The sequence below is a fragment of the Nuphar pumila genome, chromosome 7, assembly GCF_984573655.1.
Source record: "Nuphar pumila chromosome 7, dmNupPumi1.hap1.1, whole genome shotgun sequence".
NCBI lineage: Eukaryota > Viridiplantae > Streptophyta > Magnoliopsida > Nymphaeales > Nymphaeaceae > Nuphar > Nuphar pumila.
The window spans coordinates 93,840,741-93,901,688 of NC_143255.1; the positions used below are offsets into that span (position 1 = coordinate 93,840,741).

At 39.2% G+C, this 60,948-nt stretch overlaps 2 protein-coding genes across 2 annotated transcripts; one reads left to right on the forward strand and one right to left on the reverse strand.

Annotated features, from left to right (window-relative positions):
* The first annotated feature begins 6,161 nt into the window (after window positions 1-6,161).
* LOC149832498 (inactive leucine-rich repeat receptor-like serine/threonine-protein kinase At1g60630) lies at window positions 6,162-22,316 on the forward strand. Its single transcript, XM_090013254.1, has 7 exons — window positions 6,162-6,339; window positions 7,060-7,203; window positions 10,422-10,614; window positions 11,500-11,692; window positions 17,457-17,564; window positions 19,323-20,706; window positions 21,640-22,316. The coding sequence occupies exons 1-7, from the start codon at window positions 6,162-6,164 to the stop codon at window positions 22,314-22,316; spliced, it is 2,877 nt and encodes a 958-aa protein (XP_089869380.1).
* A 1,874-nt stretch (window positions 22,317-24,190) lies between these two features.
* LOC149832499 (uncharacterized) lies at window positions 24,191-49,554 on the reverse strand. Its single transcript, XM_090013255.1, has 6 exons — window positions 49,429-49,554; window positions 49,144-49,380; window positions 30,286-30,417; window positions 25,043-25,121; window positions 24,733-24,881; window positions 24,191-24,397 (listed from the first exon to the last, which is right to left on the reverse strand). The coding sequence occupies exons 1-6, from the start codon at window positions 49,552-49,554 to the stop codon at window positions 24,191-24,193; spliced, it is 930 nt and encodes a 309-aa protein (XP_089869381.1).
* Window positions 49,555-60,948: the final 11,394 nt, after the last annotated feature.

Genomic DNA, 60,948 nt, shown 5'->3' on the forward strand with positions numbered 1-60,948 from the left:
ACGTAAAACCCTTGAGATCTCTGCTACCCACTGGATGGTACATCCGACTATGACTGCTACCCACTGGAATGGCCCCCATGAGTTTTGAACCATGTTTTTCTTGCCCATCAAGGGATACACACAGCTTCATCCTCGCCACAAAAAATAATAATAATAATTTATGCCCATGGGTTTTGAACTTAAACTCGATACTTTTTAACAAAAAAAAAAAAAAATCTAAACAACTTAAAAAGCTTTGCAGCTTGACTCATTTATTTACTTTTTTTAATTTTTACTCAGAAAAACTACCCCAGGCTCAGATGTCACTGTCCATGTCAGCATAAAACTCTGAGGGGCTTACCACCCCCCTCGACCCCAGAAAGTCACCAAGCTTCGGGTTAATTGCAGGGGTTGACACCCATGAGATTTGAATCTAGACTGCCCGTCAAACTAACTAGGCTCCATCCCACTACGCCAAACCCGTAGGGTGTAGCTTACTCATTTATGCTCTGACATATAGGGTCATACTCAGTGTAGTTCCATACTTTGAATACTGGAGAGCAATTTGTTAAAATCCGTATAATAAGAATCGAATCGTTTGTGAATGGATAACTTTTTATCATCAGATGACACGTGTCATTTGAAAATAAAAGTTATTCAAAAAAAAATGTACTCCCTTAAAAGAATATTAACAAACCCATCTGAATCGGCCCTTTTAGAATCGCTGTTGTGTCAATTTGATCTGAATCGGTCTAATCGATTTTAATAACATTGCTGGAGCGGGACACACCAGAGTTTGTCATATCCTATTGATGCAAGAAGTGATCACCCTCAGGTAGGGATGGCAGTGGACCGGGGGGAAAGCGGAGCCCCATTCGGCCTCGCCCAGTTTGGACCATGGATGAAGGGCATGAAACGGGGATGGAGGCGGGGATGAAGGTTAAAATCCATCCTCATGCGGGATGATGGCGGGGATGGACTTATGCTTTCCCCGACCCTGTCTCGATCCCCGCCTTGCCCCGCCCCATCCCATCCCCAATCTTTCTAAGGGATGACACTAAACCGAGGAAAAATGGGGCCCCGCCCTGCCTCACTCCCGTTTGGACTGGGGATGGAGGCGGGGGTGGAGGTGGGGATGGAGGTTCGGATTTTGAAACGAGACGGGGGTGGAGACCTTGTCCCCTGCCCCCGCCCCGGTCCATTGCCATCCCTACCCTCAGGACTCGAACCTAGGGGTGCAAACGGTTTGGATCCCAAACAGCTAAATACATGGAGATTTGGATCAAAATCAAATCCAAAACAGCCAAATATTGCAAAACCTCTATCCTAGATCCAACCCATTTGCATTCCTACTCGAACCCAGCTGAGCACTCTGATTACTCTACCATTTCATCAAAAGATGGCCCTCAGACCCCTACTTGGATATGCTGATCATCTACATAAATCTCATCTCACTCCTGAAAAAGGTCCGATTCTAAACAGATCATGTTAAAACCCAAATCGGGCCTGATTTAGATCTGAGGAACTGGATATGGATATGGTATTTATACAATACAGTTTCTGGTGATTGGGTTTTTTTCATGTGAAAAGAATAGAATGAGTTACACATTATCTGAATCCATACATTAATCTGATAGAAATTATTTTTCTGCATATGGATCCAAATCTGAAAAGATGCACTCTGATCAATCGGAGTATAGTTTGAATGGTTGAACAGATCGTATTTAGCACTCAAATCTGAAAAAAAAAATGCTGGATCCAAGTGAGAGGTCAGATGAATCCAATCCGTTTTCACTCCAATCTCATGGCAAATTCTCTTACTAAATCGCAAGAAAGATTTCTTTCAATTGGAATTGGAACTAGGGATGGCAGTGGACTAGGGGGAATCGGGGCCCCGCCTCTCCCTGTTTGGACCGGGGGATGGAGGTTAAAATCAAAACCCATGTGAGGATGAAGGCGGGGATGGACTTATACTTTCTCCCAGCCCCGCCCCATCCCAATCCTTCTTTAGAAATGGCAATGGGTCGAGGGGAAACGGGGCCCTATTCCACCTCGCCCCGCTTGAACCGGTAATGGAGGACATGAAACAAGGATGAAGGCAGGGATGAAGGTTAAAATCAAAACCCGTGCTGGAATGAAGGCGAGGATGGAAGGCAGGATTTTAAGATGGGATCGGGTGGAGACCTTGTCCCCTGCCCTTGCCCGGGTCCACTCCCATCCCTAATTTTATCCTTTATGCAGTCATAAATTGAGACTGCGAAAACTAGTCGTCGTAACGTAGTTATAATTCGACAAGAAATTACTAGCGTTTAAATATAATAACCAAAGTTTGTGTTTTTCTAAATCGGTAATAAGTTGGGTAGCTTTTGCAATAAGAAATTACGCTTGAATAAACCATAGTCACAAATATTGACCACTTCTTTAAATATTGTGATTTTATCATAAATTTTTTAAAAACTGACATGATATCTTTCATATATTGTCTATTTTCCAAATATTGAGCTTTCAATACATAATTAACGTGATATTTATAAATTTTATATTTTATTTTTTATATTATTATATATTTTAAATTTTAAATATAATGATATTTTCTTGAGTTTTTTTTAGAAAACCAATTTTTTAAATTTATCACAGGATTTTTCATTGCTAAGAAAATCCCAATAACGAGATTCGTGGTTGTGGAATAAATTGCATGCTTTCTCACACTTTCTTAACTTTTTGTTTTTTATGGATCAAGCCTTATTTATATTTATATTTAGTCAAAAATATGTTTTGAATCATTTGACTGTCTTGCTTAAGCATGTTTTTTAACAGATTAAAAAATTAATGGCTTACACTTATACGACCATATTGTGTTTTTATGGTGAAACCACTGCAATCAAAATGCTAATTTTAGTCTATGAGATCACTGTCCATATGAGGCTTGCAACTACGATTTTTTTTTTCAAAGGCAAGTTGGGGTTAGACTAGGGGTGGCAATAGGGTAGGGTTGGCCGGTCGACCCTGTGGGTTGGCAGGTCAGCATACCTCAACCCGAACCCGACCTGTTTAATAAACGGCTGTGGCAAACACAAACCCGACCCGTTTATTAAACAGGTAACCCAACACGACTCGCCAACCCGTTTAATAAATGGGTTGGGTCGGGTAAACGGGTTATCGGGTTGGGTAAACGGGTTATCGGGTCGGGTTGGCGGGCGGGTCGGGTCGGTAAATGGGTTGATGGGTCGGGTTCGGTAAACGGGTTGACCCACCTGCCTAACCCGTTTATTAAACGGGTTGGCGGGTTGGCATACCCCTAAAACGAACCCGACCTGTTTAATAAATGGGTTAGGCGGGTTGACCCGTTTATTAAACCGGTTAGTTTAAGCCAAACCTGAACCCGCCTAAGAGGCGGGTCGTGTCAGGTTTTGCCACCCCTAGGTTAGACTGACCCCTACCAGTTATACAACTGTACCATTGGGTTTTGAACGTGCAACACCTTAACATAAGGTGACCTGCACTAGTTGCTCTTACCAGACAAGCGAAGCCCCCCGTTGGTAGGAAGTACTAGATTTTTTAGGGAGCACCGTATAATTGAGTGATGCCAAGTGGCTCTTTTTTTTTCAAATTTATCACCATATAATGGAGTTGAACGAACCGAACAAGGCATGTTAGGGCTCGGCTCATATGGCTGATGCAAGCAGAGCCAAGCTAAGCTTGTGTGAGACCCAGCCAAATGAGCAAATCCCCAGCTGTTCAAAAAAATGTCAGTGGAAAAAAAGTGGAACCCTGGGGTCCAGCGTTTTTTCCTCAAATTTGAGGACATTTTATCCCTAAAAATGCTCCCTCAAAAGTAAGGCCGGTAAACGAGAAGAACGAACCAAACAAGGGCTGTTCAGGCTTGGTGCATTTACAGCCGTGTTGTGTTTCGGCTCGGACTGTATGGTTCATGTAAGCTGAGCTAAGATCGTATGAGACTTAGCCAAGCAAGCCAATCCTGAGCTGTCTCGCCTAAATAAAATAAAATAAAAACACTTTTTTATTAAAAGGTCCATAGAGATAACAGAACACCTGACCTGTTGAATGCAAGTAAGACTATCCACCCAGTTGAGATACCGATATATGTTGTCTAAACGACACTATAAGAGTCTAGCAGAGGAGAACACAATTTGTTCATGCTTGACTCAGCTAATATAATGACAGAACTCGAGCCCGGCTCGCCATCCAAGTGAACCGGACACGAGCGAGCTTGGGACGAGAAGAGCCGTGAGCTGCTCAGATGTTTTCGCAGCACTACTCAGAGTAACTTGTTTTTTGGTATGTTGTTGGGCTTTGGGGTTAGCTTCCTCTCTCTGCTTCAACTTCAAGCCTACCAACGGGGGGGGGGGCTTGATTCATGAGCGAAGCAAAAGACCCAGGTTCATAAAGAGATTCATTTTGATGTTTTAGGAAAAGTTTTTGTATTTAAGTCATTTTGTAATGGATATTAGATCCTTAATTCATATTTTAATTAAGATAAGATTATCTTTTAACGAGTTTTATCAAATTAGGTAGTTCAGTTGAATTAGGATTTAGAAGACCTACCACCGGTGACATCCCATGTGGTAATCCCGCTGCCACACGAGGCGGTTGTTATTCTAATAGGGGTCCGCAACTTGCCTTTAAAAAAAAATAAGAATTTGGAAGTCCTCATCTATAAAAGGATGAGAGACCTATGTACAGTTTAGAGTTTATAAAAAATATTAAAATGATTATTTTTCATTTAATTTCAATTATTTCTTGTTTTTGTTAATTTCATGCAATTTTTGTCGATATTTCTTGCTTTTTTTATTAGTTTTCTCTCAAATCGAGCCCTATTGGCTTACATTAAATTAGTATCAGAGCAATGGATCATCATCTCTATTCTATTCGATGAAGGATTGTCATATTTGTCAAGTGCAACTCGAGGAGTGCATCGATTGATCATATGCCCCATGACCATCGGTGACAATCATGACTGACAATAAGCAGTATTGCATGATCGTATGACCTATCCCAGCATTCACCCACGGCGATCAACACAACCAGCCATTTCACATGGTCATCTAATTCATGATGGCAACAACCAATAACAGCCCAGGTATACTCATCTCCACCATTGTCCCTATCCCCCTCTTCCTTGACCCCACCTCAAGCTAGCCAAAACTTCACCACTGGGTATCCTTCGTTGATCGAGGCTAGTTGTTGGGTCGTTCCCAGAACCCCTGGCCCCTACCTCATCACCTCTTCTTCCCTTTCCCCAATGTCTTCTATTGTGGTCTCCCACCCAACCAGCCACCTACAGTGTGCACCATCTTCTTCCTCGTCTGACCCTTATGCGCCTTCCATGCCCTACGCCTCTTTATCTCCACCTTCCACATTGCCTTTTCACCAACCACCACAACTATTCTCCTATCCTCTACCACCATCACAAGCCTCGTCAACCTCTCCTGGGACCCTTGCTCCACCCAATTTTTTTATTTCTTATCCTTCTTCCTCCTACTTTCTCTTTAACCTAACAGACTGTTGGTAATGCTCAAGGTCGTGGCAAGGTGGATCCAAAGCCACGTCTGTTCTTTGTGCTCAAGGGAGAAGAAGTGGGTAGGGCATCCAATGCCCACGATTTGCTTGAAGGGCACTCAAAAGCCCACGATTAGTTAGTTTTCCTTGTTATTAGGAAATGCTTTTTGTTAGTAGGGAGAAATGGTTGTATACGTGTGTTAGCTTTCCTACTTTTTAGCCTAGGTTTCTATTTTCATGTAAAGTGCTTTTGTCCTCTATAAATGTGGTACCTCTTCATGTTAAAAATGTAGAGAGAAAGTGTAGAGAGTGTAGAGAGAGTGTGTTAGAGAAAAGGGAGTTCATGACTTAATATATGGTTGAAGTTTATTTGCTTTTCAGTGGTTGTTCTTTGTGATATTTCAAGTTTTGTATTTTGTGCTTTTTACCCTATGTTTCTCTCAAATCTTGGTATCAGAGCACAGGTTCGAATCGGAGCTGGGCGTTCGAGAAAAACACAATAGGAGCATTGCCGAAGCAAGGGGTTCCTATAGATTCGAAATTTTTTTGAAGGATAATTGTTGAGTAAGTTTGGTATGGCAAATAATTCTAACTCTCTCAATTTGTCACAATCGTTAGTGCCAATTTTTAATGGTGAAAATTATGAATTCTGGAATATTAAGATGAAGACTTTCTTTATCTCACAAGACCTCTGGGAGTTGGTTGAAAATGGCTATGCAGATGTTGAAGGATCAAAGGCAGCAGAAAAAATCGATGTCAAAGAAGCTCGAAAGAGAGATGCAAAGGCATTGTTAGTACTACAACAGGCTGTGTCTGAAATCATTTTTCCAACTATTGCCGGTGCAACTAAGTCAAAAGAAGCCTGGCAACTTCTGAAGCAAAATTTTCATGGTGATAAGAAGATCACTACGGTTAAACTTCAGACCTTAAGAAGAGAGTTTGAAACGTTTTCTATGAAAACCAGTGAGTCAATTCAAACTTTCTTTTCTAGACTCTCTACTATTGTAAATCAAATGAAGACCTTTGGTGAAATTTTAGATGATCGAAAAATAGTAGAAAAAGTTTTAAGGTGTCTACCTTCTAAATTTGATCATGTTGTTATTGCAATTGAAGAGTCCAAGGATTTATCTGTGTATTCTATTGATGAATTAATGGGGTCTCTTTTAGCCCATGAGCATCGCATAAACAGGTCTTCAGAAAAGACATTGGAACAGGCCTTTCAATCGAAAGTTGAAATTCCAAAAAAAAAGAATACTCAGTTTGATCAAAAGGGTGAAGGTAGAGGTCGAGGACGAGGAAGTTTTAGAGGATCCTTTCGTGGACGTGGAAGAGGTCAAGGAAGGTTCTATGATACTTCTCAAAGGAATGATGGAACAGAAAAAGGTAATCAAAATCTGTTCTTTAGAGAGAAACAATGTCATTTTTGTAAGAAATTTGGTCATATTGAAGCCCGATGTTTTGAAAAGGCAAAGCAACAAGCAAACTTTGCAGATGAAAATGAAAATTTGTTTCTTGCAAGCATAAATACTAACAGTTGCAAAAGTGAAATGTGGTTTGTAGACAGTGGTTGCAGTAATCATATGACCGGTGATAGAAATCTTTTTAAGAATATTGATGAGACTGTGAAGTTGAATGTGTGGCTTGGGGACAACAATAAAGTAGACGTCAATGGCAAAGGAACAGTTGCAATCAAGACAAAATCAGGTAATGAACGATACATTCAAGATGTGTATTATGTTCCTGGTTTGGCTCAGAACTTATTGAGTGTAGGGCAATTGGTTAAAAAGGGTTACACTCTTTTATTTGAAAATGACGTCTGTGAGATTAAAAACAAGAATGGTACAGTTCTTGTAAAAATAGATATGGTTCAAAATAAAATGTTCCCACTTGAAATTATCAAGATAGATGATTGTGCCTTTATGGCAAATGGTGTTGATCAATCTAAACTGTGGCATTTGAGGTATGGGCATCTTTATTTTAATGGTTTGAAACTCTTGCATCAAAAAAATATGGTGGTTGGTTTGCCCGCCATTAATTGTACAAATGAGATATGTGAAGGGTGTGTGTTGAGAAACTCTGTTTTGATGTCACATAATATGATACACTGTCGTATTTGATTTCATATAATATGATAATATGTCCTCTTGAAACATGTTATATTATGACTGAATATGTTTTGCCATAAAACTAACGAGTATTTGATGCAAGGATATCTCACCCAAAAAGGATGGAGACTTCCTGTTCAAGTACAACTAGTGCAATCATACTCTTTGAAGAAAAAGCTTGATGAGCCATGCATTCCTAAAGTTCAAATGAAGAGATCAGCTACCTCAAGATGAAGACTTTTTTTTCTTCTTTAGAGTCATATGTAACAGAACCTTCAGGAACATGCATATTGCATATTACATACTCATTCATAAAAACTATATCATAAAAGTATACGATAGTTTCAAAAAGCTCCTTTTTGAAAACTAATAATTGTACCTTCTTACAATCCTTTATGAAAAAGATATTTTGTCATGTAATAATTGTACCTTACACTATATACAAGACAACATGAAAAAGAAATGTAGGAAAAAGACAAAAACAGAAAATCGGCTACATAGAGAAAAACAAATATAATATGTTTTTGAAAAGACTTTAGTTACCCTCTTTAAAGAAATGTTTTTAATATAAGAAGAAGACAAAAACATAAAATCGGCTACACAAAGAAAAACAAATATAATATATTTTTGAAAAGACTCTAGTTACCTTCTTTAAAAGAAATGTTTTTAATATAAGAAGAAGACAAAAAACATAAAATCGGCTACACAAAGAAATACAAATATAATATGTTTTTGAAAGGACTCTAGTTACCTTTTTACAAAACCATAGAATGTCGACTTACTTGAAGTCATCATTCTCTTTGTACAAAGCATTAAATACCTCCTGAAACAAATCCTTGTTAATATCCTTCTCAAAGAATGTCGACTTTCTTTTAGTCCTCATTCTCTCTGAAGACTTTGAAAAACACAACATAAAGAAAATACTTGACATGACTATGTACAAATATATATCTCAAAGCACTCAGTGTACTTACACTCATTTAAAGTAAAGAAGTACTTGTGTACCTCAAATCATTAATTAGAATAAAGACAAAACTACAATCCAACGTTCAATGTACTATTGTAAGAAATAGACTTTTTACATAAAATATGTATTACCTAAAATATTACAACGACTAGTGTACCCTATATTTTTCTTTTATAGAAAAAAGCATTCTCGAATTTCTCTAAAGATATTTTTGAAATGACATAACATTTCACATTTCAAAAAGGCTACGATTTCAAAAAGTAACGACTACTTTTTTAAAGCTATATAAACACACTCAAATAAAATATTCAATATGGAATGGAACAGACGTGTGAGCTTACAACGAGAAAAATTCCTATTCAATATTTGAAAAGAGAGCCTTGAAAAAGAAAGAGAAAAAGAAAAGAAAGAAAAGAGAAAAAGTCAAGTCCAGCTCTTTGACAAAGAGCATCCTCTGAGTGACAAACAGAACATTCTGAGAATCCTTCGTTCGTGCATTCATATCATTCTGAAGGTTCTATAGGAAGTATTGTAACTCTGTTATTCACTGTTTTTCTTCTTTGTTGAAAGAAGTAGACCTCTGTGAAAGAGGGTGTTGCCCTTCTCTGTTGAGAGAAGAAGACCTCTGTGAAAGAGGGTGTTGTCCTTCTCTGTTGAGGGAAGAAGACCTCTGAGGAAGAGGGTGTTGTACTATTTATCCGGTGACTCGGATGTTATAGTGGAAAGCTCAAGTGGTTTGCTTGGGGACTGGATGTAGGTCTGGGTACTGACCGAACCAGTATAAATTTTGTGTTTTATGTGTTGTGCCTTATTGCCTGATTATTTTATTTTTATCGATCTTTATCGTATTTCACTATTCACCCCCCCTCTAGTGGAATTTCAGTGTGTTTTTGGTAAACAACACCAACTATCATTCCCAGTTAGAAAAGCATGGAGAGCTAAGGAACCTCTTGAATTAGTTCATGCTGATATATGCGGGCCCATGAGAACTCCTTCATTAAACAATAGCAAATATTTTTTGTTTTTAACTGACGATTTTACTAGAATGAGTTGGGTGTATTTTCTTACTCATAAATCTCATGCATTTGATAGATTTAAGGAATTTAAGTTTCTTGTTGAAAATGAGAGAAGAAAAACTATAAAAATATTGCGCACAGATAGAGGAGGAGAATTTTTATCTGATGAGTTTGGTTTGTTTTGCAAAGATCATGGTATTCGCAGGCAACTGACAGTAAGAAAGACACCACAACAGAACGGAGTGGCAGAAAGGAAGAATCGTACAGTGGTAGAAATGGCACGCAGCATGCTAAGTGAAAAGAAGGTGCCAAATGAGTTTTGGGCAGAAGTCGTTAACACTGCAGTACATATCTTAAATATTTCTCCAACAAAGGCAGTTCGAAACAAAACACCTTATGAGGCCTGGTGGAATCGAAAGCCAAATGTAAGTATGTTAAAGGTATTTGGCAGTATAGCATATGCTTTGATTGACTCTTCTGAAAGAACCAAGTTAGATAAGAAGAGTGAAAAGTGCATATTTGTTGGTTATAGTAATGAGACTAAGGGATATCGTCTCTATAATCCTTCTTCTAAAAAAATGATTATAAGAAGGGATGTTATTTTTTATGAAAAAGCATGTTGGGAATGGACCAACAATGAAAGCGTGAAGTTGCAAATTGATGAAGTGGTATCGCAATCAAATCATACTACTGAAGTATTATCTCCAGAAACGTCAAGTATGGGAGATGAATTTACAGAAAATATTGAGTCCACACTTGATGTGAACACTCCTCCGAAAAAGGTACGGTCTCTAGAGGATATTTATAAATGTGATTTTGCTTTTGTTGTTCTAGAACCATCATCATTTGATGAAGCATGCGCAGATAAAAAATGGTTAGATGCAATGAAAGAAGAAATGGAGGTCATTAAGAAGAATGACACATGGGAGATTTCCAACTTGCCACCTGGAAAGGAATCAATTGGAGTAAAGTGGGTTTATAAGGTCAAGTATGATGCTGGTGGAAACGTTAAAAAATATAAGGCAAGGTTAGTTGCTAAAGGGTTCGTGCAAAAATATGGAATTGATTTTATTGAAACGTTTTCACCTGTTGCAAGATTTGAAACTGTGAGAATGATTCTTGCGATTGCAGCTCAATTCAAATGGAAAGTTTATCAATTTGACGTTAAGGCTGCATTTTTAAATGGTTTTCTAAATGAAGTCGTGTATGTTGATCAACCACCTGGATTTGTTGTTAAAGGAAAGGAAGAAAAAGTTTATAAGTTAAAAAAGGCTTTATACGGGCTAAAACAAGCTCCACGTGCATGGTATAGTTGCCTTGATAAATTCTTCCACTAAAATGGTTTTCAAAGAAGTGATAGTGAACCTACACTCTATGTCAAAGTAAATGGGAATGAATTGCTCATAGTAAGTGTCTATGTAGATGATATTATCTACACTGGTTCTTCATTTAAGCTTATTGCAGAATTTAAACATAGTATGATGAAGGAATTTGAAATGTCAGATTTGGGGATGCTATGTTTTTTTCTTGGTCTTCATGTCGTGCAATCTGAAGAAGGGATTTTCGTGTCTCAAGAAAAGTATGCTTTGGAACTGCTCAAAAAATCAAAGATGTTGAATTGCAAAGTTTGTGAAACTCCGATGAATGCGAATGAAAAATTGAGTTTGGAAGATGGAATGGCAAGAGCAAATGAAAGGTGTTTTAGAAGCTTGGTCGGTGGATTAATGTATTTAACTCACACTCGGCCAGATATTGTATTCTCAGTCAGTATGATTTCAAGGTTTATGCACAATCCATCTGCGCAACATCTAGGCGCAGCAAAAAGGATTCTCCGCTATATACAGGCAACAATCAATTATGGAATTTTTTATAATCATGTTACTGACTTTGATTTGATTGGATTTACTGACAGTGATTGGACAGGTTCAATGGATGATCGAAAAAGCACAAGCGGGTTTGCTTTCAGTTTTGGTTCAGGAATTGTGTCGTGGTGTTCAAAGAAACAAAATTCAATAGCGCTATCATCTTCAGAAGCGGAATATATTGCGGCTACATCTGCTACCTGTCAAGCAATCTGGATGAGGCGTGTTATGAAGGATCTGCATGTAGAGCAAAATCTCCCAACTAAGCTCTATTGTGATAATCAGTCTACAATCTCTATTGCTAAAAATCCTACTTTTCATGGTAGGACAAAGCACATTGAGCTTAGATATCATTTTATAAGGGATGCAGTGGAAAAAGGTGAAGTAGTGCTGAAGCATTGCTCTACAAATGATCAAGTTGTTGATGGTTTCACAAAAGCCTTGTCATCAAAAAAAATTTTGATGTTCAGAGAATCCATAGGCGTGCAAGGCCTTTCACATTAAGGGGGAAAATGTTGGTAATGCTCAAGGTCGTGGCAAGGTGGATCCAAAGCCACGTCCGTTCTTTGTGCTCAAGGGAGAAGAAGTGGGTAGGGCATCCAATGCCCACGATTTGCTTGAAGGGCACTCAAAAGCCCACGATTAGTTAGTTTTCCTTGTTATTAGGAAATGTTTTTTGTTAGTAGGGAGAAATGGTTGTATACGTGTGTTAGTTTTCTTACTTTTTAGCCTAGGTTTCTATTTTCGTGTAAAGTGCTTTTGTCCTCTATAAATGTGGTACCTCTTCATGTTAAAAATGTAGAGAGAAAGTGTAGAGAGTGTAGAGAGAGTGTGTTAGAGAAAAGGGAGTTCGTGACTTAATATATGGTTGAAGTTTATTTGCTTTTCAGTAGTTGTTCTTTGTGATATTTCAAGTTTTGTATTTTGTGCTTTTTACCCTACGTTTCTCTCATAGACACAAGAGCTGAGCATGCCCGATGACACCCCAGTTCGCTGATCACCAGTCCTACTGGTAGCAAGCCATGGACGGTGGGAGAGGAACGATACCTAAACCCTAACTCCACTTATTCCTCTTCATCTCACCTAGCCGACAACCATGAAGGTTAGACCACCGTCGGTCAGTGATCGTCGACCATCCTTGACCGACAACAGGCTTGGTCGATTGCTATTTCACCGCCTGACATCCCACCACCTGCACCTCCTCTCTCTCTCTCTCTCTCTCTCTCTCTCTCTCTCCCTATCTTCATTCTTCCCACCTAAATTTGGAGAAGATCGGGGCTTTTGTCGGTCAGGGCTTGACTGGTGTCGTCAACCAGGCGACCCCACCGGTGGTTGGACTGGAGGTGGTGAGTGGTTCTCCCCCAACCCTAGACACAGCCCTCAACCTATCATGGGTAAGGAACAAACCAGTTTGTTTCGCCTTCATCCCATTCCCCTTTGCATTCCCACCAGGTTCCCTCTTCACAAACCAGTTTTGTTACTCAAAACTAGCTTTTAGCCCAAATCCCTTCTCAAAACCCATGTGTGTCGACACAAATCACTCTATATGCTAACCCAAAATCGGATTTAACCAATTTTAACCTTGTTTTGGACTCGAACCAATTCCAAACTTGACCTCACTCGTATTTGGACTCACTATTGTCTCAAAATCCTCCTACTTAGACCTAGTATGACCCAAATATCCAATATAAACAACGTACCTACCCAGCTCTACCAAACAATACCTATATCTATATCCTAATCTAGTCCAAGATCCACAATAAAACCAAATTCAAACCTTAACCAAGCACCCAAAACTTGCACAAGCCCCAAAACTTAAATATTCATCAAAACCCCCAAAACAATGACTAGAGAATTGGATTCGCACTGAATATGGGGAAGAGTTTCGTATTTCATAGTTCACAGGTTGTTGAGATCCAAAAATATTTTTTAATTGGATTTAGGCAATCAAACAGATTTTTGAGGAGAACCATATCCTAGAATATCAAAATTACTCCTAATCAGGCTTGTATTATGTCAGGAGCCTAGAAGGTAGTTCAGGGACATGCAACTTGCTTATATGAGAAGAGGGGACAAAAATCTAGTTAAAGCAAATGATGCAGGTATGTTTTATAGGTCTACTACCCCTTGTTTTTGGCACAAACGATACCCAAAACCAATTAGAGCCCATCCCAAATGAGCCATCATCCATTCAAGATCTATCTGAAGTCCCATATTTAATTAAAGATGTTTTGGATCCAAGACCCCTTGGTGACTCCAAACCACTTTTAGTGAATCCGCTTGAACCCAACTTAGGTCCCAAGATTCAACCCTAAACCCACTTAACCCAATCAAAAAGTGGCCATTTGCAAAACCTATCAATACCTAAATATATCTCAAATTCAAACATTAATAACTAGATTCAAAACTTTCTTAAATTCATATTCTACAACCTAAACCCATTTAAGACCTTGAACTTGCTCAAATTGGATCAATATGGGCTTCCATAAGCGACTATGAATGATGTACATCACGAGTAGATCAAAATTTTGTCTTAGGCATATGCTTCTGATTTGTTTGACCCATTTTCCATTTGAGGCATCTCGCATGACTTTGGTTGGTTTGAAAATAATGTTTCAGTTTTTTAGATACATATTGGATCTGATCTTGCTTAGTCTACTCAGTTTGTAGTGCGATATAGGGATTCATTTCTGAATTGTAGGGTCCTAACTCACAAGGTTAAACGGGATTAGAAAAAATACAAGTTGGATCACGACTTGAAAGCAAGTCTTCTCCAACATGGAGAGAATGATGCAGGAGCATAGCAAAAGACTCGGGTTCATAAAAATCTATTTTGATATTTTAGAATACTTTTATCGTTTGGATCATTTTTTCGTATTTAGGTCATTTTGTAATGGATATTGGATCATTATGCTTGATCAATATTTTAATTAAGATAAGTTTTATATTTTTAAGAGTTTATCAAATTAGATAGTTTACTTGAGTCAGGATTTGGGAGACCTCATCTATAAAAGGATCAGAGACAGAGTTTATGAAAATATTGAAATTGGTATTTTTTAGTTAATTCTAGTTTTTTTTTCGTTAAGTTTTTGAAATTTCTTTCAGTATTTTTTGTTTTTTGCGATTTTTGTGTATAAGAACAGCGTAACATAGTTTTTTGTAAATCAGGCCATGTCGATTTACCTCAGGGCTCCAATTGTCTGGTAGGAACAGTGAGTGCATGTCACCTTGTATTGGAACGTTGCATCTTTAAATCCCAATCGTAGATAACTGGTAGGGGTCAACAATCGAGCCAAAATCTGGCTCGTTATGTAAATGGGCCGGTCCCAGGTCTGGCCACAAGCTATCGGACCCACTAAATGGGCTATAAAAACTAAAGCTAATAGCTGCATTAATGAAACTATTAATGGAATTGTGAATTTTATGATTGTTTATTAACTTATTAATTTTAAAATTAATTTGTTAACTTAATTTTCAAAATAACTTACAAATGGGTTTGGGTGGGTCAAACCAGCCCGTTAAACATTGACCCATTGGGCAAATGGGTTGCCTTTCAAACCCGAGCCCATTAATATCCGGGCTAAAATCTGTCCTGTTAACAAATGGGCCGGTCCGTTTCTCAGCTGGGTCATGCTTAAGGCCAGATGGGCTGAGCTCCAAATGAGCCTAGGCTGGGCCAGCCCAGGCCGATGCCCACCCCCCAGTAGGCTAGAATTGGTCCTTCCACCACTCCAATCTACGCGTTCTTTCTTAATGTCATTTACTAAAACTCACTAAACAATTTCAACAGTTCTTGTGCCCTTTGATCAAAATCGCTTAAATTTTAAAAAAAAAAAAATGTGTTCTTACAATTTTGAGCATAGTAACGAATTTATTTTAAATTTCACTAAATTTACAAATTCTTCGATTGCTTTCCTTTAAAAAAAAAAAAAGTGAATAAGAAAACGGTTCTTAAATAATAAAAAAAACACCATTATTTTCAGTGATGTTTTTTTTAAAAAAAGACATTGTTAATAAGAAAAATTGAGCCGTCTGCAAAACAAAGCGTCCATGTTGCATTTTGGGTGACCCAAACTTTTAAAGATGTACTCTCATATCCGACCTAATTTGATGATGTTTAGTTGCATTTGGTAAGCCAAAACTATGTCCGATTATAGCCAGATGCAGATATGATTTTAATTTTTTGCTTTTGAATCCTACAATTATCTGGAATTGATGGATATTCTAATCTGTTTACATGTAAAAAAAGAGGATCCTAATCTCTGAATTCAAATCCATTTAGCCAACATTGAGTTAGTCAAATATAGCATTGGCATGATAGGATGGGACTGTTTGACAGCCACTCTAGGTTCAAATCCCATGATCATCAATCACCCCCTGCATAAGCAAAAGCTTGACCGGTCCTTTGGAGTTTTACAGTAACAGGACAGCGACCATAAGTACAGCACAGCACAGCAGGCTGAGCAGTTAGGTCTCTGCGCCTGGGGCGATTTTTTCCGAGTAAAAAAATAGTATTGGCTGCATCCAATTGGAATCTTGTCCCTTAATCATAGTGTATGTTACAAGGACAACATGGAAAACGCGACTTTTTTGTGCAATTTTCTATTAAAAATAACATACAAAGAGACGCGACACAAGTTGAAGAATCCCTGTGACACGGGATCACAGTCCATCAGTTGTGAATCTCACAGGAAGGTTTGGAAGCTAAGTCGCAATTTACCCCGAAAAAAAAAAAAAAGCCGGGGTGGAGGGGCCGTCCGATCGTGGAGATCGGACGCCGATAAGAGAGGATCACCCAAGATACATGATAACGACATGCACGGAAGCAAAACCCGCGTGTGAGCTCCAAAACTCGCGTTAAAGAACGTCATGGAATGCATGCGGCACCGGGGAACGTAGAACCGCCACGTGTCGGTGGGCAGCCGGTAACCTTCCGGTATTTAAAGAAAGGGACAGGGCGCCTTGAAGTCTGCCCCTGCATGGCACTGCAGTGCCACATCACCTTGCTTCCCGGTAAAAAAATTAATTTTTTTTGTGAGGTTTTCTTCCTTTTTTTCTGTTTCCCTCCTTTTTTGCCGTTGCTGCACAGTGAGTTTGACGGGAATTTAACGTGGAGAATTCCAGAGGGTCAATCGGCAGTCTAGGTTTCCCGGCACCGATATTGCTGGATTTGATCTCGCCTCCGCCAGAAGAACCGAGATTTATGTGGTTTTCCGGCCCCGGATTGCTGCTTTCCGGCTGGTTTGGATTGGAGAGGAGAGGTTCCCGGGTTTTCCAGTTGGAATCGTGGGATTGAGTTCGTTTTCCTGTAAGAAAACGGAGATCTTCGAAGTTTTCTGTCGACGTAGTTGTGGTTTGTGGATCTTGACCTTCGTTCATGGCGAAGAGTTGCGTTTGTGAGTGTGCATGAACTCGCTTCCGCGTGGAAGAAAAAGGAGTTTTTGCGGTTTTTCAGGCTACGGAGTTGTGGACTGGAATTGAGTTCGTTTCCTAAAGAACGTTGATCTTCTGTGGGGTTTTCCGTCTGATCGCGCTGGATTTGAGCTTGTTTCCGGAGGAAGAGAGCAGATCGTCAAAGGCTTTCCGGCGAGGGATTGTAGATTCGAGCTTGCTTCCTGGCGAAAATCGAAGATCTTCTGGCTATTGCTTGCTGGATTTGAGATCATTTCCGACGAAAGAAGATCTCTCTCTCTCTCTCTCTCTCTCTCTCTCTCTCTCTCTCTCTCTCTCTCTCTCTCTCTCTCTCTCCAGCGAAGTTCTCTTTCCGCGCAGCTTCCTTGTAACTTCCTTTGAGCAGTAGGCTTTTCTTGATAATCTTTACGGCGTTCTATTAGAAGTAAAGAGTGAGGCGATCCTGTCAGAGAATTTAGTTTTCCGTCCCCGGAAGTAGCTTCCGATCTCATTTCCGGCTAACGAAAGGCATCTCTTCTGTCTGGATTTGACTTCTTTCTTCCTAACCTCCAAAACTCACGTCAACTCCTGCAGTAAGATTTGGATTTTTATACAGGTTTCACCTGTGCCGACGCGTATCGGAGCTCATTGTGGAACGGTCGACGCCCGAGATATCGTCGGAAATTGGTTGTCAGGAAGAGCTTCTGTTCCTAGAATAGTTCAGGTGACTCATCTGCCATAATTGCTCCATTTAATTCGATTTATTCCATATATAAATAGTTTTTCATTGATACATAAACCGGTAGTGATTATACATTTATTTGTTTTTAAAAGCGGATTAGTTTCTCCTCGTTTATTAAGAATATCAGTAATTTTATTGAGAAAGGAGGGTAATTTCTTGAATGCCTGTGTTCAAGTAATTTTTTTCTCAGATCTGTATGGAATCTTTTTCGGTTTTTAGTGCGGGATTTCACTAGTAGAGAGTATAGATTTGATGGAAGAAATGCATGCTTCGGCTGCGCCTGTTGAAAATGAGAATCTTTTTTTTTCTTCTCTTGGTTGAAACTTGAATGTGGTTGATGAGGTCGGTTGGATTTCAGTAGCATGATCCCATTTGCTTGCTTTTCAAGTGATTTTTTTCTCTGATACATATGACGATTCTCGGCTAATTTCCTCACTCAAGCGGTTCTGAAAAACAATGAAGAGAGAGAGAGAGGGGGACCGTGTTGGGTTTAACACTTAACAGTCAATAACTGTACATTCACTCATAATTGCAGGAATCCTCTCTCTCTCTCTCTCTCTCTCTCTGGTCATCTGGTGACTGGCGAGTCTCATAAGAGTTAAGACGATTGATCCGTCATTCGTCCTTGTTTCTGTACCACTTCGGTCCTCTCAATTTCAGATCTGAAACGATTATCGTGAGAAACGAGGGAGAGAGAGAGAGAGATTTTGTATAGAATTTCTACAACTACATGATACTGACCTATTACCTTCGATTCGTGTCTTATTTCCCAGTATTATAGTAATTTGGAATTTCTTTAATCCTTCAACCTACAATTATTTTAATAAGAAGTTATTAGTTCTGATGAATTCTTTAATCTCTCACTCTTGGTTGTTTGTAGTAGGAACTTGCTAGTCACTAACTTTTGGTTATTACACTCTCCCTCATTCTTTTAGGGCGTTCAAATACTCGAGGAATAAAGAAGCCCACCTGTTCTTCTGCACCTCCTGAATTGAGTTCACGTGAGAAGGGGCGGTGTCTTGTTTCCTGACTGTCTTGTCTTTAACATAGTGAAAGAGTGGGTAGAAAGAGAGAGGGAGGGAGGGAGGGAAGGTCTCGAGTTTGGTGAAAAGGACGGATTGAACACCTCCGACTTTCAAAGGGGAAGAAGGAAAGACGAATGCAGGAAAACCACAGAAAACAACTCTGATGCCTTCTCCTGCCCGCCTTACAGAGTGAGTGAAAAAAATGGCAGACGGGAGGAGTCTTTTTGGGCCGAAAACGACCCTTAACTCCTCATCACTCCCCTCAAGAGATGCCGACGTCTCGCTGTGAGTAGAGTCGACAAAGGCATCGTGTTTTCTTGGAGCTCGATAACGACGAGAAAGGCAGATCGCATGCCTATTGGATGCCGCTAGCGTCTGAGGGAATGAAAGCGTTTAGGGTTTAGAAGAAGAAGCAGAAGAAGTGGCTCTGTTTCAGAAGATGGCGGAGGGATGCAGGAAGTAGGCGAGCGGGGTTTCTCACCACCCGCCTGCAGAATCGACGATTGGATTGAGCAGAGGCACACAACTTCTCGAAAATCGCCTCCTATGAGCTTGCCTCCCCAAAAAACGCCGATGGGATCGCCGATACTCACCCCACAGAAGGCACATTCATCGTGATACTCGCTGGAAGGACACCCACCCAACCAACAACTCACACCAAGACTCTGCTGCGTTCAAGAAGGGCTACCCATCTACCGTCTGCCACTCGATGTAGGAACAGTCGGTCGATAGGAGGGAAGCGAACCAAATGGGATCGAACTCGAGAACGGTAGGAGAGCTCCCCCTGCTCTGCCTCCTCTTCCTCCTCCTCTGCCTTCGATTCTCCTCATCCGACGACTCGGAGTCCCTTCTGGCCCTGAAGAAATCCCTCGACCCCGGAAACGCTCTCAGGTGGCCGGCACGCGGCGGCTTTTGCCGGTGGCCGGGCGTGAAGGAATGCATGAACGGGCGGGTAACGAAGCTCGTGATGGAGTCCCAGGGCCTCAACGGCACCCTGGACGGCACCGCACTGAACGCCCTGGACCAGCTGAGGGTCCTGAGCCTCAAGGGCAACGCCCTCGCCGGCACCCTCCCAGCCTTCACCGGCCTCACCAACCTCAAGAGCCTCTTCCTCAACAGGAACCGCTTCTCCGGCAGCTTTCCTGCCTCCCTCACTGGCCTTCACCGCCTCAAGATCATCGTCATCTCCGAGAACCGCCTCTCTGGAGCCATCCCTTCGGAGCTCGCGCTCCTGCCCCGCCTCTACGCCCTCCTCCTCGACAGCAACCTCTTCACAGGTCCCGTCCCTGCACTGTCGCAACCCACGTTGCGCTTCCTCAATGTCTCCAACAACGCCCTCACCGGCCAGATCCCTGCAACTGAGGCATTGCTTCGATTCAACGAGTCGTCGTTCGCTGGCAACCCAGGACTCTGCGGCGAGCAACTGGGACAACCCTGCGTCACTGCAGGGCCGCCGGCATTTCCGCCAGCGAGCTACTCGCCGTCGTCCAGAGCCCAGCCGGGCTCCAGACGTAAGCGGCTGACCAGAGCGGAGCTGGTGGCGTGCATCGTGGGGGCGATCCTGGTTTTGGTGGTGATCACGGCTCTCTTGGGATGGTGGGCTAAGAGCAGGCGGTCCCGTGCTTGCCCGTGCGACGAAGTGATCGGGGTGGTGGGGGGCAAGAGAGGGACCGAAGAAGGAGGCGTCGGCGTCGGCGGCGAGGGCGGAGGGAGGAGCCGCGAGATCGGGGAGGGAGAGGGGGAGAAGAGCAGGGGGTTCCCGTGGGAGGAGGAAGGGATTGGCAGCCTGACCTTCTGCGGAGGGGTGCAGGGGATGTACGGGCTGGACGACCTGTTGAAGGCGTCGGCGGAGATACTGGGGAGGGGGACGGTGGGAAGCACCTACAAGGCGGTGATGGAGAGCGGGTTCATCGTGACGGTGAAGCGGCTCAAGAACTCGAGGAGCCCCGGGCCGGAGGAGTTTAGCAGGCAGATGGAGGCGTTGGGGCACCTCAAGCACCCGAACGTGGTGCCGCTCAGGGCCTACTTCCAGGCAAAGGAAGAGAGGCTGCTCGTCTACGACTACTTCCCCAACGGCAGCCTCTTCTCTCTTATCCACGGTAAGGATGATCAAAGGATCCTTCCCTTTTTGCTCAATCTCTTTGCATAGTTCCTGTTAAAACACTTTTTGAATTGATTGGTATCTCGTGAATTGATCTAGGGGAAGGGGATAGAATGGGATGTTGTTTCGTGATCTAACAAGCAATTTCCAGCTTTTTCTGGATAAATGGGGGTGTTTGCTCTTCTTTTTTTGAAGGGGTGTTTGGCTCTTAAACCTTTTGATTGGTGTTCATGAAACCTCAATTAGCCAGAAGAAAGGGTTATATCGAGTGTTGGTTTACGATCTAACATTCCATTCCCAGCTTCTTCTTTTTCTGGATAAATGAGTGTTTCCCTCTTAAGTTAAGTTAAAACGCTTTGATCGGTTTGATGAAAACCCACTCTTGTCCAGAAAAAGGGGATAACACGGGATGTTGGTCTGTGATTTTGATTTCCAACTTTTTCTGGATCAATGGGTGCATCCAAACACCCACTGTATTGTGGGTGTTTCATCTGCTTTTGGAGACTTGATGATGTCCGGCCACCGTAAATGCTGGACTTGCTCGGGTTAATTGGGGTGTCAATGGGGTTCTGTTTGAGATGGATCTCTGAAGTTGAGTTTTGCACTACCTAGTCATACCTTATTATACCTGTATTTGACTCTGGGAAGAGGTTTTGGAGCTCCAACCTATAAAGATCAAAATCTGATTTGAGATGTGAAATCTATGAGACCTTTTTCTCACAGTGAAAAGTTCAGATCCTACACTAGCATGGCTTTAGTCTATATTTGTGGGTTGCAGCTTCATGTTTTAGAAATAAGATCAACTCTTCCCAGTTTCGTTGATCAGTTTCTCAGGATCCAATTGGACTTGCTAGGTTGATGCAAAACCTCTAAATCTTAGTTAAATCTTCTGGTTTCATGAATTAGCCTCAACCAAATCTGTGATCTGCAGGAACGAGGCCCACTGGTGGGAAGCCTCTACACTGGACATCCTGCCTGAAAATAGCAGAAGACTTGGCAACTGCACTCGTCTACCTCCATCAAGTTGCTGGAATAGTCCATGGCAACCTCAAGTCGTCCAACATCCTACTTGGCCCCGATTTCGAGTCGTGCCTTACTGACTATGGGCTCACTCCCTTTAGACCTGAGACACTTGATGAAGGTTCCTCCATCTTCTACAAGCCCCCCGAATGCCGTGGCTCCACGAAAAACTTCACCACAAAAACGGACGTCTACAGTTTCGGCGTTCTCCTCTTGGAACTCCTCACCGGAAAAACTCCCTTCCAAGACATGGTCCAAAATCCTGGAGTGGATATTCCCAAGTGGGTCAGGTCGGTCCGCGAGGACGAAACAGATTCCGGTGGTGCCTCGGAGGATCCAGCATCGGGGGCCGAGGGCTCCGAGGATAAACTGGTGGTCCTCCTCAACATAGCAATGACTTGTGTCGGCCCAATACCAGAGAACCGCCTAGCCATGAGGGAGGTCCTGAAGATGATCCACGAGGCGAGGTCAGATCCGCATGCTTCATCAAACAGCAGTGACCACTCACCTGGGAGATGGTCTGATACGGTTCAGAGTTTACCCAGGGAGCAAGGGTCAGAGCATCTGAACTTTACAGAGAGGGATTGAGGTCTTGGGGTTTTAGAGAAAGGGCTTTGTGTCGTGCAAACTATCCATTGGAGATGCTTTAGGATTTGGAATTTTGGATTTGTGGATTTGGAGGGGATTGTGGTTTCAGGTAGTGAATGGGTGTGGAAGGATTTTGGGGGGATCAAATAAATGTATAAAGACAATACAGGCCGTGTTGTTTGAAAGGGGTGCGCCATTCATGTGCAATTATTTTTTATCAACAGTGTGTTGAGCAATTCTCTTCTTGATTGTTGAAGACATTCTCCCAAATTATCGCCGAGTGAGTGCTGTGTAACACCTTTTCTTCATTGTAGATTTTCAATGAAAGAATAGTTTACCCTCCCACAAAGTATCAAGTTTCTCCAAACTCCCACTTGTTTTCTCTACCACCCTTCTTTTTAGCTTGAAACTTATGTTGGGGAAGCCTGAGTTTGGATCAGGTGCAACCATGTTGCACAAAGTGCATGTGCCGCTGCACTTAACCACCACCGATTTGATTTTGGGCCCCACAGCTCAGAAAAGATGGTGGTGGTCAGGTGCAGCGGCACAAATATTATGTGCAATGTGATTGCACAGCCACCCTCAGTTTTGGACGTTGGCGAACATCTTCAAATTTATACTCTTTTATTTTCAAATCCCTCAACCCCCAATCTTGTCACAAGTATCATTATCGACATTTTCTTGGTGAGGGGGATTCTCGTGGTAAATTATATAAAAAAAAAATTGTTTATTGAAAAAAACATTTGACAAATCACCAAGATTGTGTACAATGCCGTCTGAGTAAAACATCTGCGTATTTAAAATTTAGAAAATGTAAAAAGTATACAGAATATAATGAAATATATAAAAAACATAAAAGTTAAATAAGAACTGTGGTAAAAACATCCCAATATTTTCAAAAAGTGATATTTTGTAAAGATCTCAACATTCCAAAAATTTAGGGCCTGTTTGGAATCTAGGAACTGGGATAGGAGTTAATGCATTTGGCAAAAAGTTGGTCAAACTACCACCTGTTGGCTGTTTGGAAACTTGTTGCTGGGATGGGAGTTAATGCATTTGGGATGGGAAGTGGCATTGTATTTACACTAAAGCATAGAATTGACAGCTGCCACTACCTGTAATGCCACTTCCCATCCCAGCTACTAGTTTCCAAACAGGGCTTCATTGTCTTTCGAAATTATTACAATAAGATTTTGATATTTTCAAACTATCGCCATGTTTATAATTATGCTCCAAATGATCATAATTTCAGCCATCATCCCTCTCTCTTTCTCTCCCATATTTACGTGTGCAGGAAAATTTTGGCTGTAAATGTAGACTTATATCAATGTATGATGTAATAAAATGGAGTGACTGCTGTCAGGTGGTTGAAAGAATATTTATTGATCACTGTTGCCTCAGCATGACTATCCAACTTGATACAAATGGTCCTAAAGATTGAGCTGCTTTCACCATCCTAAGATTCTAAAACATATTGGGCAGCATCGAGCCAGTGCTAAGCTGACTATTGGTCTTTGAAATCGTTACCTATATCCACACGATTGACTGTACCTTATGTTTTTAGGTAACATTTATGTGGAGATGCATCCATGACTTGCACAAAATATGGTTCCAAAGTTCAGCAGGTTTTGTATTTAAATCCATGCCCTCATACAAAAGCTAATCATATTGTCATATAGCCAAAGGCTGAATTCTAGCAGATCCCAATCTAAGTTGACCGATAAACATCCTTATCATATTGAAGGCTGTATCAATCTCATATAACTGGCATTCATCTTAAAGTTTCACCTTAGAATTTCTCATTCTCAAAATGCAAAAGAGGAAAAAAAAAACTGAGAACTACCAAGAAAAAAAGGAGGAAAACAATGAAACAATTAAGAAGACTGTAAAGCTTGAGATCTAGCAGCAGCTTTCTCTAAGGCCTTCAGTCGATTAGCCTCTATTCGAGCCTTCTGCTCTTCTGTTATCTGCATTTTGGTTATTGGGTTGATAGTTTCACTTTCTATTGTGGGTTCTGGTAACTTCTCTGTAGCTGGGTTACTGTCGGTAGGTGCTTCCTTGTTGGAAGTAGCAGCTGTGTCCTGCAATGCACAGGTAACTCTCATAAGGAATCATGGCCACGACAATATTGATATATGCCCATCACTTTAAAATGGCTATCAAGCTGCTTTAACTCAATGGCTGGCACAATTAGGATTGATTGCATGGATTTGAAACCACATAAGAAACACCGGACTGAACTAATATCCTTAAATGAACCTTTCAAATTTATCTTCCTATTAATGAGTATTAACCTTGGTTTATGATAAAAAAATCAGGCTCCATGGCCATAACAGCAAGCATGAATCATGTTATAGACCACTCAAGAAAAGTGTCTCTCAGCATGTTGTAAGTGAAGAGAGATTATGTAAGGTACCTCTGTTGCCTGTCGATAAATTTCATCAAACATGTCTTCATGCATTTCATCAGCACCAGCATTCTCAACAGGTGGATCTTCCATGCCGTGAACCTCCTCCACATTCATGCCTCCATCTTCACCTATAAACCTCACAGTAGAACTATCAACTAGATGTGCCATGTTGTTTTAATTAAGACTTAAAGGAAACCTAAACATAACCTCGCATATCATGTCCTATAAACTTACTGAAGACTGTCTTTCAAGGATATCAACGGACATTGCTCAACCAATAATTTTCTCTACAAGATGTCATGTATAATAGTTATACCTTTTTCAACAGGGGGTTCATGTAACTTTGTGGGATCCCCGCCCTTATCTACCCTCTCTCTCAATTCTCTGACAGCCATCTGTTTCAGCAAAAGGACCACTCAAACTGTTAGATGAGCATAAAAGAAGTATGACGCAACAGAAAAAGGAAAGAAACTTCTCTTGGAAAGCAAAGAATGGTAATTGGTAAAAAGGAGCATTAAAATCAACTTATCAAGTGAATGGCTTCTATATAATACCAATTTACTTATGCTAGCAAAAATGGGTTGATTAACTGAAGAAGAAATGGAAGAAAAATGATTTCTATATGTTGTATCGGTTACATGAGGTAGTATTTATAACTTACAGCAAAGTAAAAAGTTACAAAAACAAAAGAAAGAAATCTTTATGAGTATAGAAGTTATCGTAGAATCCCAATTGACGCTAACCAATTCCTTGATTAGCGTCAATTGGTTGATCCACCAATATCTTATCTGATTCCGTGATTTCCTCTTGACACTCCCCTTCAAGTTGATACGTGTGAAGATCTGTCACGTTCAACTTGGATACCAAAAATTTGAATTGATCCCTTCCGAGTGCTTTTGTGAATATATCTGCGATCTGCATTTTCGTAGGCACAAAATTGGTCTTAATGATCCCTGCTTGTATTTTTTCTCGAATTAGATGACAATCAATTTCTATGTGCTTCATGCGGTCGTGAAACACAGGATTTGACGCAATGTGAAGTGTTGCTTGGTTATCACAATGGAGATTCATGGGTTCGTCATGTATAAAACCGAACTCTGATAATAAAGCCTTGAGCCAAATCAATTCACAAGTGGCTAATGCCATCGCCCTATATTCTGCTTCTGCGGATGATCTTGCTACGGTATTCTGCTTCTTTGTTTTCCATGAGATTGGGCTGCCCCCGATGGTTACAAAATATCCGGAAGTGGATCTTCTAGTCATGGGACAGCTGGCCCAGTCAGAATCACAATAAGCTTCTATTTGCATTTTGCTTTTAGAAGGCAGAATGACGCCATGCCCAAGTGTAGACTTCAAATACCTCAATACTCTTATGGCTGCATGGTAATGTGGTGTACGTGGTGCTTGCATAAACTGGCTTAAGAGATTAACAGAATACACTATGTCTGGTCGTGTAACTGTCAAATATATTAGTCGACCTACCAATCTCCGATATTGTGACGGATCATCAAATAACTCCCCTTCATCAGATGTAAGTCGGAGTTTTTGATCCATGGGAAAATCACTTGGTGCAGCTCCAAGAAGTCCTGAATCGGATAAAATGTCTAATGTATATTTTCTCTGGCTTAGAAATATACCTACTGGTGACTTGGCAATTTCAATACCTAGAAAATATTTTAGAGGACCCAAATCTTTAATGTGAAATTTTGCATGCAGAAAAGACTTCAAAGAAAGAATATCTGGATCATAATTCCCTGCAATAATGATGTCATCGACATATACAAGTACCACTGTGATTCAAGAATCACATTTCTGAGTGAAAAGAGTGTAGTCGGCATTAGATTGGACAAATCCCGCAGAGAGTAAGGCATGAGTCAATTTGCTAAACCAGTTGCGTGAGGACTGCTTAAGTCCATATAAAGACTTTTTGAGAAGACATACTTGACGCTCCCCTTTGCGATGGATGCCATCAGGTAAATCCATATATATTTCTTCATCAAGGTCCCCATGAAGAAAAGCATTGCTGACATCAAGTTGGTGTAACCGCCATTGAGAGATGGAAGCAAGAGCAAGAAGACATCGCACAGTAACTAGTTTCGCAACAGGGGCAAATGTGTCATGATAATCGAATCCTTCTACCTGTGTATAGCCCTTAGCGACGAGACGTGCTTTGTATCTTTCCATGGAACCATCTGCACGCCGTTTGATTTTGAAGACCCATTTACATCCAATCGGTCTCTTATTGGGTGGCAGTGTGACCACTTCCCATGTGTGATTGTCCTCAAGAGCTTTAAGCTCTTCGGCCATTGCCGCTTGCCAATTTGGATTCCGAACAGCATCACTAAAATGGTGTGGCTCTTGATCAGAGAGAACTGCACTAAGGAAAGCTCGATGGGAAGCCGAAAATTGATGAAGGTGTAAATAACTGGTGATGGGATAAAGGGAGGTGGGAAGCTTACCGTTTGAGGCGGGTAGGATGCTGGCGGAATTGCACACAAAGTCGGTCAGGTAGTGAGGTCGGGTGTGGGTTCGACTTGAGCGACGTAGTGGTGGGGGAGATGATAGAGCAGGTGTGTTATCCGGGATGGATGTAATTGGTGGTTGACTAAGGGATTCAATGGGTGAAGAGAAATCATCGTTTGTGTCATTAAGGATGGGGGAGGGCAGGACGAGGTTAGGAGGGATTGGTGAGGTTTCATGGTTTCTGAAAGGAAACTCGTTTTCATAAAAGATAACATCTCGGCTAGTGAAAGACAGATGGGTATCGAGGTCAAAAACTTTATAGCCGTGTTGACTAAACGGGTAACCGATAAATATGCAACGTTTAGCTCGTGCAGAAAATTTATCTTTGTGAGGATTTGTATTATGAGCATAACAAAGACAACCAAAAACGCGTAAATGTTCATAAGACGGAGTTTTATGAAAGAGCATTTCATATGGGGTTTTTCCATGAAGAAGTGGAGTGGGAATGCGATTAATGAGGTAAGTGGCAGTGAGAATGCATTCTCCCCAAAAATGAATGGGTAAGCAAGCTTGAAAACGCAAGGCTCGGGCAACCTCAAGGAGGTGCCGATGCTTGCGCTCAACACGCCCGTTTTGCTGGGGAGTATTGACACAAGTACGTTGGTGAAAAATACCATTGTCAGAAAAAAATTGTTGTGTCATGTGAGAAAGAAATTCCGTACCATTATCCGTACGTATTTTTTTTATGACCAAATGGAATTGAGTTTTGATCATTTTGCAAAATTGAACGAGAGAATAAGTTTCAGATTTAAATCTCATCAAATAAACCCATGTGCAGCAAGAAAAATCATCGACTATGGTGAGGAAGTAACGTGCACCGGTGTGTGATGGTGTATGGTAGCCACCCCAAATGTCCACATGAATGAGATCAAAAGGAAAATCACTCTTAGAATTATTATCAGAAAAAGGTAAACGTGATAGTTTTGCTCGATGGCATGCATCACAAATATGTAAGGGACAGTTGGTTATAAAATCGTGATTGCGAGCTAATTGAGCAAGTCGTTCCTTGGATGAGTGACCGAGTCATTCATGCCAAATAGTATATTTATTTGGGGATGCAGCAGACATGGCTTGAGAAGGGATGGTGGGAATGTGAAGGTGGTACAATCCGTCATGCAAACTACTCGCTCCAATCAGCGTCTTCTTGGTTGGCTCCTGGAAAATGCAAAATGTTGGGAAGAATATGGCAACACAATTAAGAGAGTCAGTGAGTTTATGGACGGAAAGAAGATTAAATTGGAAATTAGGAACATAAAGGACATTGTATAAAATGAAATTTTTGGAAATGTGACTTGTGCCATAATGTGTAACATGTATGGTTTGACCATTAGGTAATCTACCTGGTTTAGAACTAGGAAAAGTTTGGACGTCACAAAGCAGTGATAGGTCAGATGTCATGTGATCGGATGCTCCAGTATCTATAATCCAAAGAGCAGAATAGTGATGATTACCAGCCATGTTAGCGGTTGCTGTGTTGGGATCCAGAGAGATGAGCGACAATAGCTGTTTTATTTGTTCCTTGGTCAACATGAATGTGGCATCACTTTGGGTATCACTTGCTGCAGTGGAAAGGCATGCCTTGGGGCCCGTGACTGTATCATGAGGCTCCTTTGATCCAAATGGCTTTATATTGTTTTTTTCTTGCTGAAGATGTGGGGGATAGCCGTGAAGTACATAACATCATGCTTTTATGTGGCCGAGCATGCCACAATGATCGCATTTGGGTCATCCACGGCCTCGCCCTTGTCCTGCTGATCGAACTTGTGGCCGATTGACACAGACACTTAGTGCACTAGAGTCGACTTGATGAACAGCCGATTGAAATAAGTGTTGGCTTTCTTCTTGCTGGACCATTGCATATACCCTGCTAATGCTGGGAATAGGATCAATGGCTAAGATTTGACTCCTAATGGTGTTATACGAGTCATTCAAGCCAATGAGGAATTGAAATATTTTTTCCTTTTGATGAAACGAACTATGTTCCCTCAATGCCCCACAAGTACAGTTTGGTATGTCCAGGTAAGACTGCAGTTCATCCCATAGGGTTTTCAATCCTGTAAAATACGTAGATAAGGAATTCTGTTCTTGCCGATAATCTGATATGAGTTTTTTAAGGTGAAAAATACGGGCTGAATTGCCTTGAGAGTATCGTTCTTCAAGATCGAGCCAAACTGCTCGAGCTGTATCAGCGTATATAACACTGCTAGCAATTTCTTTGGTGACTGAATTAAGGAGCCACGAAAGAAGCATGTCGTTACATCGATGCCAAGCATGATAGCTTGAAGCTGATATAGATGGTTCAGAGATGGAACCATCAAGAAATCCGAATTTGTTTTTTGCATTGAGTGTCATTTTCATGGCTCGTTTCCAGGTAGCATAATTATCCCCATTCAAGAGATTAGAAACAAGAATGGCACCTGGGTTATCGGAATGATGGAGATAAAATGGAGAACCGTCAATATCAGAGGTCCGATCTGATCGTGCTCCAGATAAATCGTTGGATGGTCCTTCATTTGCCATGGAAAAACTTGATGAAGATCCTTAACAGACAATGCTCTGCCGACTGTGAGAAGCTGCTCCTACAGATGGCTGCAGCAACCAAAAAAATTTGTTGGATAGCTCTTGGGCAACTATCTTGTGATGGAAATATCTCACGGTTCCAGAGAAAGGCCACTGAAGAAGGTGAAACGAAACAGTGGAAAAAAGAGGAACGGTACTACTGCTCTGATACCATATGAAGAAGAAATGGAAGAAAAATGATTTCTATATGTTGTATCGGTTACATGAGGTAGTATTTATAACTTACAGCAAAGTAAAAAGTTACAAAAACAAAAGAAAGAAATCTTTATGAGTATAGAAGTTATCGTAGAATCCCAATTGACGCTAACCAATTCCTTGATTAGCGTCAATTGGTTGATCCACCAATATCTTATCTGATTCCGTGATTTCCTCTTGACATTAACATGATTGCATATAAAAGTAAGCCATTGCATTTCTGCATGAACTTTTGTCATACAAGATCAGAAAGAATTTTACTAGGCATACCCTGACACGCTTTGTTGTACCAATTTTTTCCACCTTTTGTACAAACTGTTCAAACGAAAAGTAAGGGAGCAAGTGGGCATGCCATTGAGCGTATAATCCAATCAAGTTCCCAAGGTCTTCAACCTGAAAAATAAATAAGATAGATATAAGTTTCTATGCCACAGATATGGAAAGAATATAACTCAGGCTCTCAATCTCTTCATCCTGAACAACCAATAAGATTTATATGTTTTCACGCCAGACATGGAAATTTACTGGGACACCACCCCACATACTTGATCACAAATCCAGCATAAATAGAGTTTGCTTTCAGTCAGAAGCAAAAGAACATCAAACCAAATTACTGTTGGGGCATGTAAGGCTGGGTGGTCGTATCCTCAACCAGGAGTTTTACTTTGCAGGGAAGCGGGCCCATTAAGTGACCTGGTTCTTGATGAGGGTTCCTTCATCATCAACAAATATCAAACCAAATTACTCACATTATCACGACAAGATTGACAAGTGCACGTCTAGGTAGTGTCAGCATATCAAATGTTCAAATGTACTTCTATGGACATCGCATTAGAGCACCTTCATGCTACCATTTTTATTCTTCTCTGTCCAACCAATGGCAAATCACAGCATTTCAAGGTAACCAGGCTTGCTAATATGGCTTTAAGTGGGAACCCATGCCAGTAAGCTCATTTATTAGGATAAAAAAAAGCTATATATATATATATATATATATATATATATATATATATATATATATATATATTCAGTACTATGTCACACGGACACTCCATTTTGCTCTTTGTACCCGTGTCGACATGGGTGTCCCCGTGTTGACACACGTCAACACCTAGGGATGCCATTTTACCCTCCGTACATACAAGTTTGTATTCAATTTATAATTTATAATTATATTTTTAGTTTATAACTTTATATTTTCAGCATATAATATATATTTTAGGTATAACATATATATTTAGATTATATTCAGTTTATTTTGAATTTATTTTGTATTTATGTGATATTTAATATATGTATAGTCGTGTCCCCGTAGCGGCATTTTTTTAATTGCCGTGTCATACCCTCTGAACCTGCACCCATGTAACATAGCTTCAGTAGCATCATAAGCTCATGCTATGGCACCTCAAGGTCCGCAACATATTGCATTAAGCAAGATTGGACATTAGGAGGAAGAAGTTCAGTGCTTACATAATAATACTGTAAAAGTAAAACCCATATCTTTTGGTGGGAATCTATTCCTCTCCCCCACTTTTGTGAGTGTGAGAGTGAAGAGCCCCACATTTAAGGTGAATAATGGGAGCCTCTCCCTCTCCCCACGTATGTAGAAGTGGGGAGAGTGGGGGAGACCTCACCTTAAATGAGAATAGTCATGGGTTCTATATAAACCCATGAGCGCTCTCTAATTTTTCTCCATTTCACAAAGAGAGAAAAAGAGAGAGTTTGAGGGTGATCGGAGCGCCATCTGACGAAGGGAGAGTGACCAGCAGGTAAACCGCTCTCTTTGTCCTTTTTCTATTACATTACAGAGAGAAAAACGACACTAGCAAACTGGGAGAGGTTGTCGGCGTCATCGTCAAAGCCATGAGAGAAAGAGAATAAGCCAGACGAAGCTCAGGTGTGGCCAAGAGACCAGCAGGATAGAGAGAGATGCCCTCTGTCTTGGCCGCTGTTATGCGAGCCAGACCGACTCGGTTTGAGTTTGAAACCAGACCGAGACGGTCCGAACCTTGTAAAGATAGGCGAGACAGAGCCCTCTCTGTCTCGGTCTGTCATGGAACGCAATCAGACCAAGTCTGATCTAATGCGCGGGCTCTCTATCTCGACCTGTTGGTGGACAGACTGACTCGGTCTGGATCGGGTGGTGAAAGCGAGATAGAGAGCGAGCACTATCTATCTTAGTCAGTCGGTGCAGACCAGACTGACTCGGCCTAGGTTGTAACCAACCCAGACCGAGTCTGGTCATACGCGACAAGACAAAGAGAGTGGAAAATCTGTCTCAGTTTCAAGTTGTGAACCAAACCAGGTCTGGGTCCAGTTTGGGTAAATTGTGAGTGAGGGAGACAGAACTAGGTTTTGTCTCATGTTCGGTTCTGATTGAATCTAGACTCAATTGGGTCTAAGTTAAGTTCAGTGGAATCGGGAAAAAAAATGGAGTGAGAGAAGAAAAAAAGGAGTTGGTTTTAAAATTTAAACCAAACAGACTTGGTTCAGGCTAACCCAAACCAAGTCAGTTTTGTCAAGATTGAGAGTTATTTTGGGTTGGTTCAAAACCCAACCCACATGGTCTCAGTGTAAGCCTAGACCTACTTGAATGAACTGTATCCGATGCATACATATATGTATGTATATATATAAGATGTGTGAACCCTTGGGTCAACCAAATATGGTTTCAGTCAATCAAATTTGGACTAAACTCAAACCGAGCCTAGTTCTGACCTGGACTGAATCAATAAAAAGACCAAATTACCCTTATAGCATATAGTCCGACATGTGTGTTAAAATGTATCTCTTATATATATATATATATATATATATATATATATATATATATATATATATATATATATATATATATATATATATATATATATATATATATATATATATATATATATATATATTACATCAATACCCGATAGGGGTATTTTTGTAATTTCACATAGTTGTTTAGAAAACAACTATTTTAGATTTTTGATAAAATGTATTTTTTATTTTTTTCAATTCTTTTTTGTTATTTTTGAGGACCAAAAGGGGCTCCAACTATAGAATCGTTGGAGCCCCCAACGGTTGTGACCGTTGGGGGCTCCCAACGACTCTATGGGAGCCCCCTTTTGGGCTCTCCTTTTTAGGCCTTTGGCCTCTCCTTCTCTTCTCTCCCTCTTGTATAAATAGGGGTGAACCCCTTGTATATTTTTCATCCTTGAGAGCTTTCTCTCTTCTCAATAAGAGACTTTTTATTGTTGCCTTCTTAAAGGCTTGTGCTTGTATTGTCCCTTTGTGGACTTGTGATATTGTCTCTTTTTCATTGTTGTAAGTGCTTGTATGCACTCTTTATATTTCCGCAATATCTCATTACATGGTATCAGAGCCACTCGATTCTTGAAGGAAAGGTGTGATTTGTGTATCTCATATTTAGTGGATATCTTCTCACTTCTTGGCAACATCATGGAGGCAAAGATTGACCTATCTTTCAAGCTCAATGAAAAGAATTATATGATGTGGGCATCGGCAATGGAAAATAATCTCAAAGGAAAGAAGCTTTGGGGTTTTGTCATGGGTACCGTTCCGGAACCTAAGCTTATGCTCACAAAGGACGAAGAAGGTCAAGAAAAGGCTCTTGAAAGAGATGTTCGCCTAAAGGCCATTGAAAATCATCAAAAAGAAGTGGAAGATTGGGAAAGCAATAACGCAAAAATCCTTGCGTGGTTTATGAACAATGTTATACCCAAAAGGATCTTGCGAGAGCATACTTCTTGCAAGAAAAGATTAGAACCACCAAGCAAGGTGATTCTAGCATTCAAGACTATTATAGTGCCCTAAACCCACTATAGGATGAATTGGCTCTTTTGGAGCCAAAATGGGTTTCTATGGAAGATATTGATTTAAAGCAAAAACAAATGGAACAAGAGCGATTGTTTCAATTCCTTTTTGGGCTACGTCCCGAATTTGAGCAAGTGAGATCCTCACTTCTCCATAGATCTATTTTTCCTCCTATTGAGGATGTTATTGCCGAAATCACTCAAGAGGAGACAAGGCTTGGCATGAGTAAACATGTTGATGAAGTCTTTGCCGTATCAAAACCGGGTAACAATGTTAGAACCTATAAACCTCCTCATTTTGGGAAACAAGGAAACTACAATGGATGAAGAAAAATGATTGTTTGTCATTATTGCAATGAGCCGGGTCACATTAAACCCGCTTGCCCAAAGCTTATTGGAACCTTCAAGCCTAAGGTGGCCTCTCTTGAAGAAACTACCACCAAAGAAGATGAAGGCAAGAACAATGACATCAAAGAAACTCTTGGGCAAATATCTATGGCTCTCCAACAAATACTTAAAGTTTCTTCCTCCACATCGGGTGCGGCTATTGCCTCGACATCATCACTCGGTACGTATTCTTGGATCCTTGACTCCGGAGCTTCTTTTCATATGACCCCCCATGAAAATGCACTTATTGATGTTTGCACCAATTCAAAGGACTCTTGTGTCTCTACGGCCGATGGAACCTTTTTAAAAATTTCAAGTATTGGCTCTTTTAAAGATTCTCAAAATTTTTGTGTTCCAAAAGTAAGAGTTGTTCCCAAACTAAATTTAAACCTCTTTTCGGTTTCTCAAATTTCCGACCATGGATGTGAAATATCTTTCTCATCTAATGGTTGCTTTGTGCAGGATCTCCGGTCCGGAAAGCGGATTGGGCAAGGTCATACAAAGGGATACCTCTATTATATGGACCATCTCGATCTCCCTACAAATTATTTTTGTTCTTATGTTTAAGAAAAAACCATGGAAACTTGGCATAAAAGACTTGGTCATCCAAGTTATTCCAAAATGTATCTCTTTCCTTTTGGAAACAAATTTTGTAAGGAAAAAGAAATTAATTGCAAAGATTGCATTTTTAGAAAAATGAAGTCTATTCCATTTCCAACTAGAACTTTTCTTTCATCAAGACCTTTTGAATTGGTGCATTCGGATGTTTGGGGGCCTTCTCCGGTTATGTCTAAAGGAGGCTATTCATATTATGTTACGTTTATTGATGACTTTACTCGGTATGTTTGGATTTATTTTCTTAGTCATAAATCAGAAGTATTTACTTTCTTTAAAGATTTTCATAAAAAGGTTCAAAATCAATTTCAAAATAACATATCTATTTTAAGATCTGATTCCAGTGGCGAATACTTATCTCACGAATTTCAAAACTATTTAACCCAAAATGGCATTTGCCATCAAAAGTCATGTCCTAGGACTCCCCAACAAAATGACCTAGCGAAAAGGAAACATAGGCACGTTATAAAAACCGCTAGAACATTACTTGTTTCTAGGAATATTCCAAAGAAGTTTTGGGCCGAAGCCGTTTTAACCTCAACTTATCTAATCAATAGAATGCCCTCTTCTAAGTTAAAAAATGCTTCTCTCTATGAAAAACTCTTTAAATTTTCACCTGATTTCAATCGTCTTCGTATTTTTGGTTGCAAATGTTTTGTCCTATTACAAAAAAGGGATAAGTTATCTGAAATTCCACTAGAGGGGGGGTGAATAGTGAAATATGATAATGATCGATAAAATAAAATAATTAAGCAATAAGGCACAACACATAAAACACAGAAGTTATACTGGTTCGGTCAATTTCCAGACCTACATCCAGTCCCCAAGCAAACCACTTGAGATTCCACTATAACATCCGAGTTACCGGATAAATAGTACAACACCCTCTTCCCAAGAGGTCTTCTTCTCTCAACAGAGAAGGGGCACACCCTCTTCCCAAGAGGTCTTCTTCTCTCAACAGATAAGGGCAACACCCTCTTTCACAGAGGTCTACTTCTTTAAACAAAGAAGGAGTACAGTGAATAAACAGAGTTACAATACTTCCTATAGAACCTTCAGAATGATAAGAATGCACAAATGAAGGATTCTAAGAATGTTCTGTTTGTCACTCAGAAGATACTCTTTGTCAAAGAGCTGGACTTGACTTTTTCTCTTTTCTTTCTTTTTCTTTTTCTCTTTCTTTTTCAAGGCTCTCTTTTTAAATCACGAATAGAATATTTTTCTCTTTGTAAGCTCACACGTCTATTTCATTCCTCTTGTTTGAATAGTTTATGTGTGTGTGTGTTTATATAGCTTATAAAAAGTAGTCGTTACATTTTGGAATTGTAACTTTTTGAAATATGAAATGTTATGTCTTTTCAAAAATATCTTTTAGAGAAGATCGAGAATGCCTTTTTCCAGAAGAGTAAGATAGAGGGTACACTAGTCGTTGTAGTGTTTTAGGTAATACATATTTTATGTAAGAAAGTCTATTTCTTACAATAGTACATTTGAACGTTGGGTTGTAGTTTTGTCTTTATTCTAATTAATGATTTGAGGTACATTAGTACTTCTTTACTTTAAATGAGTGTAAGTACTATGAGTGCTTTGAGATATTTATTTGTACATAGTCATGTCAAGTATGTTCTTTATGTAGTGTATTTTAAAGTCTCCAGAGAGAATGAGGACCCAAAAAGAAGGTCGACATTCTTTGGGAAGGATATTTAGAAGGGATTTGTTACGGAAGGCATTTAATGCTTTGTAAAGAGAATGATGACTTCAAGTAAGTCGACATTCTATAGTTATGAGAAAAAGTAACTAGAGTCCTTTAAAAACATATTTTATTTGTTTTTCTTTTGTGTAGCCGATTTATGTTTTTGTCTTCTTCTTGTATTAAGAAACATTTTAAAGAAGATAACTTAAGTCTTTTCAAAAACATATTTTATTTGTTTTTCTTATGTAGCCGATTTTATGTTGTCTTGTATATAGTGTAAGGTATAATGACAAAATGTCTTTTTCATAAAAGGTTGTAAGAAGGTACAATTATTATATGACAAAATATCTTTTTCATAAAAGGTTGTAAGAAGGTACAATTATTATATGACAAAATATCTTTTTCATAAAAGGTTGTAAGAAGGTACACTTGTTGGTTTTCAAAAAAGAACCTTTTTGAAACTATCGTATACTTTTATGATGTAGTATGTATGAATGAGTATGTAATATGCAATATGCAAGTTCCTGAAGGTTCTGTTATATATGACTCTAAAGAAGAAAAAAATCTTCAACTTGAGGTAGCCGATTTCTTCATTTGAACTTTAGGAAAGCATGGCTCATCAAGCTTTTTCTTCAAGGAGTATGATTGCACCATAGTTGTACTTGAACAAGAAGTCTCCATCCTTATTGGGTGAGATATCCTTGCATCAAATACTCGTTAGATTTAAGGCAAAACATATTTAGTCATAATATAACATTATTTCAAGAGAACATATTATCATATCATACAAAATTAAATAAGACAGTGTATCATATTATGTGACATCAAAACCGAGTTTCTCAACATTATCTTCAAAAGCAATTGAATGTGTTTTTCTAGGATATGGTGAAAATCAAAAAGGGTATAGATGTTATGATTTTAAGAATGATAAACTATATGTTTCAAAAGATGTAACATTTCTAGAAGAAGAGAACGGTTTTGATAAAATAGAAGAAACAAATGAAATTGATTATATATTCTTATATGATCTTATTGATGACATACAAGAAGATTTTCTTGAAAACATAGATGATACACGTGAGGTATCCCATGTTGACATAACACCCTCAAATGATAGTGATTCAAATATAAATGTTTATGATAGTGATACCAATATAAATGTTTACTCAAGAAGAAATCAAGAAAATCCTATTAGTGCCCTCGAAAAATACTCTCAAATTTCTGAATCCACTGAGGAACCACAAGTTAGACATTCTTCTAGAATATCAATACCCCCAAATAGGTTTGTATCCTATGATTCCTTAACCCCCAACTATCGGGCGTGTTTAATAACCCTACACTCTTATTTTGAACCGGCTCACTATAATCAAGCTAAATCTACACCACATTGGGTCGAAGCAATGCAAGTTGAACTAAATGCTTTAAAAAAAGCCAATACTTGAGAAATAGTTAATCTACCCTCACACAAAAAACTTATTGGTTGTCGTTGGGTCTTCAAAGTTAAAACTAAAAGCGATGGCTCTTTAGAACGATATAAAGCTAGATTAGTCGCTAAGGGATACTCTCAAGAATATGGCATTGATTATGAAGAAACATTCGCTCCCGTAGCTCGAATGACCAGTGTCAGGACCTTAATAGATGTCACATCAACCAAAAAATGGCCTATTTATCAACTTGACGTAAAAAATGCCTTTTTAAATGGAAGTTTAAGTGAAGAAGTTTACATGGATCCGCCACCCGAAATTAATATTAAGCAAGGTCAAACACTTCGGCTTTTGAAGACATTGTATGGTCTTAAACAAGCTCCTAAGGCTTGGTATGATCGTTTCAGTGATATCATGGTAAAGTTAGGATTTCATTCTTGTTATGCTGACACTGCTCTTTTTGTTAAAAATGCAGGTACTAGTATCGTAATATTGTTGTTTTATGTTGATAACATGATTATCACTGGGAATGATCAAAATAGTATTATTGATGTTAAAAATATGTTAAAAAATAATTTTGATATGTCTGATTTAGGTTTTCTTAGATATTTTCTTGGAATCGAAGTTAAATATTCTTCTCGAGGATATATTTTGTCACAGATGAAGCTTGCTGCAGATATCTGTTCTAAGTCTGGGATTTCTGATGACAAGAAAGTAGAGACTGAAATGAAATGGGGATCTTCGAAACACGAGCTTTGATTAACAAGAGCAAGTGTCAAGAATGACACTAAAGCATAACCCTTAAAAAGGGTATAACTGGAAACAAAATAAAAATAAAAAATGTATTCTTTATTGATATGAAAAACCAATTGCTTAAGAAGCATTGGAGTAAAATACAAGAGGGGCTGCACCCCTTTATATACACAGCTGAAAGAGGACTCAATAGAGCTGTTGGGCACAGTCCAACAGCTCTATTTAGAGCTGTTGGAATGTGTCAGTCCAACAGCTCTATTAAGAGCTGTTGGACTGTGTCAGTCCAACAGCTCTATTGCTAGTCAAGTCTGGACAGGACTTGACTAGCAACAGTCATTCTAGTTCAAACTGAACTAGATGACATAAAAACAAAAAATAAAAATAAAGAAAAAAAATACAGAAAAGAAAGAAATTAAAAATGTATTTATATATATATATAATAATATAATATTATTATATATACATATATGTACAGTTTTACATTTTAACACTCCCCCTCAAACTTACGGTACAATGAGCGAAAGTTTGTCTAAGAGAAAGTGAAATCGGGGAGCAGCGAGAGGCTTTGTAAAGAAGTCTGCTAACTGATATTCTGAAGTGACATATGGCAGATCAATTATCCCGTGTAGATATTCCTCTCTGACGTAGTGACAATCCATTTCGATGTGTTTGGTGCGTTCGTGGAATGTTCTGTTACTGGCAATGTAGATCGCACTTTTGTTGTCACAACACATTTGTGAAGCCTTTGTTGCTTCAACTCCCATGTCAGCAAGCAGTCGTCGGAGCCAAACTACTTCCATGGTCGTGGTTGCCATGGCTCTGTATTCAGCTTCGGTGGATGAGAGAGATACCTTCTGCTGCTTTTTACACCTCCACGAGATTAATGATTCCCCTAAAAAGACACAAAAGCCAGTGGTTGAGTGTCTGTTATTGGGATCACCTCCCCAATCAGCATCAGTATATGCAATTAAATCAAGAGAAGAGGAGGAAGATAAGAAAAGTCCTCGTGAAAGAGAGGACTTGATGTATCTGATAATACGCATGACTGCTCCCATATGAACAGAAGTAGGAGCATGTTGAAATTGACTTGCTGTATGAACAGCATGTGCTATATCTGGTCTGGTAATGGATAGATAGGAAAGTGCCCCGACAAGCTGTCTGTAAGGAGTAGGGTCTGCAAGAAGTTCTCCATCATCAATCTTCATTTTAACATTAACAACTTCTGGAGTGTCAACTTTCTTATCATCAGTAATACCAGACCTGAAAACAATATCAAAAGCAAATTTAGTCTGAGATAATAAATATCCTCTAGGAGAATAAGCAACTTCAATGCCTAAAAAATATCTCAACAAGCCCAAATCAGTCATTTCAAAATGAGATTTAAGAAGTGTTTTGATTGTTGCAACTCCCTGTTTATCGCTTCCGGTGATGATCATATCATCCACATAGAGAAGAAGCACAATGATCCCTGCATCAGAATTCTTAATAAACAAAGCAGTGTCAGTTAAACAGAATTGAAAACCAATATCAATCATAACACGACTAAACCTATCATACCAAGCTTTTGGTGCTTGTTTAAGTCCATAAAGAGCTTTTTCTAAGCGAAGGACTTTACCCTTAGGAATACTTAGACCAGGAGGGGGTTCCATATATACTTCTTCAACTAGCTTTCCATTTAAAAAAGCATTTTTGACATCCATTTGAAAAATAGACCATTTTTTGATAGAAGCTAAGGCAATTAAGGTTCGGACAGTAGTCATACGAGCCACCGGAGCAAAGGTTTCTTCATAATCAATCCCATATTCTTGGGCATAACCTTTGGCTACTAAACGGGCTTTATATCTTTCAAGAGTACCATCACTCTTGGTTTTAATTTTATAAACCCATCGACATCCTATAGTTTTCTTCCCTGGAGGAAGATCTTGAATATTCCATGTAGAAGCCTTTTCAAGTGCATCTAATTCAGCTTTCATGGCTTCTATCCATTTGATATCATTTTTTGCTTGAAAATATGTGGATGGTTCTTCATATGAGTGAATTAATGCAATAACTGCCCTATATGTGGGTGAGAAAGACTCGTATGATACAAACTTTTCTGGAGGCCTCGAGATTCGGGATGATTGTCTAGTTGGAATGTTAGAATATTTCTCAAGTGCACATGGAGTATTAGACTCTTGTCGCCTGGAATATTGAATACTAGTATCTCTATGAACTTCTTCATTTTCAACATTAAGATCAATAATTCTGTGATCATCATCAAAGTTACAATCAAGGTCATATTCATCAGATGTTGATGTTAGATCTAGCAAAAAGGAGTACTCAGTGACGTCTTTTAATTTTCTAAAATCAAAGAAGCTCTCCTTTTCAAGAAAGGAAACATTTCTAGACACATATAGTTTATTATTTTTGAAGTCAAAACATCTATAACCTTTCTGGTTTTCAGCATATCCTAAAAAGGCACAGGGAATCGCACGAGGGGAAAGTTTATCATTTTTGTCAGTAAATATGAAACATTTGCACCCAAATATTCTTAATCTAGAGTAGTCTGGAGAAATGTTCATAAGTTTTTCAATGGGAGTGATATTTTGTAACGAAGAAGATGGCATCCTATTAATGAGATAGGTGGCAGTTAAGGCAGCTTCTGCCCAAAAGTCTTTAGGGACTTGATTTGCTATTAATAAAGTTCTAGTGGTTTCTATAATATGGCGATGTTTTCGTTCTGCCAGTCCATTTTGTTGAGGTGTATAAGGACAAGATCTTTGATGTGTGATGCCATGCAATTTAAGATAATTTTGAAAATCTGTGGATAAAAACTCTCCCCCTGAATCTGTGCGAAAAATAGTAATATCATTTTGAAACTTGTTTTTAACCATATTATGAAAAGTTTGAAAGTATGAAAATACTTCAGACTTATGTTTGAGAAAGTACATCCACGTATGTCGGGAGAAATCATCGACAAAAATAACATAGTAAACAAATCCTCCTTTAGAAATTACTGGTGCAGGACCCCAAACATCCGAGTGTATTAATTCAAGTGGTCTTGAAGAGAAAAAGGTTCTGTTCTGAAATGGTAATTTTTTCATTTTGCCGAGAATACAATCTTTACAATCAAATGATTCAGAGTTACAAAATTTCCCTAGATTTGGAAAATGTTGGATTTTGGCTATATGTGGGTGACCAAGTCTCTTATGCCACAGTTCCAACTCTATTTTTTGAATATTATAACAAAAAGCTTTCTTCGGCATTTCCAAAAAATCCATGTAATAGAGCCCTCCTTCTCTATGGCCTTCCCCAATCAGCTTGCCTGACTGGCGATCCTGTACCCAACAACCATGAGAAGAAAAAGAAATATTACACCCATAATCAGAAATTTGAGATACAGATAAAAGATTTAAATTTAATTTGGGAACATGTCTAATTTCTGGAATAAAAAAATTTTTTGTTTTATAAATTTTTTCAAAATTTCCTATTCCTTCTATTTCAAGAGAAGTCCCATCAGCAGTAAAGACCTTTGACACACTTGTTTTATTTTTAACACATTTGGATAGACTTTGATTATTTGGGGTCATATGAAAAGATGCACCAGAGTCAAGAAGCCAAGAAATTTTACCTAAATCAGAAAAAGATGAGGCTGCTGCGCCGGTTGAAGCTTCAGATGAGGAAGAGGCACCTTTGATGAGAGGCTGAAGAATCTCCATTAGTTGGGCCAGGGAAACTGGTGCATCCTGATCTTTAGGCTCCGATCCAGCAATTGCAGCTCTTTTTTCTCTCAGTTCCTTAAGTTTGGGACATTGTGGCCTGTAGTGTCCCGGTTCATGACAGTGATGACAAATAACTTTCTTCTTATCATAGTCACCATTTTGTCGGTTAAAGTGAGGAGGCCTATATGATCGAACATGATTCCCTGGTCTAGACACGGCTAAAACGGAATCATCTTCAATTTTTAAAGAACCTTTCCGGAGACGATTTTCTTCCATTGTTAACTCTTCAATAGTTTCAACAATAGAAGGAATTTTTCCCCTGTGAAGTAGGGCCGATTTAGTGGTTTCAAATTCCGGCCTTAATCCAGTGATAAACTGGTAAAAATGTTCAGCATCGAGTTGTTTCTGACGAAGCTCGATGTCTTCGGCACAATGCCACTTTGGTTCTAAAAGGGAAAGTTCTTCCCAAAGTTCGGACAACCCATTGTAATATTCACGAATAGTTTTGTCTCCTTGTGTCATCATTCGAACTTTTTCTTGGAGGTTGCACACGTGTGCAATATCTTTAAGGGAATACATATTCTTAAGGTATTCCCATGCCTTATCGGCATGATCAAATTTGGCAAGACTTGAGCATTTTTTAATGTCAACGCTATTGATAAGCCATGACATTATCTTCGCATGAGATATTCTCCATTCTTTCCATTTCTTCTCGTATGAGGCAATAGCCTTGATTTTCTCTTCTTCCGATAGAGGGACCTCTTTATCTCCCTCCTTTTTAGTAAGAGATAGCTTAGGTTCCGAATCGGAACCATCCACAATCCCCCATAAGCCTTTTCCCCATATATGGTGCTTCATGATTGAAGCCCATGTTACATAGTTCGTATCGCTTAGTTTCATAGGCATGATGGTGACTTTATCATTGTCATCCATCGATTACAATGAGAGAAAGAATAGGGATAGAAGAGAAACAAGAAGAAAAATGAGAAAGAAAGAAAAAAAAAAAAAAACAATACAACAAGATGTGAAATCTTCTCCAATGAAGTGATAAAACACTTCTCTTCAAGTGGCGAACACTTTTGCAAACGGGCACGGAAACCGAGGCAGCTTTTCCTCAAGATTTAGTACTTCCGCGGCTCTGATACCATGAAATGAAATGGGGATCTTCGAAACACGAGCTTTGATTAACAAGAGCAAGTGTCAAGAATGACACTAAAGCATAACCCTTAAAAAGGGTATAACTGGAAACAAAATAAAAATAAAAAATGTATTCTTTATTGATATGAAAAACCAATTGCTTAAGAAGCATTGGAGTAAAATACAAGAGGGGCTGCACCCCTTTATATACACAGCTGAAAGAGGACTCAATAGAGCTGTTGGGCACAGTCCAACAGCTCTATTTAGAGCTGTTGGAATGTGTCAGTCCAACAGCTCTATTAAGAGCTGTTGGACTGTGTCAGTCCAACAGCTCTATTGCTAGTCAAGTCTGGACAGGACTTGACTAGCAACAGTCATTCTAGTTCAAACTGAACTAGATGACATAAAAACAAAAAATAAAAATAAAGGAAAAAAATACAGAAAAGAAAGAAATTAAAAATGTATTTATATATATATATAATAATATAATATTATTATATATACATATATGTACAGTTTTACATTTTAACAGAGACTCCCGAAGTTATTAATGCCAAATTACGGTTGGAGAATGGGGTTCTTCTGGAAGGCCCCACGCCTTACAGACAACTCATTGGGTCTCTTACCTATTTAACCATCACCAGACCAGATATCACCCATGCGGTTCACTCAGTTAGCCAATTTCAGCATGCTCCTACAACTGTGCATATGAGTGTTGTTCTCCGAATCATCCGCTACATTCGGAATACCATCAATAAAGGGCTTTTTCTATCCTCCTCTTCTTCCTTGAATCTTCTTGCTTATACTGATGTCGATTGGGGAGGTAATCCCAATGATCGAGTCTCAACTACTGGTTTTTGTGTCTTTTTAGGGGACTCTTTGATTGCCTTGCGATGCAAGAAGCAACAGAAAGTTTCACTATCATCCACTGAAACTGAGTATCGGGCTATGGCAACCACGACAATGGAACTTGTATGGCTTCGTAGTCTGCTTAAAGACATGGGGGTTGATATTACCGAAGCCTCAAAATTATGTTGCGACAACAAGAGTTCCATCTACATTGCGAGCAATCATACCTTCCATGAGCGTACAAAGCATATCGAAATGGACTGCCACTATGTTCGTGACGAATTCTTACGAGAAACTATTACTCTACCATATGTCACTTCAGAATATCAGTTGGCGGACTTCTTCACTAAAGCTCTTCCGGTTCCTCGCTTCATGTTTCTTCTTGGCAAACTTTCCGTCATTTCCCCGTAAAGTTTGAGGGGGGGGGGGGTGTTAAAATGTATCTCTTATATATATATATATATATATATATATATATATATATATATATATATATATATATATATATATATATATATATATATATATATATATATATATATATATATATATATATTACATCAATACCCGATAGGGGTAATTTTGTAATTTCACATAGTTGTTTAGAAAACAACTATTTTAGATTTTTGATAAAATGTATTTTTTATTTTTTATTTTTTTCAATTCTTTTTTGTTATTTTTGAGGACCAAAAGGGGCTCCAACTATAGAGTCGTTGGAGCCCCCAACGGTTGTGACCGTTGGGGGCTCCCAACGACTCTATGGGAGCCCCCTTTTGGGCTCTCCTTTTTAGGCCTTTGGCCTCTCCTTCTCTTCTCTCCCTCTTGTATAAATAGGGGTGAACCCCTTGTATATTTTTCATCCTTTAGAGCTTTCTCTCTTCTCAATAAGAGACTTTTTATCGTTGCCTTCATAAAGGCTTGTGCTTGTATTGTCCCTTTGTGGACTTGTGATATTGTCTCTTTTTCATTGTTGTAAGTGCTTGTATGCACTCTTTATATTTCCGCAATATCTCATTACAATGTGGTCATAACTTCTCATCCCGAACTCGGATCGGTGAGGTTTAGTTCATTAGAATCGGTACGCATAGAGGAATCTGTCTATGCTATTTTCATGACCAAACACGCAGCACAAAAAAAATGTCTGATAGACCACCTTCAGGAGGGGTAGTTTGGTAATTTTATAAAATGTAGAGAATGTCAATTTGATAATTGAGTCTTTGTGCAATGAATAGATCTGACTATTACGAGAGAGACTCGACTACAGGGTGAGAGTTTAGTTCTTAATTTCAAGGTAAGGGATATTATAAGAGTGTCTAGTTAATAATAAATAATTTATTTATTTACTTGTATAAGATAGCTTGCATGAAACTATGTATATTTGAGAACATAACAATACATCGATATACAAATATTAGAACTTCTGCATACTTAGATTTTTGTAAATATCAAAACCCTAAGAAGACCTTGAGAAACTTATTTGAAATACAAAGAAAATGAATTTGAAGTAGTTCATGTGGAAAAGCAAGAGTTGCATAAAATATCCTAGGAGTTATATTTCACACAGTATTTGAGACTCTAGGCAGATCAGTTATGGTAGGATGTAGCATGAACCATAAATCTTAGAGGCAAGTATATCTCCCCAGACCGACTCTTTGACTAGTTACCGATGGATCATTTTTCACAGAAGTGCTTAGTGATACACAGTCTGGGATCGCTTAAAGTGGTCCATTGTCTGGCCAACACCATATAGTTGAGGTATTCTATAGGAGTTGCTACGCCCATAGTAGGATATGACCGCGATAATCAATCTAATGCGGTAGTTAGCATTGAGTGAGTGCTAGCTTATGAGTTTTGAGAAGGTTAATGGGGGATTTAAAAAAACAAACTTTTGTGTTATGAGAAGAAAAACTAAACTCAAATTTAAAAAAATAAACTTTTGTGTTATGGGATGAAAAACTAAACTCAGACTAGGGGGCTTAGAGTTCACTCGAGTTGTAAGTTAGAGTTTTAATTGCTTAGAATTGTTCCTTACTGGGTTGTAGACCCACCCCTTTAATAATTACAAATATAGGTTCCAAGAGCATCGTTCAAAGCTGGACTTGAGACCTGACGTAGCCGTCTCTGTCAACAGGTGTTCATGGACGGACGGAGAGCCGAGCAGAGACTTTTATTTTATATTTTTATTTTCTTGAACCTTGTGATGAGTTTGTAGTTTGTACTCTTTTTTGTTATGAATGATGTAGCCGATAAAACTTTAATTATGAGTGGATTGTGTTTACTTTGAAAAAAAAAATACGTATGCCATGGTTCTTCTATTCTCACTTTGGATTCTTCCCTTTGAAAAATAATACCTACGAACCTGGACTTGAGAGGTCCCAAATTGGGGTGTTACAAATACCTAAACCAAAAAGCTTATTCTCTACAAGTCATGCACCTCTTTATGGAAATCTTGGTAAAGGCAAATGACATACAAACAGGTTACACACAGCATGTCAGGCAAGCTCCATGGAAACACATTGAGAGTTCTCACTCAAAAAGTTGCTCTAACTTGCCCCATTGATCACCCAACAAATGGAATATGAACATGAATGGGGTGAAAAAGTTGCAGTAGTGGACACCATTTAAAAACTTTGTGTGAATCTAAACTTGAATTTGAATACAAGGAAATTAATTGTGTGACCAAAAATTTATGTATACAACGAATTGCACAAGAACAGGCATCATGAATGCAATAAGCAAATTGTGCAAATATACCACCAGCATAGGCTTGGGCTCCATGAAGAGTGCTAAGTTCTCCCAAGTTTGTATTTGACTATAAAATCTAATATAAAAAATACCTTCCAATATTAAAAATATAATAATAATAATAATAACTAAAACAGATATATAAATGGATATATATATTTGCCCAAAGTAACGAAAATATCATTAGGAGTTTCAAAAAACAATTGTACTAACTTGCTCCAAAATGGAGCAAAAGTTTAATGTTTTAACTTTTGCAAGGACGGAAGTTACATGACTTTACAATATGACAGTTGAATACCTTTGAAAAGGAATCCATCACCTATTGTCCTAATTCATTTGTGATAATGAAGTATATATCAAGAAAAAATCAAGATGCCTGATGAGAAATTCAAATATATTAGTTCAAACTTCAAAGTATAAGAAAACTCTACAAGATGCCTTCTATCATTGGGTTTTCTAGTTAAGATATGAGGTATCATGGCTTTTAGAAATCGAGATAAGTGATGCAACTACTAGCCAGGTGCTCTAGATAGGACGTGTGTCTTTATTTAAAAGGTTGTAACTTGTAAGCCCTCTTCCCCCTCATCCATTCAAGTGTGCCAAAAGCAAAAAGGTGGAATTATAAGAGAATATTGACAACAAAGTGGGTCTGGACTATTGTGTGTGTTGGGCATTCAACTTCAAAGTTGGATTGTTTCATCTAAGATTAGGCCGAGTCTTATTACTGAAGCATTTGGTTCATCCACGCTTAGCCCAGGTTCTAACATAAAGCAATTAGCTTCCTATTGAGCATGTCTGACTATATATTTAGAATCATTTGTTTAGAGTCAGTTTGGTTCGTTTTATAAAGTCAGCTAAGCTATAATGGATTTAACCTACTGGGCTTGAGCCAACTTTGTTGTCTTCTGAGCAAGTCCGTTGGTCTTGAACATAAGATTTGGAGAGCAATTTAGTTTGGCACAATGATTAGGCTGTGCTAGGTTCAATCCAAGAAACAACATAACTTTAAACCCTTTACATCCTCGACTCAAATGAGCACAAAAGGCATCAACCATCTTAAATGCATCCAAACTAATTTCTAATTTCTTTGATAACCTCACATCTGTCTTTAACAATCATACTAAATCAAGAACCTCTGAGAACTTAAAGTTTTAGATAACTATTTAATATCATGTTGTTTTACTTTTAGACCCAAGAACCAGACCAACTTGCCCAACTATCTGAAGGGACACCACTAAAACCAAGGGAAAAGAACTTCACTGGCTCACTCCACAAATCTGATTATACCATAGTATAAACAATAGATTAAGACACACAAAACTAAATCAATCAACCACATACTAAAAAAACTCAACAGAAGCAACATATAAAAGCACAACCATCTCAGACAAGATTCAGACAATTGGAGCAATCCAAAATCTGAACCTCTCATCAAATGCAGCTTATATTAGAAGCAAAAGAACCGGATCTATTTGCCCTATACCGTCCAATCTATAAGACCACGTTCACCTAGTTCTCCATCTCAGAGTGTCGGGGGCTTGCCGAACTTGGAGCAAATCCAATTTATCAATTCCTCCCAAATAGCAGTCTGAACTCTGAAGAATCGGTCGAGTGGATCGAACTTAGAGAGCAAGTCCAACTTATCAATTCTGCCCAAACCGACTGTTTAGATTACGAAAATTCCATCTGATTACTCTGAAAATCCATGCCTAAACTACCTAAACTTGCAAACAAGCAAGTGATATCACTTCTAAGATTTCTATAACTACCACATCAAGACACACCAACATTGCCACTTCCGCTGCCAGATACACGTGAAACCAAAAGCGATAATATCAATACCCACATCAAAATCTTGGAGCAATCAAATCAACGATCAATTCAAAGACTAATGATTTTCACCATACCGCAATACCCACAAACAAAAAATCCTTCATTTCGCAAAACTGGCAAAGGTTTCTCCAAATTTTACGGTACATCCCTAAGACACATACCTCATGGCCGTGGCCGCGGGCCTTAAAGACACGGGGGAAATGGCGGAGAACGAAACCGAGACCGTCGTCAGAACAAAGGACCTGGGGCGTTAGCTTTGGCCTCTCCCTGGGGAGCTTCTTGGGTGGCTGGCTGTGCTTTCGGACAGGCTGGAATTCGGATTTTTGGGCATGATTGGGAAAGGTGCGGTCGGATGCGGATGCAGGGCAGTCTCTGGACCAGTGGCCGGGGCGGCCGCACTTGAAGCAGCCGGTGGGTGCCGCCTCTGGCCGGGATGCGCGGCTCACCGGTTCGGGAAGGGGGCGGTCTGGTCCGGAGGCCGCCGGGCAGTCGCTGGACCAATGGCCTGGGAGGCCGCATTTGTAGCAACCGGTCGGTGCCGCCTCCTCCGAAGCTCCGCCCTTCTCTGCCATCCTCTCTCTCTCTCTCTGGATCTGATAAACGAGAAAAGGAGGGAAAGTGAGGGTTTCGTGGGAAACGATTTGGCGGGAAGGCGTTTTCTATTGTACTTTTTTTTTTTTTGAGCAATTTACATAAAACCGCCAACTTATCATCTATTTATAGAAAGTAGACAAAAAATTTGACACACTCAAATAAAACAAGCACCTTAGATGTAATAATTGAAATTTTTTGCATCTCCTAGTATATACTTTACGATTTATGTTGTTTTTCGTAAATTTCTCTTTCTTTCACGCAGAAACGAATTCAAAATGGCACCTATGCTTTTGGATAATTCCAAAAAACACACTTAAAAAGGGTTTTTTCTGTAACACTCAAAACTTTATTTTATTACATTGTATACTTCATTTTATGAGCATTTGCTACCCTGGTTGGAACTCATAGAGTGAGGTTATTTTGTTCAAATCTGAAGGCATGCATCATGCATGGTCAAAATAGGAGGATACCACCCTTTTGATCATAGTTTTTCAATGTTAACGGGTTGCAGGTCCTCGATCGCTAGCTCTGAAGATCTCCTGAGATCCAGGAGCAGCACAAGTGATATTATAAGACGAGACATGCAGCACCTCATAGTGACCTTCATAACACAACAACGATGTTTTGTAGGCACAGGACATTTTCCTGCAACCTATCGTAAAGTCTTTTTGCTGCCTCCAAGGCAACAGAATTCATGGTGATCTTACTATAATAAAAGTGTACAACTCTAACCATCTTAGGAAAACCAACAAATATTCTTTAACGTTCGAATTCAATGGATAACTACGATCTCCATACTATAATGCAATGCATGAACCTGTCGTGCATCAGCAACGTCTTTCAAGTCTTTATCTAACTCATGTCAACACTATCCATAGTGGAAGCATAACACTGCCCAACAAAGCCCAGGCATGAAACACCCAAACATACATACGACCTTACTAATACTAGCGATATGGATCTAGCTGTTGCCGATAAAGTAAGAAATGCAACCCACTCTGGTGTTATCGATCACACACAAGCTGATGCTGACGATAAAAAAAGACACGTAAAGTCTGGTGTAATTGATAACACAGATGTTGTTATCACATTTGCTGTCGATAATACGGGCAATGCAACTCACCCACCGAATATCACGTGAAGGCTTATGTGCGCTATCACACTTGGGTTGTTAACTGAATATCATACCAGATATCAAATGTTGTTGAGTCGTTATCCTTTTGACTTATCTTAAATGTAACAACTATATACACGCATATATATATATATATATATATATATATATATATATATATATATATATATATATATATATATATATATATATATATATATATATATATATATATATGTGAAGGTGTAAAATGTTAGCAACAAATTAGAGAAAATAATACATCGATTCTGATGAAAATTAACTATCTCCTTTTTTGTTAGGGTATCAAAGCCTCGATAGAGGCTATCATCCTCACGATTTTATATGGCTTCCTCTTTCTCTTCTTCAATCACTGCATCATTGTAGCCAATTTATCCCTACCCATCCACATTAAACGTGAAAAATTGTCTCCCTCAAACTCAATCTAATTAATTACCTCTTGTGGAAGACCCAAATTTTGGGATTGATAGAAAGTCAAGATCTTCTTGGTTTCATCAATGGTGCAACTCTTATGCCACAACCTATCATCAGCTCCCTCACACCCGGATTTCCTGAAAAAATATTAGAAAACCTAATGTTCAAGGCATGATCGACTTTTAAGGGGATGGATCACCAGAACTCTATCCGAAGAGGTTCTTGGCCTAATCGTAAGACAAGAAATCGTTGCCCAAGTTTGGGCGACATTGGAGGAATCCTTCGCTCTTGACTTTCATGAAAGAGAGTGTTACCTAATCCAACAATTACAGATGTATCACAAGCGAAATTCGTCCATCGCCGAATACATTAGAGTTTTTAAAAACATTTATAACGAGTTGGTGATGATTGAAAAACCGATAAGTGACCGAGCAAAGGTTTTCAATCTCCTGAATGGACTCGGATCAAGTTATAAGTCATTTGTCACTGCTATGCTGAAGACACCCACTCCATCATATAGGGAGATTATCCCTCTAGGAACTTCCATGTTGTAATCGAGAACCCAGAGGCAACAAACAACAATGTTGGCTTCTTTGTGTAGCAACAATGAAAATGAGGACCAAACAAAAGGTTCTCTTCGAGGGAAAGAGGATTTGCTCCATTCGGGCAACAAGCCTCCCGCCAAGGTGACACTTCCAACAAAACTAATATTTCGGAAAGATCTCATTAACAAGCTAAACACTTTGGTAACAATCAATCACATGGAGCATACAAAGGATCTCAAAAGGAGAAGGATGCTATTTGTCAGATTTTGTTTCAAGCCCAATCATACTGCACTTAAATGTTGGCACAGGTTCAACCAAACTTACCATGCAGAAGACGTAAGCTCTGGCAGTCATGGGCATCTTTGACAATCAAGAAGATCATGCATGGTTCCCTGATACTAGTACGTCATGTCACATGACATCGGATCTAGGTAAACTCCAAAATCTTGTTGAATATGAGAGACCAGAGCAAATCATGATCGAAAATGGTAATAAATTGGTGATATCCCACATTAGTTCAACATATATTAAACTTGACAAAAAGGAATTACACTTAGAAAATGTGTTGGTAGTTCCAAAAATAAAAAGAGTTTTGATTTCAATCAGTCAGTTGATAGAAGAACAACCACTAATTGTTGAATTTTTTGTTGAAGGTTTTTTTATAAAGGACAGGAACACACAAACAGTGATCACCAAGGGTTGTAGGAGCGGGGACTTGTATGTATTGAAACCAAGATCTCAAGAGGCATTTTTCTCTACTCGGTTTCGGATTGTCAGTGATGATCTTTGGCACCAAAGGCTCGGTCACTCCCACATGGACATCGTCAATTTTTTTGAAAAATAAATAAATTGATAACTAATAGTTCTAGTTTCTCCAATAAGTGTAAAGTATTTGCCCAAGTTGTGTCATAACCAAGGTGTGTAAACTTCCATTCATAGAATCTGATTTTATTTGTAAACATGCTTTTAATAAGATTCATTGTGATCTATGGGGCTCTGCACCCATAAGATCAAACCAAGGTTTTCAATACTATGCCATTTTGATAGATGATCACTCTCAATTTTCTTGGATTTATCCACTTAAAAAAAGTTAGATTTTATGAATTACTTTGGTGATTTTAGAAAGATGGTTAAGACACAATTTGAGAAAGAAATCAAAATTTTTCAATTTGATGGCGGCGGGGAATTCGTTAACCATAAAATGACAAAAAAAAATTGAGAGAATGGGATACACCATAGTATCTCGTGTCCTGGCACACCGAAATAAAATGGTTGGGCATAACACAAACATAGAATTTTAAATGCTCAAAAGATTGTTGAGCTTTCGGATTCTATTGAAAGGTCTTTTCATTGATACAATCAGTCAATGGCGCAGCTATGCTGCTAAAATGTGGGATAAACCTCGTATAGAAGGAAGCTAATCCATGAAAACTGCGAACGATAGTGATAAAAGTTGGCACAGGCCAATCTCGAATCGACTCGACCTTCGAAGGGTCAACAGATATACCCAAAGTTGACACCACATAATCGAGAAACAAAACTTCAGTGGCCAAGAAGACACACTTATCTATGGATGCATAAAATTGCTCTCGTTTAAGGATGTAGAATACTAAATATAAGTGTTTCGTATATTCGGGCTCAGTTTGACTGTAAATGAGAATATCATCGAAATAAATGTCCAAAAATTTGATGATGTAAGGTCAGAAATTTTGATTCATGATTCTCATGAAGGTAGATGGAGTATTGGATAATCTAAATGACATCATGAGTCATTCATAGAGTCCATCACGAGTTTTAAATACGGTTTTCCATTCATCTTCAGGTCCAACTCGTATTTGACGATATCCACTACGCAGATCTAATTTGGAGAATATTTTTGAACCAGTCAGTTGGTCCAACAAATCATCCAATCTTAGAATGAGGAACATATACTTGACGATTATTTTGTTGATAGCTCGACTATCAATCCACATTCGCCATGTCTCATTTTTCTTTGGCACAATAAGAGCAGGAAACGCGCAGGGACTAAGACTCTCACGAATGTGACCCTTAGTCAATAATTCTTCAACTTGTCTATAAAGTTCTTCATACTCCATAGAACTCATGCGGTAATGCAGGGCATGTGGTAACACTGACCTTGGATGGAAGTCTATATGATGTTGGACTTTCCGCAGAGGGGTAATCCATTAGGTAATTTGGTGTTAATTTTAGGAAAACCCTTTTCAAAACAATATTTTTAATGAAAATCTAGTGAAAGCCAGACACCAAAAATATAAAAACTGGCTCGCACGAGTGGTGGAGTCCAGGTCGATCTCAGGGAACGGGAAATACTTGTATTCAAACACACAAGCTAAACTATTTCTTTATTGCCACAATGAAAATATAAGAGAAAAGTAAATCTAATTAACTATTACATCAAATGTTTGCCCTACGTAGAGGGTAAAAAAAAAATGGTTTTATTACAAACCCAAAAATTGAATAAAAATTAAACTCCTAATTCTAAAAGAAAAGCAAAAGTGTCTTCTACACTCGTGTCTCATGTCAGATATGCTCCACCATATATCTTTCTCGCTTACCTTCACTCCACGTTATCCTGTGAAACACGAATACACAAAGCAGCACAAAAACAACAACTGGCACTACACTATAAAAGTGGAAATAAACCAAAATGCTAAATGAACTAAATGCAAAGTATACATGACAAAAAAAAATACTATACTAAATGACTTGCGACTTCTATAATGCAATGATATGCTTAAAAATGAAATAGTATGCCTAAAATGACATGATATGTTGTGAGACTCAATTTAAAACAACCCATCCGTGAAATTGATTTTTAAAACAATAAACTGTGAAACCCCTTTTTTTTTTTTTCAAAAGCAAACCGTGACATTCATTTTTCAAGGCAAACTGTGAAATTCATTTTTCATGGCAAACATGGGAAACCCATCACTTTCACGATGGCTTAGAGAGAGGGTAAGGTACCAGAGAGCAGCAGAGAAACTGCCAGTGAGGTGGACCTCCAGTGGTTCTGCGTGCACTGTAGTTCATGGCAACCAAAAAAAAACATAGCACTGAGGACTCCAGCCAGATTGGGGAATGCCGCTAGAAAAGGATTCAGGGCAAACCAAAAATGTTTGTTCGATCAAGCATTCTGGCCGGTAGAAGCAAGGAATCCAGCCGGAGACAGAGGAACTTCCGGCCGATGAGGATGAATGCCTCTGTGAACCAGTTCAGGCGCTGGTTTTCACGACTGCTTCAGCTGGTGATTTCCATGATAAATGCACACGATTTCCACAGATCCAAATTTTCACAAGGAATCGGTTGCATAAAATATCTTCTCAGTAGATCAGATCTGTATTTCTCTGCAAATCGTGGTGCTCAGTAGCTGAGCAACTCGTTGCAGATGCACATGAATGAACGTCAATGCAGGTAATGAAACAGAAAAAAAAACAGATGCAATGAGTGAAATGCAGAATGAACACAAATCAAATTGTTGAAACAAAGTAAATGAACAACTAATGAATCAAAATAATTGAAACAAACTAAAAATGAAATGTAGAAAAAATCAAAATACGCATAAATCATTTGATGACAGACATTTTTTTTTTGTTTTCTAAAATCAATCACACCAAAAACAAATGGATTAACCTACACTACGTGAAAGAGAGAGGGAAAGAAGGAGAGAAGAAGAAAAGAAGAAGTGCTTACCCCGGTTTGGGTTGAGGAGAGAATGGCCTCTCCCTTGCCACTGCGCCATCCCTTGAGAAGAGTAGGATCTCCGGTGAGGAAGGAGGAAAGAAGAAGATCAGAGAGGAGAAAAAAAGGGTTGAGAAGAAGAGAAGGGAAACGTATAGGCAATGGAGGACCCCTCTCTCAAACCCTACATAGGGTTTTTAAAGAGAGAAAGGGGTTTTGCTCTTTTTAAAACTTACTCCTACTATTCTGCAAAAATTCCAAAAAGAGGTTTTCAAAAGAAATGTTTTCTAAAAAAAACTTCTAAAAACCTACACTAACTACTAAACTTCCTAGAAGTCTAATATCCTAAATAAAATATTTCTAACTAATTCCTAAACGACCTAATTCACCAAATTAACTTGCAATTTATGCTTTTTTTCAATATTTATCTTTTTCATGTGTTTTCTCAAAACTAATGATAAATATGGAGATTTAATACTATTATTCATCAAATCATGCATGAATTAATATTATAAAATGCTAAAATACATGCATGATCATAATTCATCGAAAAAGACTTCACGAAATTCTTCTAACAGGGGTTTGACTCTATAATCTACAACAACAGGACTAGGCTCACCAGGTGATGAACCAGAATCAACAAAGAACAGAAAGTAACACATGCTTGATTGACTGAAAGCCTCTTTGAGCTCATGTCTGGCAATAAAAGCACTTAAAAGCTTAACATTCGATGCAGTAGGCTTGGATGAAGTGGGGTGGGATATTTGGGTGGTAGATAGAGTACGAGATGACAATGCAGATGAAGATGAAGAAGACAAAGGTGGTAAATCCTTGGACAGCTTCAAATAAAACTTTCGTCCTTCGAATATGAATGAGTAGGAGTTAGATTGACCATTATGGATAATTGAACGATCATGCTGCCAAGGCCTTCCGAGAATGAGATGGCTCGCATCCATAAGTAGCACATCGCACCAAACTTGATCAAAATAAATGTTCTCAATAGAAATTTTGACCAAGCATTGTCGGTCGACACAAATATCAATGCTTTTTTGGAGCCATGACATCTGATACAGACGGGGGTGCGTCCAGCAACTCAAGCCTAATTTGGTCATGGCTTCAACCGATATCACATTTTCACAACAACCGAAGTTAATGATGATTCAACACACTTTTTCATTGATGGTACAAGCAGACTTAAAGATGTGAGTTCATAGCCAACAGTCATTTGTTTCCTGACGCGGGGCTAAAAAAATTCGTCTACAGACGAGGGCTTCACCTCTATCAGGTAGCAACACCTCCTCCTCCATGCATTCCTCTTCCAGTTCTTCTTCAAAGGATTCAATCTTCGGATCATAAGTGGGATCGAATTCGGGATTGAATTGAGCATCCTCTTTCTCATGAGACTCATCGACGAATAAGGCTTTGCCACGACATTCTGTGGACTTATGACTAGGTTTTTTACAAGTATAGCACTTGATGGTGGAGCTCGAACTAGAGGTCCTAGCCTGATTTCCTACTGAGTCATTCTGGCTCGTAACTCTACGTAGGTTTGACGTATTAGGGTGATGATAGGGTGGGGCAACTTTCGCATTGGGGACAATAGGGGCCCACGCTGCTGGTCTAGTCACAGGACTAGGCTTAGCCAAGATCTTTCTCTGGGTGAACCTCTCCCATTGACTTGCCTTTTGATGTACCTTGGACACCGTCCAACACTCAACAAAATTCAACATATCTTGTAATTGAAAGTTCAGACCTACAGTATACTTCAAGACTAATTGCTTCTCACTTTCACGGATGTCATTCTGTGCAACAAGATCATGAAAATCTTCGTTGTACTGATCCACCGATCTGGTTCCTTCTTTCAGACTTTGATATTTTTGATATATTTTTCGGTAATTGTTCAATAGCAGGAATTAAGCACGAAGCTTCTACTCCATGTGCTCCCAACGCTCAATCGGGGTACGACCCTGATGCTTGTGTGTTTGCTTGAGTTGTCGCCACTAGGCTGTAGCTTGACCCTTCAATTTGAGGGATATCAATCCCACATGACAATCTTATGAAACTTCTTTGAACTCTAGGATTTCACGAACTTCGCTAATCCAATCTAAGAACTCTTCGGGAGTTCCAATTCTCTTGAATTTTTGGATTTCAAAATAGAGACCAGAATCCCAATGTGATCTCCGCGGTTGGAAGTTATCTCTTCTTTTTGGGCTATGACGATTTGACTCAAAGTCATCGTCAGTATCGAAAGATTGGGTCTCACGTGTTCCTCAGAAAAAACATGGACTTCGCTTCGCTCGTCATTCTTGTATTCTCCCGCTTTCGGCCAGTTGATGAGTTAATTCTTCAATTTGGCACCTAGCTTCGGTGAGTCACCTTTGAAGATCTCGAACTTCGTAACGCTAATCACGATCATCTCTTCCTCTATTAAGGTCATTTTGACCCCGACCGTCCATTCAACTCGACATGGTGAATGGTACCTCAAAAAAATTTGACTTCCTACAACATCAAGAATTATTTCGGATTGAGAAATCCGGCAATCCTCGCTTTGATACAAAAAATGATGTAGACTCAATAAGTATCGATCCACTATCCAAGGTTCAAATGGATCTCGATACGTACGGAAGCGTTTCATGGGAGTGAGTCTGAATAGAACTCTAGAAAATAGAGTCTTTGGGACCCGTGCACTCTGTTTAGACAGAAGCGGTCTAAAAGAAAGTTGTGCGCGACTCACACGCCTTTCCAAAAAATCAAAAATCACCAGATTCAGATCAAAAATGTCTGCTCCACAGACTCGAAACTGAGACTGGTAGTCAAATCTATGACAGACTCTCCGGGTTTGGTGGACAGCCTGTTCGAAGAGGCTATCGACTCCTTAAACGGTGGAGTTTACGAAAACTCCCAACAGAACTATCGTAAATCAGATCCAGACCTTTCTAACGAGCTATAATTTTGATTTTTTTAAGTTTTCTATGTTCCTCTACGGATTTTTGAACTTTTGAAACAGTATATGATACTTGATATAAGTTATAATCTAGGGCTCGTAACATGCATTTATATCAACGTGAGTTTCAGACTTGCAGAAGTACCAATCAAATGAAACTCAAAAGAGGAATTAAGTTCAACAATATTTTAGCTAACTAATTTAAATTCCAAATTCACAAGTCATGCAGGAAATATCAGGAAATCAGAAATCTCAAAATTCTAATTCAGGATATTAACAAAGGATATTAAATTCCCAACTTTTCGACAACAGCAGAAAGATGGATAATTTTGAGACCCTTTGGCAAAGATTCAGCCACAACGATGAACATGAAAGTTTTAGAGTTATGTCTTAGCTTTTCACATAATCAAACAAATCAAAATTTCATAGAGAGAGTCAGGAAAAATCCCAAAAATATAGAACACTATTCACAATGTTCTGGACAAGACAGGAGCTGACAGGCTCTATTCAACCGATGACTTGACAGGGAATTTTTGGGACCCTATCGACTGAATCATGTCGCAGCCTCAACAGTAAAGTTGAAGGTTTATGTCTTGGCTTTCTAGGAAGCCTAAGAACACCAGAATCTGATCAGTATCTAGACAGATACGGTCGATTCTTTGGGGTTGTCTCTAACAACTCAGGATTCGGGAATTTGATTTTTTTTTACAGGAAATTGAAATAACAAATTTTGATAGGTTCAGCCACAAAACACGAACAAGAGTCTCACTCAGTAACTCACACACCACATGCATGCATTCAGATAACAACAACAAACTTTGGCAGATTTCATTCATCAAGCAGTGATATTAGCAATCAACAAGAAGAGTGACGAGGAAATCAAACACCATAGCCTTGTGAAGGCCAAGAAGGAGTGTTGTTGGGCAACGATAGACACCGTCTGATTTCCTTGAGCATCAACCCATTGTTAGCCTCTCCAAATTCCAGCACCCACAAACTAGAGCAGCCACAGCCAGCCACTAGTCGATCTTCACGCCCACAAGGGGATTCATCTCAAACCCGATTTTCTCTTTCCCAAAGAAACTTCCAGCTTCTTCCCCTTTTTTTTCTCAAAACAAACCAACCACCCCCATGGTCGACCTTCATGAGGGTCTTAAGCCCTCAAGGAGGTCGCCATCATTAGGCCGCTCCCTAGCCCCAATCACACACAAGAGAGGGAGGCCTTCTTCTAAGGTTGTCGCCTACTTGACCACTTAGAGATCTCCATTTGAAAAGGAGCATTATTACCCTCCAACAACTTTTTTTGACCCTCTATGGTCAAAGTAATTTCAAATGAGGGTTATAGATGTCCAACCAAGGTGGCGCCATCTATGGTTGGATCCCATATGGGTTTGGATCTCGAGACGATCCAAATGTTCGATAATTTGGATCCAACAAAAAAAGAAATGCATTAAGAATAAAATGCAGAAAAAAATTAAAATAAAAAAATCTACCTGTAGACCCTATACACCCTCTATGACCGCAAAACAATCCTACAGAGCACTAGAACTATCCGGATCCGTAGAATTCGACACCTAAAAAATAAAATAAAGTTACATAAAATAAAGGTTGTCGACAAAATGTCCAAAATATGATTCCATGAAGAGCGTAATGGAATCAAGCGAAGGATCAAGGCGCGCATCGACTAAATTGCAGATCCACTAAGACAAGGGACGTCTTGCAAGTGGGTGGATCGCCTCGGGTATCGATGCTCGGATCGGGTCTAGAGAGTTGGATTGGGATCCAACTTCACTTCTGAACTCTGAACCTCTGGATGCTCTGCATCAGGGAGGTTATAGCCTTGAAGGATTCTCATACACTAGCTTGATCGGGGTCATGTGAGGCAAATAAGTAAGATGATTCACATTTGACAATAAAAAAGATGGTTGATAGAGGTTATGTATTTGATCCGGCGGCTTTTATACCACTAATTGATGCATTGGGCAAGGAAGGAAACAAGCAAGAGGCTGATAAACTTGCAGACACAATGATGGAGATAGCTGCCCAATATGAGGATTTCAATGCAAGGATTGGAAGTTCCATCCATCACATTAGATCGAATATAGAACTGCAAAACACGCAAAAAAGGAAGGTGGCTTCAACACTAGCGATTGGCGTACTTTATTGCATCGGTATTCACAAATTAATTTGCTGTTTTTCTTTTCAAATAAATTTCTGAACTTATTGTCATCAATTTAGCTCTTAGATTTCTGTATGTTTGCCATCGTTTTCAGTAACCAGATTAAACTATCTAATTTCTATTTGAACTTATACCTCAGGTTAGTAAAACATGCTTTAAACACAGTCAAACTTTAGTTACAGTGATCCTTTAGTGCAGCTTGTGATGTGGTTGACTAGAGATCAACCCTTTTGGCACCTTTAGCTATTAGCCTGTCATCATTTTGCTCATGTATGACGTGGTTGACTAGAGATCAACCCTTTTGGCACCGTTACCTCAGTTTGTTATCATTTTGCTAATGTATGATGTGGTTGACTAGAGATTAACCCTTTTGTCACCATTAGCTGTTCGTTTGTTATCATTTTGCTCATGTATGATGCAGTTGACTCCAGATCCGCC

What these genes read in the sequence shown, in the direction of transcription:
- LOC149832499 (XM_090013255.1), bottom strand. Translation starts at nt 49,554, where the DNA reads ATGGCAGAGAAGGGCGGAGCTTCGGAGGAGGCGGCACCGACCGGTTGC. An exon ending in TGAACCCCCTGTTGAAAAAG is followed by an intron (nt 24,882 to 25,042) that starts GTATAACTATTA and finishes TGGCACATCTAG; the next exon opens with TTGATAGTTCTACTGTGAGG. An exon ending in TTTATCGACAGGCAACAGAG is followed by an intron (nt 24,398 to 24,732) that starts GTACCTTACATA and finishes TGTGCATTGCAG; the next exon opens with GACACAGCTGCTACTTCCAA.
- LOC149832498 (XM_090013254.1), top strand. Translation starts at nt 6,162, where the DNA reads ATGAAGACTTTCTTTATCTCACAAGACCTCTGGGAGTTGGTTGAAAAT. An exon ending in CATTTTTCCAACTATTGCCG is followed by an intron (nt 6,340 to 7,059) that starts GTGCAACTAAGT and finishes TGTGGTTTGTAG; the next exon opens with ACAGTGGTTGCAGTAATCAT. An exon ending in CCTCTTCTCTCTTATCCACG is followed by an intron (nt 20,707 to 21,639) that starts GTAAGGATGATC and finishes TGTGATCTGCAG; the next exon opens with GAACGAGGCCCACTGGTGGG.